The sequence below is a fragment of the Heterodontus francisci genome, unplaced genomic scaffold, assembly GCF_036365525.1.
Source record: "Heterodontus francisci isolate sHetFra1 unplaced genomic scaffold, sHetFra1.hap1 HAP1_SCAFFOLD_91, whole genome shotgun sequence".
Lineage (NCBI taxonomy): Eukaryota > Metazoa > Chordata > Chondrichthyes > Heterodontiformes > Heterodontidae > Heterodontus > Heterodontus francisci.
Window position 1 is genome coordinate 4,201,049 of NW_027140989.1, and position 72,089 is coordinate 4,273,137.

Genomic DNA, 72,089 nt, shown 5'->3' on the forward strand with positions numbered 1-72,089 from the left:
TGAGAAAGCAGGGACATTGAAGGGTTAATGTCTGCCCATCGTGACATTCCAACCACCCCTACTGTGCAGCTCCATTGATGCAGTGGTGAACAGATGAGCAGTGTGGCTCCTTTGCAGCGGGTGCTCCCTTGTGCCCCAGGAGATGTGCACTCGCTCTCTCAGGTAGGTGCCCCTGTCTCTCCATCAGCTATGGAGCAGCGGCTTTGCTGCCCTGCCTGTTCCATGGCCTCCTCCTCCATCGGGATGAGGAGTTGGAGATAAGGCATCCACCGCCAGTCTTGACACACTCTTTCCAATTGTGGGACGTCTTCTCCTGCAGCCACTATGATGAACAAAGTTAGTCTCCCAGCAGGGACAAGCCCAACATCTCTGATGGTGATATTCCAGCAGTCCATGATGTGGACACACATATGCCTCCTGCATGCGGCCCCTCTTGAGGGACTGTGTGTGGTTATACAATGACTGACGTGCGCCTCGCACCAAGATGCAGCCAAGCCTCAGGCAGCATGTCCTGCTGCCCTTCCCCAATGCACATGACTGGGTGGTCACTCCCTTTCCACCAAACACTCCCTCTCACTCTGCCACATGCAATGTCCAAAGGGTCCAAAGTGTTTTGAGTTCTCACCTGAGCAGCCTGGATCAGGTCATTGACCCACTTCCTGCACTGGATCCATGTCCTGGGGGTGAACCCACGTCTGCTGACCTCACCTACTATCTCCAGCCAGCTTTGCTTGGTCAGGTGGACAGTCTCCACCTCTCATCCCTGGGGAAGAGGATCTTCCAACTTTCTCTTGCCACCTGGAGTAGAACCTGCAGGGAGGCATCGCTAAACCGTGGAACCATGGTCACTGCAGGCTCGCATTCAGCTTCTTACCCATCAGGCAGCAGAGGCAGCAGAACGGGTCCTGGGGCATCAGAGGCAGCAGAATGGGTCCTGGGACAGCAGAGGCAGCAGAACGGGTCCTGGGGCATCAGAGGCAGCAGAACGGGTCCTGGGGCAGCAGAGGCAGCAGAACGGGTCCAGGGGCAGCAGAGGCAGCAGAACGGGTCCTGGGACAGCAGAGGGCTCTCAGGAAGACACTCCTTTAAACCGGGCAGCAGTGAATGCAGGGCTGGCAACCCTTTAAATATGGTGCCAGCACCTGCCATTGTGTCAGATGTCGCTGCCATCGGCACCTCGTTCCCTGCCTCTGGTCCTTGTTTACATAGGCCCCACGCCTCCCCTTCATTAATTGGTCGGCTGCTCCGTGATCGGAGTCGGTCGGCCACATTTCACTCGTGTGGTGACGACACCTGCTTCCGGTGCCTCTGCCGAGAGCCGCACCGTTAGTTTAAAATTCAGCCCATGGGATCAAGAGTGGAAAATCTCCCCTCTGATTCTCTCTACTTAAAATGAAGGAGACACAAAATTAAAACTGATGAAACCAGGGATTGTATCCTGATTCTTCAATCTACTGTTCTCCCAACTGAGCTATTCCATCCTCACTGTGAACTCATCTTCATTGGAGACAAATATAACTGCAGGCGGAATTTCCCCACCCGTTCATTCCTCACTTCAGGGGAATGGGACCCGACCAGATCGCGGAGCTCAGATTATGTTAATGTTCTGCTATTGATATCTTAATATTATCTTGCGTTTGAGCCACTTTTAATCAGTTTCACGGACAAATTCTTCCATCATCCCTTCTCCCACATTCTCTCTCTCTCATTCATTCTTTATTCCTCACAATCCAGAAAGGGTTAGGAATCAGAGCTCACCTCCAAACCCTCTGCACACAGACTTCTGTCTGTCACCCTGTTTGATCCAAGATCCAAGAGACCAGTCAATAAATTACACTCTTTATAAACACAGAAAGCTGCCTCACAGTGTTGGACACAGAGTTAAATACACTGAAGTCATTTGAAAAAAGTTCATCTTACGGGTTTTGTTACTGAGCCCACAGAGCAGGACGGGCCCAGGCTCCTGCCCCAGCCCAGCCTGTGCTGTGTCAGCTGATGTCACCTGGTGTGATACTGAGCCACAGGGAGCAGGAAAGGGCCTGGTTGTATTCATGGCCTGTGTTGAGTTTACTGAACCCACCCAATGTGGTAGGAGCCACACAGAACAGAATGGGCCCAGGCTCCTTCCTCAGCCTGAGGAATGATCGTTCTTCTCACACGGTGTTGTGCAGAGCCCCACACAGAACAGGGAAATCACAGGCTCCACCCCCGGCCTGTGGCATTTTACTTCGTCACTCCTGGTATGGTACGGAGCCGCCAGAACAGGAAAGATCCAGCTTCCATCACCGGCCTGTGCTGAATTAGCTGATCTGACCTGGTTGGCACTGAACCACAATCAGGGGAGGATGGGCCGAGGCTCCGTGGCCTGTGGTGTGTTAGTTATTCTCATTTGGTGAGGTACTGAGCTCCATATAGAGCAAGAAGGGCCTGTGCTCAGTGAGCTGATCTAACCTTGTCTCGTCCTGAGACCCACACACAGAGCAGGACGGGCCTAGGCGTAATCCTCAGCCTGAGTTTGATTCGCTGATCTCATCCAAAAGATTTTGATAAGGCTCCACATAAGAGGCTTCTCTGCAAGATGAAATTCCCTGGTATCAGTGGTAATATATTGATCTGGATTGGGAACTGACTGGCACGATGTAGGCAGAAAATAGTTACAGATGGATCTGGATCTGTTTGGAGACCAGTTACCAATGGTGTCCCACAGGGATCGGTGTTGGGACTGTTGCTCTTTATTATTTTTATTAATGATCTGGATGTAGGTGTAGGGCGCACCATCTGTAAATTTACAGATGATTTGAAGATCTGTGCGAGTGATTAGACTGTAGACGATGCTCGACTGTTTCAGGCTGATCTTAATGTGTTGGGAGATTCGGTTCATGACTGGTAGATGATGTTTAATTTGGGTAAGTGCAGTGTTATTCATGTGGACAGGGCGAATGCTCAACATTCATACACCCTTCAGGGAAAAACATTAAAGCAGGTGGAGAAAGAAAATAATTTTGAGCAGAGATCTGAATGTTCTAGTGCACAGATCTCTAAAGGGACAGCAGCAATGCTGTGAAGTGATAGTTGGAGCAATTAGAGGGTTGTGCTGCATTCAGAGGACAATTGAGTATCAGATGAGACATATTCTTTCATGGGATGTGAGCGACACTGGCAAGTCCAGAATTTGTTACCCATCCCTAATTGTCCTTGACAAGGTGGCGGTGAGCTGCCTTCTTGAATTGCTGCACTCCATGTGGTGTAGGTACACCCACAGTGCTGTTAGGAAGGGAGATCCAGGATTTTGACCGAACATCAGTGAATGAACAGCGATATATTTGCAGATCAAATGGTGTGTGACTTGGAGGGGAGCTTGCACATGGTGGTGTTTCCATGCATCTGCAGCCCTTGTCTTTCAAGGTGGTGGAGGTCTTCGGTTTGGAAGGTGCTGTCCAAGGAGCCATGGTGAGTTGCAGCAGTGCATCTGGTAGATGGTACACACTCCTGTCACTGTGCGTCAGTGGTGAAGGGAGTGAATGTTTAAGGTGGTGAATGGGGTGACAATCAAGGCGGCTGCTTTGTCCTGAACAGAGTCGAGTTTCCAGAGTATTGTTGGAGCTGCACTCATCCTGGCTTGTGCCTTGTAGATGGTGGACACGTTTTGGAGAGTCAAAAATCATAGAATTGTTACAGTGCAGAAGGAGTCTATTCGGCCCATCGTGTCTGCATAGAATCATTGAACATAGGAAGTTTACAGCACAGGAAGGCCAAAAATCGGGCCACCCAGCGGAATCCCATTGTCCAGCATTTGGACCGTAGCCCTGCAGGTTCAGGCGCTTGAGGTGCACATCCAGACTCCTCTTAAATGAGTTGAGGGTTTCTGCCTCAACTACCCTTATCGGCAGTGAGCTTCAAACCCCTCGCACCCTCTGGGTGTAAAAACGTTTCCTCATCTCCCCTCTGATCGTTCAGCGAATCACTTTAATTCTATGCCCCTAAGTCATTGACGTTCCTGCTAAGGTAAATAGATCCTTTCCATTCACTCTATCCAGACCCCTCACAATTTTGTACATTTCAATCAAATCTCCCCTCAGCCTCTTCTATTCCAAGGAGAACAACCCCAGTCTATTCAATCTTTCCTCATCGCTGCATTTTTCCAGTCCTGGCAACATCCTCGGAAATCTCCTCTGTAACCTCTCTAGTGCAATTACATCCTTTCTGGAATGAGGTGACCAGAACTGCACACAGAACTGAAGTTGTGGCCTAACTAATGATTGATACAGTTCCAGCATAACATCCCTGCTCTTATATTCTATCCCTCGGCTAATAAAGGAAAGGATTCCATAAGCCTTCTGAACCAACTTATCAACCTGTCCTGCTACTTTCAGGGATCTGTGGACATTCACTTCAAGGTCCCTCACTTCCTCTACACCCTTCAGTATTCTCCCATTAATTGTGTTTTCCTTTGCCTTGTTTGACCTCACCAAATGCATCACCTTGCACTTCTCCAAGTTGAATTCCATTTGCCACTTTTCTGCACACCTAACCAGTCCATTTTTCCAGCTCTCCTCATCAGCATTTCACCTCGTGCCTTGAGCTGAATTATTCATTGCAGAATTCTCACGATCTGTTTTACCCTTGTAGCCACAGTTTTTATATGAATGGTCCAGTTAAGCTTGTGTCAATGGTTACCCCCAGGATGTTGATGGTGGGGGGGATTCAGCGATGGTAATGCTGTTGAACATCAAAGGGAAATGGTTACATTCTCTCTTGTTGGAGATGGTCATTGCCTGGTACTTATGTGGTGTGAATGTTACTTGCCACTTAGCAGCCCAAGCCTGAATGTTGTCCAGGTCTTGCTGCTCCTGGATACGGACTCCTTCAGTATCTGAGATGTCCCGAATTTGTCCTTTTATGAAACCTTGGTCAGGACTCACTTGGAATATTGTATCCAGTCTTGGTATCCTCACATGATGGTTGATATTGAGGCTTTTGACAAGGTACAGAGGAGAGACATGAAACTAATTCCCAGTATAAGAAATCTTCGTTATCAAGTTAGACTGAAAGAGTTGGGACCCTACACATTAGAGAAACCTAGAATGAGGGGTGATCCCATTGAGGTTCGTAAGTAATGAAGGGTCCAATTTAGCATGGGAGAGGAGTCGAAAGTGTCGATCGTAAAAGGCCAGATGTCACCCGAATCACATTAAATTTCATTTTCAGAATTGGGTTAATGAACCAGGATGGCCGAGTGGTTAAGGTGGTGGACTTAAAATCCATTAGTTGTGTGTTGTGTGTGTTCAAACCCCACTCCTGGCATCTGTGCTTACAAAATGTTATTTGTTGTTTCCCTGACTTTTGCCTTGCACCATCATCTCTTCTGTCATTTAATCACTCCTGCCTTCCAACCGATCACAGCTTCCTATTATTTTCCCCAGCACCGTTCCTTGTCTCTGCTCTTGCTTATAAGCTGGTAAATCTTTAACTTAATCTCCTCTGTCCCCTCACAATGACCTTCCCATCTTTCCTGAACTGTGGTTCCTCACAGGATCCGCTGCTTCTCCGACTCCCCTCCAGGTAACTGAAGGCCCTGAGCCTGGGTCTTGCTTTATACGCTTGCTGGCAGTTGAGTCCTTGCATGTCCAGACTCCTCCAGGAAGGGCTTGTCATAATCTTCCAATCTTCCCTGGATAAGGGTATTGGAGAGTGGCAAATGACACCCTTATTCAAGAAAGGGTGTAAGGACAGTCCAAGCAACTCCATGCCAGTCAATTTAATATCAATGCTGGGTAAGGTTTCAGAAATGATAATCAGGGAAAATATCAATGGACTTTAAGAGAGGTTTGAGTTAATTAAGGATATCCAGCATGGATTTGTAAAATGCAGATCATGCTTCACGAATCTAATTGAATTTTTTGATGAAGGAGCAGAGAAGTTTGATGAAGGAAATGCAGTGGATGTTGTTTCTCTGGATTTTACGAAAGCATTTGAGAAGGTATCACATAAAAGTCTGCTTAACAAAATTGAGGCTCATGGAATAGGAGGGTCAGTGTCCAATTGGTTAAAAAATTGGATTAAGGGCAGAAACAAGCAAGTTGTTTTAAAAAGAACAAAGAACAAAGATAATTACAGCACAGGAACAGGCCCTTCGGCCCTCCAAGCCTGCGCCGATCCAGATCCTCTCTCTAAACATGTCGCCTATTTTCTAAGGTTCTGTATCTCTTTTCTTCCTGCCCCTTCATGTATCTGTCTAGATACATCTTAAAAGACTCCATCGTGCCCGCGTCTACCACCTCCGCTGGCAACGCGTTCCAGGTGCCCACCACCCTCTGCGTAAAGAACTTTCCACGCATATCCCCCCTAAACATTTCCCCTTTCACTTTGAACTCGTGTCCTCTAGTAATTGAAACCCCCACTCTGGGAAAAAGCCTCTTGCTGTCCACCCTGTCTATACCTCTCATGATTTTGTACACCTCAATCAGGTCCCCCCACAACCTCCGTCTTTCTAATGAAAATAATCCTAATCTACTCAACCTCTCTTCATAGCTAGCGCCCTCCATACCAGGAAACATCCTGGTGAACCTCCTCTGCACCCTCTCCAAAGCATCCACATCCTTTTGGTAATGTGGCGACCAGAACTGTACGCAGTATTCCAAATGTGGCCGAACCAAAGTCCTATACAACTGCAACATGACCTGCCAACTCTTGTACTCAATGCCCCGTCCGATGAAGGAAAGCATGCCGTATGCCTTCTTGACCACTCTATTTACCTGCGTTGCCACCTTCAGGGAACAGTGGACCTGAACACCCAAATCTCTCTGGACATCAATTTTCCCCAGGACTTTTCCATTTACTGTATAGTTCACTCTTGAATTGGATCTTCCAAAATGCATCACCTCGCATTTGCCCGGATTGAACTCCATCTGCCATTTCTCTGCCCAACTCTCTAATCTATCTATATTCTGCTGTATTCTCTGACAGTCCCCTTCACTATCTGCTACTCCACCAATCTTAGTGTCGTCTGCAAACTTGCTAATCAGTCCACCTATACTTTCCTCCAAATCATTAATGTATATCACAAACAACAGTGGTCCCAGCACGGATCCCTGTGGAACACCACTGGTCACACGTCTCCATTTTGAGAAACTCCCCTCTACTGCTACTCTCTGTCTCCTGTTGCCCAGCCAGTTCTTTATCCATCTAGCTAGTACACCTTGGACCCCAAGCGCCTTCACTTTCTCCATCAGCCTGCCATGGGGAACCTTATCAAACGCCTTACTGAAGTCCATGTATATGACATCGACAGCCCTTCCCTCATCAATTAAATGGTTTCTTTTCAGACTGGGGATGGTCGACAGTGGTGTTCCCCGAGGGTCAGTGCTGGATCACTGCTTTTCTTGCTATGTATAAAATATGTGGATCTTGGAATACGGAGTCGGATCTCAAAATTTGCTGACAATACCAAACTTGGAGGTGAGGCAAACAGTGAGGATGATATGAACCGCCTGCAATAGGGCAGAAACAGGCTAGCAGAATGAGCAGAGAGGTGACGGATGGAATTTAATACTGTTAAGTGTGAGGTGATGCATTTTGACAGAAGGAATAGGGAGAGGCAATGTATACTTAATGGCACAGTTCTAAAGAGTGTTCAGGGACAGAGGGACCTGGGGATGCATGTGCATCGATCTTTGCAGGTAGCAGGGCATATTGAGAGAGTGGTAGTAAAATATATGGCATCTTGGGCTTTATACAAACATACAAGCATACGAACATATGAATTAGGAGCAGGAGTAGGCCACTCGGCCCTTAAAGCCTGCTCCACCATTCAATAATTTCATAGCTGAACTGATTACCCACATTTCCAGCTACCCCTGACCACCCCCTTGCTTATCAAGAATCTATCTGCATCTGTCTTAAAAATATTCAAAGACTCTGCTTCCACCGTGTTTTGAGGAAGAGAACTGCAAAGACTCACAACCCTCTAAGAGAAAAAAATTCTCCTCATCTCTGTCTTAAATGGGCGACCCCATATTTTTAAACAGTGACACCTAATTTTAGATTCTCCCAGAAGAGGAAACATCCTTTCTACATCCACCCTGTCAAGACTTTCAGGATCTTATGTGTTTCAATCAAGTTGCCTCTTACTCTTCTAAACTCTGGTGGATACAAGCCAAGCCTGTCCAATTTTTCCTTGTAAGACAGCCCACCATTCCAGGTATTAGTCCAGTAAACCTTCTCTGAACTGCCTCCAATGCATTCACATCCTTCCTTTAATAAGGAGACCAGTTCTGTAGACAGTGCTCCAGATGTAGTCTTACCAATGCCCTGTATAGCTGAAGCATAACCTCCCCACTTTTGTATTCAATTCCCCTCGCGATAAACGCGAGCATTCTATTAGCTTTCCTAATTACGTGCTGTACCTGCATACTAACCTTGTGCGATTCATACACGAGGACACCCAGATCCCTCTGCATCTCAGGGCTCTGCAATCTCTCACCATTTAGATAATATACTTCTTTTTTATTCTTCCTGCCAAAGTGGACAAGTTCACACTTTCCCACATGAAACTCCATTTGCCAGGTTGTTGCCCACTCACTTAACCGATCTACATCTCTTTGTAGCCCCCTTATAAGAACATAAGAAATAGGAGCAGGGGTAGGCCATTCAGCCCCCAAAGCCTGCCCCACCATTTAATAAGATCAGGGCTGATTTGCCCCAGACCTCAACTCCTCTTTCGTGCCAGCTCCTCATAGCCCTCAACTCCCCAATATTTCAAAAATCTATCTACCTCCTCTTTAAATGCTTTCAGTGATTTAGCCTCCACAACTGTCTGGGGTAGAGAATTCCAGACATTCACTACCCTCTGAGAGAAGAAATTCCTTTGCATCTCAGTTTTAAATGACTGTCCCCTTATACTGGAACTATGTCACCTACTTTGAGATTCCCCCACTAGTGGAAACATCTGCCCTGTCAAGCCCCCTCAGAATCTTATACATTTCAATTAGATCACCCTTATTCTTCTAAACTTTAATGTATAAAGGCCTAACTTGTTAGCCATTCTTGATAAGTCAACCCCTTTCTCCCAGGAATCAGCCGGGTGAATCTCTTTTGACTGTATCCAATGCCAATATATCCTTTCTTAAATACAGGGACCAAAACTGTACACCGTACTCCAGGTGTGGCCTCACCAACACCCTGTACAGCTTTAACAAGACTTCCCTATTTTTAAACTCCAGCCCCCGAGCAATAAAGGCCAAAATTCATTTTGCCCTCTTAATTACTTGAACACCCAGATCCCTCTTTTTTGGAGTCTCTGTCTATTTAAATAATAGTCTGCATTTTGATTCTTCCTGCCAAAGTGTATGACCTCACACTTTCCAACATTAAACTCCATCTGCCAAGTTTTTGCCCACTCACTCAACCTATCTATATCCCCTTGCAGATTCCTTATGTCTTCATGACAACATGCCCTACCTATTTTTGTATCATCAGCAAATTTGGATATATTACACTCTGCCCCCTCCTCCATGTCATGAATATAGATAGTAAATAATTGAACCCCAAGCACTGATCCTTGTGTCACTCCACCAGTCACCTCCTGCCAATGAGAAAATGGCCCATTTATGCATACTCTTTGTTTCAAGGAATTGGTAACTCGTGTGTGCATCATCACTTCAGGAAGTGATGTCATACAGCATGTGACAGAGTAGGAGATGGGATGATCCCTGGTAAGATGTGCCTGTAATACTCTCCTGTAAATTGTATATAGTATTGTCAGTCTTCAATAAAAACGTCAAATTATTTGTTGGCGTTGATCAGTGTGTGATTGGTAAGTCTGTGTGAAGAACAGGGGTTGGCAACATGTCTGTACATGGACACCAGTGTCCACGTTAAAACAGTTCGGTCCGTGACTGATAATTTCAGGGATGAGAAATTTCCCATTGGCTTCTTCTTCCAGACCAATCAAATCGCAGCCGTCAGTTTCACAGCTAACAGGTCCTGAGAGCAGAGACAACGTTTCAGAACCTCGGACACGTTCGGAGCTTTCCGGCAGTTCTTATTTCATTTAAAAGCCCTCCAGAAAAACCCGAGCTTGTTCAAGCTTCGGAAGTGCTGTCTCTGCTCAAAGCACCTGTCAATTGTGAAACTGACGGCTGCGATTTTTTTGAAAAGACTAACCATAAAGCTGAGAGTTCTCGCTCTCTGCAACTGTCAGAGAGAGGGAGAGAGAGAGGAGAGTAAGAGGGAGAGAGGAGACCGGGGGTGGGTGTCGGCAGAGAGAGGGGCAGAGAGAGAAAGGACAACCTGAAAGGTTTACCCCGTATCCTTAGATTATGACCCCTGATTCTGGACTCACACCCAAATCCCATGAACGAATAAAAAAAGTCACAACTGTGATTGGCTCTTGTAGCGGACTCTGGTTAACAGACAATATTCGGAGCGCCGGCCTCAGACTGTTTAACACTGACTGAGCTGAGAAAATACAACTCACCCCCGAGAATCCGCTGCACAGACCGAGCGGAGGGGAAAACCTGTCCTGGGAACTCTACATTCAGGGAACAGTTTGTCCTGTGAATATGCAGATGTGAATATTATGAAAGAGAGATTGTATTAAAGGGGAGGGCGGGTTAGTCTAAAGCCACTGTGTTTGTGGGTCCGCTCTCATCGCCGGATTTCAGAGTCATTCTTGTGCAAAATCAAATGATTTCCAGTCAAAGAACCGCCCTGCTCCCTGCTCAGCCCCAAAGTGGGAATTCGGGATCATTTTTTTTTTATTTCAAGATTTCAGTTGAAAAGTAGAGAACATGTCAGCGAGGGGTGAGAGAGGGCGGTCAGTGCAGCAATAAAACCAGGTGAAATGGAAAATGGAGTCCTCAATCCTAGTGAAAGCTTTTCAACAGCAAACATACTGGAGTGAGAGACAGGAAAGATCTAGTCTGGAAGTCTGGAGTCTCTGAATTTCAATGGAATTGTAGAGTTTGTCAGGAGAGAGAAACACAGAGAGACAGCAGGAGCCGGGAGCTGACAGCAGCTTGTCTCCGTCCCGTCCTCTCTCTGCCTTTAAGTTGCTCTGTGCCGCCACCACCGGCTTCATTTCTGACCCAGTTCACATTGACAGAGAGAATTTGTGCAGTGTCCCAGACATGACCGATAGTGCAGCCGCCCAAACGGCTCCTCCAGCCGCCGCCGCCGCCCAGGTCAAGACCCCCAAGAAGAAGAAGGCGGCTCCCCCGGAACAAGACAGCTGGTCTCCCGTTGGGCGAACAGATCCTCAAGATTGTGCCGGCTTTCAGCGATCGCAAGGGGATGTCCCTGGCCGCCATGAAGAAGGCTCTGGGTAGCAGCGGTGTCGATGTGGAGAAGCTCAGGACCCAGTTCAAGCAAAGTATCAAGAGGAATGTGAACAAAGGCTCCCTGGTGCAGAGCAAGGGACAGGGAGCCTCCGGCTCCTTCAAAATCAGCAAGAATGAAAACCCAGGGAAAAGTGGGAAAGAAGGTGAAGAAACCAGCAGACAAGAAATCTTTAGTGAAGAAACCAGCAGCTAAGAAATCTTTAGTGAAGAAACCAGCAGACAAGAAATCTTTAGTGAAGAAACCAGCAACCAAGAAATCTTTAGCGAAGACACCAGCAGCCAAGAAATCTTTCATGAAGAAACCAGCAGACAAGAAATCTTTAGTGAAGAAACCAGCAGCTAAGAAATCTTTAGTGAAGACACCAGTAGACAAGAAATCTTTAGTGAAGAAATCAGCAGCCAAGAAATCTTTAGTGAAGAAACCAGCAGACAAGAAATCCTTCGTTAGAAACCAGCAGACAAGAAATCATTGGTGAAGAAACCAGCAGCCAAGAAAGTGACAACAAAGAATGTAACAGCCAAGAAAACGAGCAGCAAGGCGGCGGCAACGCCAAATAAGGCGGTGAAGAAAGCAGCGCTTCAGAAAAAGTCTCCTGCGAAGAAGGTCAAAAAAGGCAAGAGTGCGGTGGGCGGAAAGGCGCTGAAGAAAGTGCAGACATGGAAGAGCAAGGTCAAGCCGAAAGCAGCGAAGGCTCAGAAAGCAGGGTCTGGAAAGAAGTGAAAGAGCGCGGGAAACTTGCAAGCATATGAACACAAAGGCTCTTCTCAGAGCCACTCACATCTCTCAGGAAAGAGCTGATCCCCTGATCAAATGATCCCTGTCCCGTCCCCGCCTGCAGATTCCACATGGAAATGATTTGGAGTAAATCCAGGATCCCTGGTGACTCGCTGACATCCCCTCCACCCAGCCCTTTCTCCACTCTCTGTAATAAAACAGAAGGATGTCCGGCCCTCACTCTAACTGGAGATGTGTTCGGTGTAGTCTCAGTTCACAAATTCAGGGGGAGAGTCCTGTAAGGTAGCTCGGTCACTCTGACTGAAACCGCCAGTTCCCCGGGGTTGCAGCCACTGACACTGCGGGGAGAGAATCCCCGACTCTATCCCGTCGCCGGGGGAACAAACAACTTTGTGTCCGGAGAATAGGGAGAGCCAGGGAGATTAAAGCGCTGCAGTGGACTCAGCTCCTGTGTGTGCACAACTCTCACTGATTCCGTCCTCTGTGAACAGTGCGGTCTAAACAGATTAGGTTAGGAGAGAAACACACAGCCCGAGAATGGCCTCTTTCTTCCTGCATTTACTCTGTTCTGGGAGCAGATTCTCATTGAGAAGTGGCGCTCAGATCACCGGAGAGAAAAAAAAAACACAATTCAAACTGTCCAAATGAAAAATAGAGAATTAACCCGGACACTTCCATTATTAAATTAATTCATCAGCTCCGAACCAGTTCCCGTTAATGTACCGGGATGGTCTCGGGATTTATAAAATCGAAGGCAGCGGGATTTATTTAATTGTTGATTCTACACCCTGTAGTTCACTTCTTCACTTAACTGGAGCGGGAGATGTGTAAGCAGAGAAACAGAGCGAAATCCAGAGAGGGAACTGAAAAGACAACTGGACAGATGTGAAACAGGTCAATCCACTGTTCCAATAACTCCATCTCTGATTCCCTCCTGACAGTAACCAGCCCTTTCACAGAGACTGTGGGTGGCTCTGAAAAGAGCCTTTGGTTTATTAGATGACATTTTGGCCGCTTTACTTTTTCTGGGAGCTCTTGAGTGCTGGTTTTCTTGGGCAGCAGCACAGCCTGGATATCAGGCAGCACCCCGCCCTGAGCGCTGGTCACCCCTCCTAGCAGCTTGTTGAGCTCCTCGTCGTTGCGGACGGCCAGCTGCAGGTGTCTGGGAATGCTGCGGGTCTTCTTGTTGTCCCGGGCCGCGTTACCAGCCAGCTCGAGGATTTCAGCGGTCAGATACTCGAGCACAGCAGCCAGATAGACCGGGGTTCCGGCACCCACACACTCAGCATAGTTACCCTTTCTCAGGAGCATGTGAACACGGCCCACCGGGAACTGCAGTCCAGCCCGGGAGGAGTGAGACTTGGCCTTGGCCCGAGCTTTCCCGCTTGTCTTTCCTCTTCCAGACATTTCCACAATCTCACAAATACTTTCACAAAAAATGAATAATTTCCTTTGCATTAACAACATCACATCGGATGTCAGGATAGTCGAGCGGTCTAAGGCGCTGTGTTTAGATCGCAGTTTCCATTGGAAGCGTGGATTCGAATCCCACTTCTGACATGCTGTATTTTGACTGCACTGGAGGCGTTTGGGAGCAGCGGTGAAGAGCAAAGAAAGAGCATGAAAGAACATGGACAAGCAAAATAACAATGGACCCAAAGATGTTGCATCAAAACATTAGAGTAAGAGGCAACTGAGCAAACAGCAGGGCACATAAAAGATCAAAAATGTAACCTTTGTATCGGGGTGGAATATGTTGCCGATATCCTTAATGAATACTTTACACTTTTCCCGAATGAGAGGGTGATGCAGATATTGTTATTAAGGAGGAGGGGTGTGAAGTATTGGACGTGATAACTTAAGGAGAGAGGAAGTATAAATGGGATGAGCATCCTTGAATGTGGATAAATCATCAGGACCAGAAGAAATGTACCCCAGGCTGTTGAATGAAGCCAGGGAATAAATAGTGGAAGGTCTGACCATCGTTTTCCAGTGGATTGGAGGTCTTGTAACGTTGCAATAAAAGCAAAATACCACGCAGATCAAGCATGGCTGAGCCTTTAGAGCAGAGAAACAGGGCTGAATTCCCTGAGCCAGTGCTACAGCTTTCAGAATAGAAGGAGCTTACACAAACCTGATGGGTTCCACTTAAACAAAAGAGCTGGAGGTGTTGACAGTCAGAACAGATAAAATGTGGAGGAGTGTTTGAAGCAGATTCTGTCTGGTTACTGTAGTTGTACTATGGAGTTATTTCAAGGAGGTGATTCTGAATGTAATGGATCAACGTGGACCCACCCAAGGCAAAGGTCACTGAAAGTGGCAACGCAGTTGGATAAGGCAGTCAAGAAGGCATACGGCATGCTTGCCTTCATTGGGCGGGGCATAGAGTATAAAAATTGGCAAGTCATGTTGCAGCTGCATAGAACCTTAGTTCGGCCACACTTAGAATATTGCGTGCAATTCTGGTCGCCACACTACCAGAAGGACATGGAGGCTTTGGAAAGGGTACAGAGGAGGTTTACCAGGATGTTGCCTGGTCTGGAGATCATTAGCTATGAGGAGAGGATTGAAAAACTCGGATTGTTTTCACTGGAACGACGGAGGTGAAGGGGCGACATGATAGAGGTTTACAAAGTTATGAGCGGCATGGACAGAGTGGATAGTCAGAATCTTTTTCCCAGGGTGGAAGAGTTAGTTGCGAGGGGACATATGTTTAAGGTGCGAGGGGCAAAGTTTAGAGGGGATGTGCGAGGCAAGTTTTTTACACAGAGGGTGGTGAGTGCCTGGAACTTGCTGCCAGGGGAGGTGGTGGAAGCAGATACGATAGCGACGTTTAAGAGACATCTTGACAAAGACATGAACAGGCAGGGAATGGAGGGATATGGGCCCCGGAAGTGCAGAAGGTGTTAGTTTAGGCAGGCATCAAGATCGGCGCAGGCTTGGAGGGCCAAATGGCCTGTTCCTGCGCTGTACTGTTCTTTGTTCTTTGTTCTAAGCTTCCCTGTGGTCCAGCCTGTTTGAATGGAACTGAAGCAAACACATCATCCAGAAGAGGAAAAGATATGTAAGGCCATGAAAGCACAGAATTCAGATGGATGCAATACCAGATGGTATGGCAAGAGTGTAAAACAGCAACAGACTGGTGAATAAAACGTTCCCATTGAATGAGACAAGAGAAGAGAAGGGTAATAATAGTGTCAGAGGTGAGTTGTGACACTATTCACATTCCACCTTGATCTGAATAGGACTGTTGAAGGGAGTGATTGAGAAGAATAGAGGAGAAATGAAAAGAAAGGAGAAATAAACAAAAGGTCTTTTGATTTTAGTATGCTTGTTTTTGGAAATGACAGACTGTGAAGTGTGTGTGTCAGAAGATATGGAGCGAAGTTGGGTATGACAAGATCACAGGAAAGTTGTGCCCTGAGACAAGGTGTGTGTTGACAGGAAAGCTGCTTTCTTTTGCACAATATGTATTTTATTCATATAATTTGTGCAATTACATTGCAAAGCAGTTCAATTTTACTATTACATAAGGTACAATACAGATCAGTTTCTTTCAATAAAGTACATGAGGTATCTCACTATCCCTGCCTGCACAGGTTATATTTACAGTATTTACATTACACATCAAACATTCTCTGGTGCACACAGCCCGAGGGGTTTTACACAGGTTCCAGCCTCTCGCTGCACTAGGGCCTTAGACTGTCGCCTTTCTATTGAGACTCCATGGTGGCTTCCCCAAGCTTTAATGCCGTCCCACAGCACATAGTTTTGAATGTTGGAATGTGCCAGTCTGCAACACTTGGTCATGGACAGCTCTTTGCACTGGAATACCTGTCCCACGGCCGGGCTCGTTCTCAACAGAGATCATTTCAAATGAACATTTCCTAAATCCGTGCTTTGTCTCTCGCAATAAGAGAGCAGGATGTCTGGCAGATTCAGTGTGAGACGATAACACTGCCGGGTAGAGGCCGCTTTCCAACTCCAATCTTAACACAGGAGATTCCCCAAACAGCTGCAGTAAGGTGCTGTAAACTGCTGGAAGCGGATGTGTGTGGAAATGGTGATGTTACTGAGGAGGTTTCTTTGTATAGAATAAACTGTGTTTAGGTGGGAGTGTTACTGAGTGTTAATTGTAGCGGGACCATATTTAAAAACTCTGGCTTTCTGGAAAGCCTTGACTATGAAGGTCGAGTCTGGAAGGATTTGCGTGGAGAGCTGGGTTTCGGTTCTGCTGTCAATAAAGGGTTTGCAATTGGCAGCCCGGAGTAAACTGGAGGTGGAGCTGAAAGATAAGGGGCCGTTCTCTCTCTGTCTGTCCCTCTGGGTGTCTCCTTCATTCTCGCTCTCTGTTTAATCTTCACTCTTGTCTCCTCCCCTCACTCTGCCTTTCTCAGCCAGGTCCGGGCGACCTGTAAAAAAAAGGAAGCTGACGGAATCAGTCTCTTTTCTTGTGCACTGATTTGAGGCAAGAATTATCATGGTGGCTGTGGTGGGGAAGAGACGGTCACCCACCTCCTCCTGGAATGTGTCTTTGCAAAGCAGGTGTGGAAAGGGATGCAGTGGTTTTTGTCGAGGTTCAACCGAGACAAACATCAACTGCTGCTGGAGGACTATCAAATCGGTGAAAGACGCCCTTTAGTCTGCCTGAAACCTGCTGGTCTTCCAGCGCAAAGAGTTGTCCACCACCGAATGCTGCAGACTGGCACATTCCAAGGTCCAGGACAACGTGGTCAGGGACGCACTTAAGCTTGGGGCAGCCAGTTTTAAACTGTTTGGGAATGTAAATTTTACAGATTTTTATGAAGAAAGTATATTTTGGAAATTAAAAAAAGAAGTCTGGCAGTATACCAGAGTATGGTTCTGGCCGGCAGCATATTAGAATCCATGAGGAAAGGCATCATCACCCTCATCTACAAGCGGAAGGGGGAGAGGGCAGAAATCAGAAATTGGTGGCTCATCTCACTGCTTAACATCGACTACAAGATTCTGTCAAAAGTCATCGCCAGTCGAGTCAAGTCTGCTCTGGAGTTGGTGATTGACCCTGATCAGACCTGTACTATACTAGGCAGGAAGATCTCTGATAGTCTTGCGCTACTCAGGGAGACGATCACCTATGTACGGGACAGGAGGGTGGACACCTGCCTCATCAGCCTGGACCAGGAGAAGGCTTTTGACAGGATATCGCACACCTACATGATGGACGTACTTTCCAAAATGGGACTTGGGGAGGGAATCTGCAATTGGATCAAACTGGTCTGCAGAAAACATCAGTAGCGCAGTCTCAATCAATGGGTGGGAATCAGAAAGTTTCTCAATCCTATCTGGAGTCAGGCAGGGCTGTCCTCTCTCCCCTGTCTTGTTTGTTTGCTGTATTGAACCCTTTTCTGAGTCTATTAGGAAGAATGCGAGTATCAGAAGGGTAACAATCCCAGGCAGTGCAGGCACTCAGGTTAAAACCTCCCTGTACATGAATGACGTCGCCGTTTTCTGCTTGAACCCGCTGCCTGTGCACAGACTGATGAGCATCTGTTACCAGCTTGAACTGGCCTCGGGAGCCAATGTTAAACACAGCAAGAGCGAGGCCATGTTCTGTGGGAACTCAGCTGACCGATCCTTTGTCCCCTTCACCATTAGGTCAGACGACCTGAAGGTGCTGGGGTATGATTTGGAAGGGCCGGGGCGTGCACCAAAACCTGGGAGGAACGAGTAGCCAGGGTACAACATAAGCTGAACATGTGGGAGCAGCGATCTCTCTTCATTGTGTCAGGTTACTGTACGTGGTGCAGGTCTGGCCCATACTGTACTCCTGCACTGTGGTGATCACCGGAGCCATTTTCTGCTTCATCTGGGGATCCAAAATGGACCAGGTCCCAAGGAACACGATGTTCAAACCTCTGGAGAAAGGCGGGAAAATGTACCCAACATGGCCCTCATCCTGATGGCTACCTTTGTGTGTGGCTGTATCAAGCTGTGTGTAGACCTCCAGTACGCAAACTCCAAGTGTCACTCCGTGCTGAGGTTCTATCTGTCCCTGGTGTTGCGAAGGATGGACCTGGTCATATTGCCGTGGAAGGCTGCATCCAGTTGGACTGTGCTGTAACACCTATCCTTCATGGAAAAGTTTCTGTGGAAAAACACCTTTGACCACCAGTCCGTCAGGCACTGGTCTGCACGGAATGTTCTCAAGGCCCTACGGGAAAAGAAGATGGTGGATCCTGTCGGATGGTTCCCCGAGCAGACTTCCAAAGTCATTTGGCGGAATGCCCCATCACCAGAACTTTCAAACAAGCACCAAGATGTTGCTTGGCTGATGGTGAGAAGAGTCCTCCTCGTCAGATCCTTCCTGCACGCCTGAAGTCTCACCCCCTCTGCACAATGCCCTCGAGGTGGCTGTGGTGGGGAAGAGACGGTTGCCCACCTCTTTCTGGAATGTGTCTTTGCAAAGCAGGTGTGGAAAGAGATGCAATGGTTTTTGTCGAGGTTCATGCCAAGCAGCTCTGTCGCACAGGGATCTGTGCTCTACGGGCTGTTCCCAGGGACGCACACCGAGATAAACATCAACTGCAGCTGGAAGACGATCAATTCGGTGAAAGACGCCCTTTGGTCTGCCCGAAACTTGCTGGTCTTCCAGCGAAACGAGTTGTCCACCACCGAATGTTGCAGACTGGCACATTCCAAGGTCCAGGACTACGTGCTGAGGGACGCACTAAAGCTTGGGGCAGCTGCAGCAAAGGCTCAATGGGGAAAGACCACAGTGTGAGGTCCCCCCACCATAGTGAACTGAGGGGCTGGATGCATGGGAAACCCCTCGAACTGTAGCCAGAATTTTTTGTTTGCTGTAAAATGTACATGGCATGAGAAATGAAATGGAAGGGTTGTGAGGCAACTCACTCCTGTATTGAAGGAAACTGATCTCCATTCCACTCTTTATATTGTTTGACTTGGTGCTTTTTGGAACTGTTTTGTAATGTATTTTTTTTTTACAGATTTTTATGAATAAAGTATATTTTGGAAGTTAATAAAAGAAAGTCTGGCAGAGGTAAGGGAGGGAAAGGACTAGGCAATGGCGGAGCAAAGCGGCACCGCAAAGTGCTTCCTGATAATATCCACGGCATCACCAAACCAGCAATCCGCCGCCTGGCTCGCCGTGGCGGGGACAAGCGGATCTCGGGTTTGATCTATGCGGAGACTCGCGGGGTGTTGAAGGTTTTCCTGGAGAATGTGATCAGGGATGCGGTCACCTACACTGAACACGCCAAAAGCAAGACGGTCACTGCCATGGATGTGGTGTACGCTCTGAAACGGCAGGGCCGCACAACTCGACCCTTTCCAGCAAACGCCCAACAAAGGCTCATCCACGAGCCACCCACCGTCTCACAGAGAGAGCAGTGAGCTGGAAACGGCAGATGTGATAGGCTGTTCAGAACTGACTGGAATAAATCTGTGCTGTGTTCGGGTAGAAAACTGGAATCCCCGAAATTGACATTTCAGTTGCAGCAAGGATGTGCAGTGGATCTGATTTTCTAAACGGGCTGTGTAAACAGTGCCCAAGACTCGACATTTAGTTATTTCCCCAGTCGACACATGCCCTCAGTGAAAAGCCACATCACTCCTCCAGAATCACCCATTGTTTTCATAGAATTTCAAAATGATTTCGCTGCAATGAGGGAATCCGGGACTTTTGCAGCAGCCGTTGAATCGGTCACTGGCACCAGACCCACTTGTGATGTTATTTCCCCCGAGACGGTGTTTCCTGCACTGAAACTGACAGGGTTTGTGAAACTGATCAGTTTCAGCTCAATCATTCAGGGACCTGGAATTCACGCAGTTTGAGCCCGCGCTCACTTCTGATTGGTCACCCTCTTCCCATTCGCATTTCTTAACCAATCGTAGAGCCTCGAATTAGGGAAAATGCAGCAAATCATTGGCTTAAATTGTCGAAATTGGCAGAACGTTTGAATTCGAAAAAGGCGCCAATTTCAGTGTCGGAAAAAAGTGAATTACTGGAAAATCTATTTAAAGTTGTTCGTAAAATGTTTTCCACCAACCTTTAAAAACCTTTCTTTATTCCGCTATTATCGCCACAAATTCCTGGCGCTATTTTACGCACAGCTTTAACCTGTCAGTTTTTCCCCCACTTCTTATCTGTAACCGGCGGTAAATGTCTCCATTCAGCAATCCTTAAGGGACCAATAACGCAAACTCGGTGTGGAAAGGAATAAATTAGACTATTGGTAATTCCCCTTCACACAGGGATCAGGGGGACAGTGAGAAGCCACTGAAATAGTTGCTCATAAACATTTTGAATAGTTCCTATTCTGTTCTGTTACTGACATGCTGGAATCAGACAGTAATCAGCCCTTTCACAGAGACTGTGGGTGGCTCCGAAAAGAGTCTTTGGTTTATTAGATGGCATTTTGTCTGCTTTACTTTTTCTGGGAGCTCTGAGCGCTGGTTGTCTTGGGTAGCACCCCGCCCTGAGCGATGGTCACCCCTCCCAGCAGCTTGTTCAGCTCCTCCTCGTTGTGGACAGCCAACTGCAGGTGTCTGGGGATGATGCGGGTCTTCTTGTTGTCCCGGCCGCGTTACCGGCCAGCTCGAGGATTTCAGCGGTCAGATACTCGAGCACAGCAGCCAGATCGACCGGGGCTCCAGCACCCACATGCTCAGCATAGTTGCCCTTTCTCAGAAGCCTGTGAACACGGCCCACCGGGAACTGCAGTCCAGCCCGGGAGGAGCGAGACTTGGCCTTGGACCGAGCTTTCCCGCCGGTCTTTACTCCAGACATTTCCACAATCTCACAAATACTTTCACAAATGGATAATTTCCACAGCATTTACTTTACTTAAAGACTGAGAACTCTCCTCAATGGTCGGTACTTAATTCCATTTGCCTATATTCTTCACCAGTCAGGTCACTGACCAACAGAAGAGGGCGGGATTTACCCGCCACGACTTCAGAAGCAGAGAATTTGTCAATTTCAAAAAGCCCACCAAGTTCATTGCCGGAAAGGAGGGATTAAAATAAATGTCATCCTTCGTCAAAGATTTAAAGTCCCATCTCTTGATTTTGTTTTATTCAACTTGTAAAATGTTATTTAAATTGTGACTCATTCCACAATCGCTTTCAAACACTCACGGGTGGGGCCTGCATTGGCCTGAAGTGAAATACTCAGTTCAGTATTCAATCAGAGCCCAGTGTCCTTCTCTGAAAAGAGGAAGCCGGATCAAGTCCTCAAACGGCCCTTAACTTGCTCTGTAATAATCCCATCCCAGGCTGTTACACTGCGGAGAGTTGCTGTTAATAAAATGATTAATCAGTGAAGGGATTAAGGTCTAATCCTTACCGCTGAAATCAGCTGTTAATGCGGTCATTCAGGGGCTGTGAAAAACCAGATTAAGAGCAGCTTTAAGCAAAAAAAGTGAAGGCGGGTGATCAGATTATGGGTTCGTGTTCGGTTAATAACAGGAGAAATGAAACACAGCAGTGGGACCGTTATTATATTATACATTGTCTGAAAGTGATTTCATAAAGATGTCGGATGCAGCTTTTTCAGAGATTGTGGGCAGCTCTTAAAAGAGCCGTTGTGTTTGGGATGTTTTTCAGTCCATTGTGCAGTTTTACTTGGAGCTGGTGTTCTTGGTCACCGCCTTTGTCCCTTCCGACACGGCGTGCTTGGCCAGCTCCCGTGGGCAGCAGCAGGCTCACGGCGGTCTGGATCTCCCGGGAGCTGATGGTGCTGCGCTTGTTGTTATGGGCCAGGCGGGAAGCCTCACCCGCGATGCGCTCGAAAACATCGTTCACAAACGAGTTCATGATGCTCATGGCCTTGGAGGAGATGCCGGTGTCGGGGTGAACCTGCTTCATCACTTTGTAGATGTAGATGAAGTAACTCTCCTTCCTCCGATTCTTGCCGCCCTTTGTTGACGGTTTATTTAAGGTTTTCTTGGCGCCTTTCTTAGGAGCTGCTTTCTTCTCTTTTTTTTATTTCCAAAATATACTTTATTCATAAAAAGCTGTCAAAAATACATTGCCAAACAGTTTCAAACAGCACCAAAAAATACAAACATTGCAAGGGAGATCAGTTTCCTTCAGCACAATCATGAGTTGCTTCACAACCCTTCCATTTCACATTTGTCATGCCAATTACATTTTTACATTTACAGCAAATGAAAATTTTCCCGACACGTTCGAGGGGTTTCCCAGGGGTCCAGCCCCTCAGTTCAGCTTGGTGGGGGGACCTTACCATTTTCAGTTTCAGATACAGAAATAAACCAAACCCCTTCCGAGTGCGGATTAAATAGACAATCCCACAGCTCTATGCTAATGAGGGATGGGAGAAAGTAAAGATTGTGATTGGGTGATTGGCAGTGATGTCACAATAGTTTTATATCTGCAACCAATCACAAACTCTCTCAATGCATTCAGGAATTACATTTCCCAAAGACTCTCTCCAGCCCCAGTTTCTATTGAAAAATCAACCGGGAAATGACGCCTGGCTGCGAGGGTCTCTTATTCTCAGCAGCTTCTCACATTCCGGCCTTTAAGTTGAGCGCTTTATTGGGCAGAAATATTTATTCAGGCAGTTTCTACAGCTCAGAGCCGACACTGGGTTCGAAACCAGAAATAGGAATACGGGGCACAAACAACGAGTTTCTGCTGAACCTTTATAAATCTCACTGGTTATCGGCCTCAGCTGGAGCATTGTGTCTAATTCTAGATTCCACATTTTAGCAGGGATATCAAGGCCTGAGAGAGAGTGCAGAGGAGATTGACTAGAATGGCACTAGAGATGCGTGAAAGGATAGCAAAGCTACCTCGACTACACGTCTTCACACCCTACCTCCTGTGAGGACTCCATTCCATTCTCCCAGTTTCTCCGTCTCCGACGCATCTGCTCTGATGATGCTACCTTCCATGACGGTGCTTCTGATATGACCTCCTTTTTCCTCAACCGAGGATTTTCCCCACTGTGGTTGACAGGGCCCTCAACCGTGTCCGACCCATTCCCCGCACCTCTACGCTCACCCCTTCCCCTCCCTCCCAGAACCGTGACAGGGTTCCCCTTGTTCTCACTTTTCATCCCACCAGCCTCCATATCCAAAGGATCACCCTCCGCCATTTTCGCCACCTCCAGCGTGATGCCACTACCAGTCGCATCTTCCCCTCCCTTCCCCTGTCAGCATTCCGAAGGGATCGTTCCCTCCGCGACACCCTGGCCCACTCCTCCAATACCCCCACCACCTCGTCCCCGTCCCAGGGCACCTTCCCCTGCAATCGCAGGAGGTGTAATACCTTCCCATTTACCTCCCCTCTCCTCACTATCCCAGGCCCCAAACACTCCTTTCAGGTGAAGCAGCGATTTACTAGTACTTCTTTCAATGTAGTATACTGTATTCGCTGCTCACAGTGTGGTCTCCTCTACATTGGGGAGACCAAGCGCAGACTGGGTGACCGCTTTGCGGAACATCTCCGCTCAGTCCGCAAGCAGGACTCTGAGCTTCCGGTTGCTTGCCATTTCAACACTCCCCCCTGCCCTCATGCTCACATCTCTGTTCTGGGATTGCTGCAGTGTTCCAGTGAACATCAACGCAAGCTCGAGGAACAGCATCTCATCTACCGATTAGGCACACTACAGCCTGCCGGACTGAACATTGAGTTCAATAATTTCAGAGCATGACAGCCCCCCATTTTACTTTCATTTTTAGTTATTTTTTCTTCCTTTTTTTTACATTCTTTTTTTACATTTTTTACTATCTTTTTTTGCATTTATTTCATTTCATCTTAGTTTGTTCAGTGTGCTTACCCACTGTTTTTTTTTTCAGGTTTTTTTCAGGTTTGCACTTGCTGCTGTTCAATATTCAGTGTCTTCACACCTAATCTGTACTAATGCTTTGTCTTTCAACACACCATTAACATATTGTTTGCCTTTTCTCCGTGACCTTTTGGTCAGCGATGTGGCCTGGCCAAATCTGCACCTTCTCCTTTGTTATCTCTTACCCCACCCCCACCTCACTTGCTTATAATCTGTGACTTTTCCAATATTTGTCAGTTCCAAAGAAGGGTTACTGACCCGAAACGTTAACTCTGCTTCTCTTTCCACAGATGCTGCCAGACCTGCTGAGTGATTCCAGCTTTTCTTGTTTTTGTAGCAAAGCTAGGGTCGTTCTTCTTGGTGCAGAGATGTTAATGTAATATTTAATAGTTGTGTTCTACATTCTAATGGGTTGAAGAGGAACTGTTCCCACTGGCAGAAGGGTCTGTAACCAATGGACACAGAATTGTTAAAAGAACCAGGGGAAGATGAGGTGATATTTTGACACGCGTTCTGATGATCAGTTCACCAGTTTTAAACACCTGGAACTGAGCTGAGTATTTTATTGGCTGTGATTATAGCATCAGAGACCAAAAGAGAGCGGCCCAGTCCCAAAGTCCACAGAAAGACTCAATGTATTGCTCCATGTGAGCGATGCTGTTGGAGCAGTGAGCATAGCTGCCTTCCAAACAGCTGGAATGAAAACAGAAAATGCTGGAAATACTCAGCAGGTCAGGCAGCATCTGTGGCGAGAGAACAGAGTTAATGTTTCAGGTCAATGACCTTCCAAGCAGCTGTGCCCGGGTTTGATTCCCAGCCATTGCAGTTTGGCATTCCTTAAATTCCTCAGATGAGAAACTGAAAGATCGGAACTGAGTTGGCTGCTGTCTCGAAGGAATTTTGTTTCCCAAAGCAAGAAGTGGATAATTTGAATAAACATATTTCCAACGCTGATTTCCTTCAAATTAAAGTTAAATTGAACTCTGATTTTGCTCCTTTTTATTGATAATTATTATTTGACCTGAATCGTACAGTGGACTCAGAATAGTATTACTCGGATTCATTTTCCCACAGCTATTCCCGTTCCTTATAAAAAACAATTCCTGGATTCTGGAAGCTGTGGATTGGAGGGTAACACACATATCCACACTATTCAAGAAAGGAAGGAGAGAGAAAGCATGGAACTAAAGGCCAGTTAGCCTGACATCAGCAATGGGGAATATGCTACAATCTATTATTACAGACATGGTAAATGGTGATGTGGAATATCAGAATATGGTTGGGCAGAGTCAACATGGATTTTTTAAAAGGAAATTGTCAATGACAAACTTATTAGAAGTTGTTGATGTTGTAACTGCCAGGGTAGATAAGGGGAACCAGTGGATGTAGTCTGTTTGGATTTTCAAAAACCATTCAATAAGTTATCAAACAAGAGGTTATTACACCAATGTCGGTCCCACGCGATTTGGGGATAATATATTAGTATAGATTGAGTAGTAGTTAACAGACAAAAAACAGAGAGCAGGAATAACCGAGTCATTTTCGGCAGGAAAGCTGTAAGTAGTTGGATACTGCAAGGATTGGTGCTCGGGACTCAGTTATTTGCATTCTGTATCAATGACTTAGATGAGGTGACCGAATGTCATGTTATCCATGTTTGCCGATGATATAAAGTGAGGTGGCAAAGTAAACTGTGAGGAGGATGCAAAGGGGAAAAAAGGGATTTAGACAGACTAAGTATGTGGGCAAGAATGTGAGAGATGGAATATAATGGGGAGAAGTGTAAAGTTACACACTTTGGCAGGAAAACAGCAATACAGAACACTTTTGAAATTAGTGAGAGACTGGGAAATGATTACATTCAGAGGGACCCGAGTGTCCTTGTCCAGGAATCACAGAAAGTTAACGTGCAGGTTCTCAACCAATTAGGAAAGCAAATGATATGTTTGTCTTTATTGCAAAGAGTTTAGAGTATGGGTATTAATTGCAATTATACAGCGTTCGATCACGCTTGGAGTGCTGTGCAGTTTTGGTCCCCTTATCTAAGGAAGGATATACTTTCCTTAGAGGGAGTACAGAGACGTGCCACTCGGCTGCTTCCTAGGATGAGGGGATTGTCCTATGAGAAGAGATGGAATAGACTAGGCCTCTATTCCCCAGAATTCAGAAGAGTGAGAGGTAATCTCACTGGCGGATAAAATGCTCAGTGGTTTGACATGGTAAATGCTGGGAGGATGTTTCCTCTAGCTGGGCAATCTAGAATGAAGGGTTACAGTCTCAGTATAATGGGCTTGGTCCATTGTGCAGTTTTACTTGGAGCTGGTGCACTTGGTCACCGCCTTTGTCCCTTCCGACACGGCGTGCTTGGCCAGTTTCCCGGGCAGCAGCAGGCGCACGGCGGTCTGGATCTCCCGGGAGCTGATGATGCTGCGCTTGTTGTAATTGGCCAGGCGGGAAGCCTCACCCGCGATGCGCTCGAAAATATCGTTCACAAACGAGTTCATGATGCTCATGGCCTTGGCGGAGATGCCGGTGTTGGGGTGAACCTGCTTCATCACTTTGTAGATGTAGATGGAGTAACTCTCCTTCCTCGACTTTCTGCGCTTCTTGCCGCCCTTTGCTGACGGTTTACTCACAGTTTTCTTGGCGCCCATCTTAGCAGCTGCTTTCTTCTTCTCCTTAACCATCTTCAGATTCAATTTCAGACACAGAAATAAACCAAACCCCTTCCGAATGCGGATTAAATAGACAATCCCACAGCTATATGCTAATGAGGGATGGGGGAAAGTAAAGATTGTGATTGGGTGATTGGGAGTGTTGTCAAAACGGTTTTAAATTGTAGTTTTCTAATTGTTGTCTTCCGCCTTCCAATCAGAATAAATATTTGCAACCAATCACAAACACCCTTACTGCAATCCGTAAGTATATTTCACAAAGACTCTCTCCAGTCTCAGTTTATAGTAAAACAGTCGCTCCCTGTGTAAAGCTCCCTGGTAATGTCCTGGCTGTTGTTGGGAGGACACTTATTGACTGATTCTGTGTCGTTGTGTCTCTGCTATTGCAGGTGATTGTGCAATTAATTCCGTTTATTTTTACTTTCTGCTACTGTGTTTGAGTGTTTTATGTAATTTGGTAGCTTTCAGTCTCTCGTTCCGTGTCAGTGCGCCATTTTCCCACACTCTCTTGGCCAGTCTGAACATAGCAGTGGAAGCCTTTCCCATGTGCTTGTTGACATCTGCATCGGGAGACAGATTACTGGTGATAGTTGAGCCTGGATAGGTGAACTCTTGAACCACTTCCAGAGCGTGTTCGCCCATATTGATGGATGGAGTATTTATGATGTCCTGTCCCATGATGGTCGTTTTCATGAGGCTGATGGTTCGGCCAAATTCGTTGCAGGCAGCTGCAATGCTGTCAGTGAGTCTCTGCAGAAACTCTTCAGTGTGGGATGTTAATGCAGCATCGTCAACAAAGAGGAGTTCCCTGATGCGGACTTTCTGTACTTTGGTCTTCGCTCTTAGACGGGCAAGGTTGAACAAACTGCCATTTGATATTGTGTGGAGGAAAATTCATTCTTCTGAAGACTTGAACGCATGTGAGAGCAGCAGGGAGAAGAAGATCCCAAACAGTGTAGGTGCGAGAACACTGCTATGTCCAGACTGGCCAAGTGAGTGTGGGGAAATGGCACACTGACATGGAATACAAAAGTCCAAGTATATCAAGCCTGAGTCCTCAGTACTTTGCTCTCCGGCAGCGAGGCCTGGAGAACGTATGTCAGCCAAGAGCGACGTCTCAATACATTCCATCTTTGCTGCCTCTGGAGAATCCTTGGCATCAGGTGGCAGGAGCGTATCTCCAACACAGAAGTCCTTGAGGCGGTCAACATCCCCAGCATATACACCCTACGGAGCCAGCGGCGCTTGAGATGGCTTGGCCATGTGAGCCACATGGAAGATGGCAGGATCCCCAAGGACACATTATACAGCAACCTCGTCACTGGTATCAGAACCACCGACCATCCATGTCTACGCTTTAAAGTCGTTTGCAAACACGACATGAAGTCCTCTGACATTGATCACAAGTCGTGGGAGTCAGTTGCCAGTGATCGCCAGAGCTGGCGGACAGCCATAAATGCGGAGCTAAAGTGTGTTGAGTCGAAGAAACTTAGCAGTTGGCAGGAAGAAAGACAGAAGCGCAAGGGGAGAGCCAACTGTATAACAGCCCCGACAGCCAAATTTATCTGCAGCACCTGTGGAAGAGTCTGTCGCTCCAGAATTTGCCTTTATAGCCATTCCAGGCGCTGCTTCACAATCCACTGACAAGCTCCAGGCGCTTACCCATTGTCTCTCGAGACAAGGAGGCCGAAGAAGAAGAAAATAAGTCTCTGGTGCTGTGTGGATTCATTCTGTATCTATCAGACTCTAGGATTGTGAGTGTGACATCCATTCTGTATCTGTCAGACTCTGGTACTGTGAGTGTGACATCCATTCTGTATCTGTCAGTCTCTGGTACTGTGAGAATGAGGAGATGAGGTGGAGTGTTGCGGCAAGGATGATGGAAAAGAGCATTGGTGCAATTACACAGCCTTGCTCGACCCCAGTTTGCATTGGGATTGGGTCAATGTTAAGTCCGTTGGGAAGGATTACAGCTTGCATGTCATCATGCAGTCATCAGAGGATGATGATGAATTTCTCTGGGCAGCCAAATTTGAGGACGTTCCATAATCCCTCCTGGTTGGTGGAGTCGAAGGCCTTTGTCAGGTCAGAGAAGACCAGGTAGAAAGGTTGTTGCTGCTCCCTACATTTTCTTGGAGTTGTCTTGCTGTGAAGATCATGTCCATTGTGCTTCTTGATGGACAGAATCCACATTGTGATTCCAGTAGGAGCTCTTCAGCCACGGGGAGGAGGCAGTTGAGAAGGACTCTTGTGATGGCCTTCCCTGTGGCGGACAGCAGGGATACCCTTCTGTAGTTACCACAGTCAGTCTTGTCACCTTCTTTAAAGATGATCACCATTACAGTGTCTCGGAGATCCCCTGTCATGCTCTCCTCCTTCCAAATGAGGGAAATGAGACCATGTATTTGTGTCAAAAGTGCTTCTCTGCCAGATTTTAGAATTTTGTTGGGAATTCCATCTATGCCAGTGGCCTTATTGTTTTTTAGCTGTCAGATGGCCTTTTCAATCTCTGTCAGCCTGGGATTGTGCTGACAGCACGGTGGGTAGCATGCTGTGGAATGCGGTCAAGGGCACTTGCATCAAGGACTGAGTCACAATTGAGGAAATTTTCAAAGTGCTCCTTGCAACGAGTGCAGATTGCCTATCTGTCCTTGATCAGTGTCACTCCATTCTTTTGCTCTCAGTGGGGTAGGTCCTTGGGTACGTGGGCCGTGCATGCTCTTGACTGTGCTGAAGAATCCACACATGTCGTGGCTTTCAGCAAGTTTTTGTTGTTCCAGTGTTCTTTCAGCCCATCAGCTGTTCTTTAGATCTACTCTACAGGACGAGAGGGAAACTATTTAACCGATGTTGCCTCCAGTCCAGATGTGAGGCCACTCCAACCTCTGTCATCAAGCTGCAGGATGCTGACGACGCCTGCGTCTGTGCACACTCAGAGGCCAAGCGTCAAACCCTGATCAATGCATTCACGGAGGTGTATGAAATAATTGGTCTTAAGCAAAACATCTAGAAGACAAAGGTCCTCTACCAGTCTGCTCCCCGACACTGCCCCTCGACTATCAAGATCCACGGTGAACCACTGGACAATGTGGATCGCTGCTCATACCTTGGGAACCTCCTGTCACCAAGGGCAGATATCGACAATGACACGCAGCATCACGTCTAGCGTGTCAGCGGAGCCTTCAGTCATCTGAGGAAAAGAATGTTTGATGACAAAGAACTCAAATCAGACACCAAGCTCATGGTTGAAATGGCTGCAGTGTTACGTGCCCTCCTGTATGTGTCAGAAACATGGACACTGTACAGCAGACATCTCAAAGGCCTGGAGATATATCACCAGTGGTGCCTCCGCAAGATCCTGCAAATTCAGTTGCAGGACAGGCGCTGCAATATCAGTGTCCTCTCTCAGGCCAACATCCCCAGTATGGAGACACTGGTCATGGCTAGTCAGTTATGTTGGATGGGCCACATCATCCCCATGCCTGACGCCAGAGTCCCAAATCAAGCTTTCTACTTTGAACTCCATCAGGGCAAGAAGCTACCAGGAGGGCAGAGGAAACATTACAAGAATTTCCTTCAAGACATCCTGAAAAGCCCTGACATCTGCACTGATTCATGGGCATCTCTTGCCTGAGACCACCCAAAATGGAGAAGAAGCATCCGCGAAGGTGCCAGCCAGTTTGAAATTCGTCGACATGCCCAGGAAGCAACCAAATGCAAACAGTGGAAGGAGTATTTGGAAATTGGAGAATCCCATTCACCCACTTCACCAAGCACCATCTGCCCCACCTGTGGCCGAGTGTGTGGATCAAGAATTAGACTATTCAGTTACCTAAGGACACACAACCCTGGAGTGGAAGAAAGTCATCCTCATTCCCGAGGGAGTTCCGAAGAAGAAGTTTAGAGTGACATCCATTCTGCATCTGTCAGTCTCTGGCATTGAATATGAGTGTGGGATTCATTCAGTATCTGTCGGTCCCTTGTACTGTGTTTGAGTGCAGTTTTCAGGCTGTATCTATTAGTATCTTTTGTGTGAGTTTTGTATTCATCTGCATCTTTCAACATCTAACACATTATTTGAGTTTTGTAGTCATTCTGAACTGACCCTTGGTGATGTATGTGTGTTTGAGGGTGATTGTTTACCTTTTAATCTGTTGTACTGTACATGAGTGTGAGATTCATTCTGTATAGCTCTATCTCTGTTCTTGTTATGTGTGTGTGATTCATTCTGTCTGCTCCATCTCTGGTAATGCATATATGTGTGGTATCAATTCCAGTTCTGTCATTTCTGGTACTGTATGTGAGTGTTTACTTCATTCTGTAACTGTCAGTCTCGGGCACTGTCTGCATGTTCTGGATCCGTTTTGTAACTATCAGTCTCTCGTGCAGTGTGAATGTGGAATTAATTTTGTATCTCTCCATCTCTAGTGTCATGTGTAAATTTGGAGTTCATTCTGAATTGGTCATTGCTACTGGATCTGCCATTCTCTAGTACAGTTTGTGAATGTGGGATTCGTTCTGTACCTGTCACTCACTGGTACTTTGTGAAAGTTTGCGATACATTCTGTATCTGTCGGCCTCTGGTAGTGTGTGTGATTGTGGGATGAATGAATTAGCAGTCAGTGGTGCTCTATGTGAATGTGGAAATCATTCTGTAACTCAGTCTGATATTGTTCTGTGAGGGTGGGAATCACATGTATCTTTCAATCCCTGGTGCTGTGCGTGAGCATGGGATTCATTTTGTACCTGTCAGTCATACTGTCTGTATCTGTGGGATTTATTCTGTACCTTTCAGTCTCTGGTATTTTGTACGAAAGTGGGATTAATTCTAGATTCACTGCCACACACTGGTTGAGTGTGTGTGTGTGTGTGTGTGTGTGTGTGTGTGTGCGCAAGAAGATAAAAAGATACAAAATAGGAGCAGGAGATGGCCATTTGGCACATCGAGCCTGCTCCACCATTTAATAAGATCGGGGCTGTTCTGATTGTGGCCTTAACTCCACTTTCCTGCCTTGCGCCCATGATCATTGACTCCCTTGTAGATCAAAAATCTGTCTATCACAGCCTTGAATATATTCAATGACCCCCAGCCTCCACGGTCCTCTGGAGAACAGAATTCCAAAGATGAACAAGCCTCTGAGCGAAAAAATTCCTCCTCATCTCCTTCTTGAATGGGAGGCCACTTATCTTGAAACTGTGGCCCCTAATTCGACATTCCCCCACAAGGAGAAACATCCTCTCAGCATCTCCCTGTCCAGCCACACTGAGAATCTTATAGGTTTCAATAAGATCACCTCTCAATCTCCTAAACTCCAGTGAGTTTCGGCCCAATCTGCTCAACTTTTTCTCATAAGACAATCCAACTTCCCAAGTATCAGCCGAGTGAACCTTCTCTGAACTGATTCCAATGCAAGTATAGCCCTCCTTAAGTAAGGAGACCACAACTGTGTGGAGTACTTTAGTTGGGATGTCACTAATGCCCTGTACAGTTACAGCAAATCTTCCCCACTTTTAAACTCCATTCCCCACGCTAAAAATGCCAACATTCCAGTTGCCTTCCTAATTACTTGCTTTTGCTGCATGCTAACTTTTTTGTAATTCATGTACCTGGACACACAGATCCCTTGGTCCAGCAGCATTCTGCAGTCTGTCTCTATGTAAGTAATATTCTGTTTTTCTATTCTTCCTGCCAAAGTAGACAATATCACATTTTCCCATATTATACTCCATCTGCCAAACTTTTGCCCATTGATTTAACCTAGCTATATCTCTTTGCAGACACTTTGTGTCCTTCTCACAACTTGCTTTCCTACCTTTCATTGTACGATCCATAAATTTGGATTTACACTCGGTCCCTTCATGCAAGTTATTAATATAGACCATAAAGGTTGAGGCAGCAGCACTGATCTCTGTGGCACTCCAGTAGTTACAGTTTGCCAATTTGAAAATTCCCCAATTATCCCCACTCTGTTTCTTGCGAGTTAGCCAATACTGTATCCATGTGCGTGCAGTTTTCAGATTGTGTCTATCAGTGTCTGTTACTCTGAGTTTTGGACTCTTTCTCAATCTCTCAGTGCTACTATTTGTGTGTTAGATTGCTTTCGATGACTCAGGCTGAGGTACTGTCAGTGAGTGCAGTAATCAACCAATACCTTTCAGCATCTGGCACTGAGTATGTGTTTCTAAATCACTTTCTATCTGTCAGTGTCTGGTACTCTGTGTGATTGTGGGATTCATTATTTAACCTTCCGTCCAAGGGATGGTGCAAGTCTGGATTTATTCTACATAAAAATTCAGCACAGCAACAGGCCACTGATGTGGTAGGGTTTAAGCAGACAGGTAGATACATAAATCCTGTTTGAGGTTTTGCCCAGTATTAAATAGTATCTGTCACTGTGAACACAATAGTGAAATATAATGTATCCTACAACCTGATACAGGATTGGTGTGCAAGTGTAAGTCAGGCTGTACTGATCAACTAACTCTGAGTGAGAATCTTGGACTTGCATGTAAAATGAGCTCTGTCTGGAATTGTACAGGATCTTCCATCTGACACTATATGAGGTTTTCGGACTGGTATGTAAATTATCGCTCAGACTATACTAATCAAATTTATATTGTATCTTTTAGTTTCACAATCCGGATGAGTTTTAAAGTGGAATCTGAGTTTGTCCCTCTGCAATCTGATTATGCAGTTGAGATTTGTATCTAATGTATATGTCTGGACACATTATGGGAATTAATACTGATAATAAAGTCAAAACCCGTGTAAATATTAGGCTGTTATTTAACTTGAATCTCGGAGCACTTCATTGAGGTTATTTCTGTAACTTTGAAACAGGAACCATGTGTCAGTTCTATGTTTATTTAATTTGTCGCTGAGGTTGCACTATTGTGGGATTGACACACTGATAATTTGATAGTGGGTGAGAATTTGGACTGGGATTTGTGTATCTACCTGTCAGTGGTACTGAGTTGGGGTGACATGAAAACAACGTGCGTCTCTCCTGCTCCATTTGATTGATGCATTGAAAATGTGTCCCTGGATCTGTTTCTGCTGTCTGAGACTGTGGAACTGATGACCTGTCTGTGTCTCTGCACTCTGTGAGTGATAATGTACGGACTGTGTGTGAGAAGGAGCTGGTGACACTCTTCCATGTAACTTGGTGGAGGAAACATCACATTTATTTTGGTTCATTCAATTATTTGCCTCTTTGAACAAAAGAATGTCTATAATTCAAATACTGGTGAGGTAGAAGAAACAGGATTTTAATGAGTTTAATCTCTCATAATAATTATAAACGCCCACAAAGGAAGACCAGCAATACAAATATTATCATTGTTTGACTGCACTGCAGTAACAGGTTCTTCCCATTCTGTCTCCATCCCCTTGTCCACACACAACCCAAGAATGGCCTCTCCCTTCCCCCACTCACCCCATGTTCCGGGACCAGTTTCCGCTTCACTCCGCCTCTTACAAACAGCCCCCGCCTCCCCCTGAACTTGCCCTGGACTCGATGGTGATCTCTGAGTCGATCTGCGGACACGCTCCAAAAGCGATGTGCTGCTGGAAGGAGGCTGCTGTTTGTTCCCTTCCACCGGGACCGGGATCTCTCCATTGGCGGCTGTTTTAAACCACCTTCTTCCGCTCACAGGCAGTGCTGGGGGAGGGGAGCGCAGGCGCAGATTTCTGCAACAATTCCGCAAACAGAAACATGGAAAAATACCGGCACAGAATGAATCCATTCGGCCCATCATGTCCGTGCCAGCGCAAAGAGAGCGATTCAGCCTCATCCCACAGTTGCTTGTTATTGGACAGTGAAGTGTGGAAACAGAAGCGGACAGTCAGGATGTGGGGAGTTACACAAAGAGAATCTATTATAGGCACCAGGTGAGAAGTGTGAAGGACACATTTTAAACAGTGGCTGTTTGGTTTCGCTTGAACGGTTAGACCATGGGAGCGGGAACTGGAAATCTGACCTGTGTAAAAGTCCCTGTTCCGTCGGTCAGTCCCATTCATGGCCCAGTGGATTGTTTCTGGATGTCATTTAATTGTTGTAAAATGGCCAAAGCCCCTGGTATGCAGTAGCTGGGGGCCGCAGGACTGCAGTGGAATCAGACACTGACTCTGTTTGCATTGCTGGGTTTCCTTTGTGATTGTTCATAATGATTATTAATTGAAAAATTGTTTTGGTCACTTTTGTATCTTCTACCACATCTCTTCCTGAATTAGAATAAATGCATTTCCTTTCTACAGGCAAATACTTGATGGAAGCAGAATAAATGTCGTGATTCCTCGACACAAGAGGAAGTGCAGCCAGCTCCTCACACACAGTAAGTACAGTATCACTCACAGAGAGCAGAGACATCAGTTCCACAATCGCCGCCAGCAGAAGTAGTCAGACCGGCACTGATCCCAAGTTCCAGAGACCAACAGTCAATCCAACAGTCACACAGAGCAGGAAAGATTGAACTTGTTTCCATTTCACCGGAACACAGTCCCACTGACAGGTAGATACATCAATCCCAGTCCAAAATCACACCCACTATCAGATTGCAAGACACTGTGTCACTCTCACAAGAGAGCAGCCATAACTACAAATTCAATGTCAGATTGAACAGACAAACAGTACCTGATTGTAAAGTACAGAATTAATCTCAATAATGTACCCAGACGACAGACTGAGCTCCATGTTACACATCACTCCACAAATCTCACAAATAGTCAGCGTGGAAGACACAGTATTAATTCCATTCCTGCAAACTGAATGAACCTGACCATTACATACTCGGACATAAAACATATTGTAAGATGAAAGGACACAGACCTGAAATGTTAATTCTGTTTCTCTCTCCACATATGCTGCCTGAACTGTTGAGTATTTTGAGCATTTTTGTTTTTTTAAATTTCATATTTCCAGAATCTGCAGAATTTTGCTTTTATTTTAGAGTTAAAGAAACATTGCATTGTGAGGTGAGAGTGACTGCCCTTGACATCAAGGCAACCATTGACCATTAATGGCACCAAGGAGCCCTAACAAAACTAGTGTAAATGGGAATCATGGCAAAACTCTCTGCTGTTTGCAGTCATACCGAGCACTAAGGAAGATGGCTGTGGTTGTTCAGGTCAATCATCTCAGTCTCAGAACATTACAGATGGAATTCCTTAGGCTCGTGTTCTAGGCCCAACCATCTTCAGCTGCTTCATCAATGACCTTCCCTCCATCACAAGGCCGAAAGAGGGGATATTCACTGATGATTGCGCAATGTTCAGCACCATTCATGACTCCTCAGCTACTGAAGCAGCCCGTGCCCAGATTCAGCAAGACCTGGACAACATCCAGGCTTGGGCTGACAGGTGGCAAGTAACATTCACGTCAGATAAGTGCCAGGCAATGACCATCTCAAACAAGAGAGAATCTAATCATCTCCTCTTGATGTTCAGTGGCATTACCATAGCTGAATCCCCCACCATCAACATTTGTGGGGGGGGGAGGGGGTTACCATTGACCATAAACTGAACTGGACCAGCCACATAAATGCCGTGGCTACAAGAGCAGGTCAGAAGCTAGGAACTCTGTGGTGAGTAACTTACCTCCTGTCTCCCCAAACCTATCCACCATTCACAAGGCACAAGTCAGGAGTATGATGGAATACTCTCCACTTGCCTGGATGAGTGCAGCTCCAACAACACTCAAGTAGCCTGCTTGATTGCCCCCAAGCATCACCTTCAACAATCACCCCATTCACCACTGATGCACAGTAGCAGCAGTGCGTACCATCTACAAGGTGCACTACAGCAACACACGAAAGCTCCTTTGACAGTACCTTCCAAACCTGGAACTTCTACTACTGAGGAGGACAAGGGCAGCAGTTGCAAGGGAACACTACCACTTGCAAATTCCCCTCCAATTCACAGATCATCCTGACTTGGAACTATATCGCTAGTCCTTCATTGTCGCTGGGTAAAAATCCTGGAACTCCCTTCCAAACAGCACTGTTGATGTTCCTACATCTCAAGAACTGCAGCGGCTCAAGAAGGCAGCTCACCACCACTTTGTCAAGGGTCATTTGGATTGGGCAATAAATGCTCGCATAGCCAGTGATGCCTACATTCCACAAACAAATGAAAAAAGTGAGGAAATAGTGAAGGGCTTTTATAGAATACATGGAGACATGCTTCCACTTGTGGTGGCGTCTGAAACAAGAGCCAAAATATAAAATCGTCATTCATAAAACCAATGAGGAATTCATGAAAAATGTATTTACGCAGTGAATGGTTCGAATCTGGAATTTGTTATCACAGGGAGAGGTTGGGGTGAATAGTATCGATGCACTGAAGGGGAGGTGGAACAAATGAACAATTGTATGTGGAGAAAGGAATCGAGGGATATACATATCGAGCTTCATTTAAAAAAAAATTTTGCATGTGGAGTAGGATGGCTGGAAATATATGTAGAGCAGAGAGCAGTTGGGACGATCCCAGTGCAGTGTTTTGTCTGGATGGATCTGCCCAGAACACTTGCGATGCAGGAGCTGGGAGCTTCAGTACTTCAGTGGAGGCAGATAATGACACCGGTTTTCATTTGTGGATGTTCTAAATGATTATTGATTGAGAAATTAAATTGACCTCTTTGATATTATGCACCGCATCTGTTCTTGAGTTATCAGATATATTTTTTTCTTCATACAGGCAAATACTTGAAGATATTGTGATGAATGTGATGGTTGCTGCACTCGAGGCACAAGGAACAGTGCAGCCAGCTCCTCTCACACACAGTAGGTACATTATCACTCAGAGTACAGATAGTTCATCAATTCCCTGGTCTCAGACTGCAGAAGTAGTCAGGCTCACATTGATCCCAAGTTCCAGAGACACATTTTCAATCCAACAAACAAACAAAGCAGGAGAGAAAGAAGTTTTTTCCATTTCACCCCGATTGAGTCCCACTGACAGTCAGATACTTCAATCCCACGTCAAAATCACACCCACTAGCAGATTGAAATGCAATGTGTCAATCTAACAAAGAACAAAGAACAGTACAGCACAGGAACAGGCCATTCGTCCCTCCAAGCCTGCGCCGATCTTGATGCCTGCCTAAACTAAAACCTTCTGCACTTCCGGGGTCCGTATCCCTCTATTCCCATCCTATTCATGTATTTGTCAAGATGCCTCTTAAACGTCGCTGTCGTACCTGCTTCCACCACTTCCCCCGGCTGCAAGTTCCAGGCACTCACCACCCTCTGTGTAAAGAACTTGCCTCGCACATCCCTCTAAACTTTGCCCCTCGCACCTTAAACCTATGTCCCCTTGTAACTGACTCTTCCACCCAGGGAGAAAGATTCTGACTATCCACTCTGTCCATGCCGCTCATAACTTTGTCAACCTCTGTCATGTCGCCCCTCCACCTCCCTCGTTCCAGTGAAAACAATCCGAGTTTCTCCAACCTATCCTCATAGCTAATGCCCTCCAGACCAGGCAACATCCTCGTAAATCTCCTCTGTACCCTCTCTAGTGCAATTACATCCTTTCTGTAATGAGGTGATCAGAACTGCACACAGGACTCAAGTTGTGGCCTGACTAATGATTTATACAGTTCCAGCATAACTTCCCTGCTCTTATATTCTATACCTCAGCTAATAAAGCAAAGGATTCCATATTGCCTTCTTACCACCTTATCGACCTGTCCTGCTACCTTCAGGGATCTGTGGACATTTACTCCAAGGTACCTCACTTTCTCTGCACCTCTCAGCATTTTCCTCTTATTCATTTATTCCTTTGCCTTGTTTGACCTCCCCAAATGCATCACCTCACACTTCTCTGGATTGAATTCCATTTGTCATTTTTCTGTGTATCTGAGCAGACCATGAAAATCTTCCTGCAGCCTACAGTTATCCTCCTTGCTATTTATCACACAGCCAATCTTTGTGTCATCTGCAAACTTATTGATCATGCCTCCTACATTTACATCCATGTAGACGTCATCAACTGCACTACCCTCATCTATTTTCCTTGTTAATTCTTCAAAATTTCAATCAGGTTGGGCAGACAAGATCTTCCCTTAACAAATCCATGCTGACTATCCTTGATTAATCTGTGCCTTTCGAAGTGACATTTTATCCTGTCACTCAGAATAGATTCCAATAATTTGCCCACTACTGAGGTTAGACTGACTGTCCTGTAATTATTCGGTCTATCCCTCACTCCCTTTTTAAACAGAGGTACAATGCTCGCAGTCTTCCAATCCTCCAGCATCACACCTGTATCCAGTGAGGTCTGGAAAACGATGGTCAAACCTTCCGATGTTTCCTCTATTGCTTCTTTTAACAGCGTGGGGTACATTTCATCCATCCCCAGTGATTTATCAACTTAAAAATATGCTATTTGTATGTCCTGTCACTAATATGTCCTCTCTCCCTCTATTGATCAATTCCAATACTTCATACCCTTCTTCCTTAACTCCAATATCTGCATCATCACCCTCTTTTGTGAAGACAGATGCAAAGTATTTATTAAGAACAGTGCCAACATCTTCTGCCCCTACACAGCGTTTACCTTCATGATCTTTTATGGGACCTACTCTTTCCATAGTTATCCTTTTTCTGTTAATGTATTGATAAAACATCTTTGTGCGAACCTTGATTTTGATTGCCAATATTCTTTCGTGCCCTCTCTTAGCTTTCCTAATTTCAATGTTGATTTCCCCCCTCCACATTCGATTCACCTCTCGGCTTTCAGTCGTATTGAGTTCTCTGAGTCGGGCATAAGCTTTCCGTTACTGCCTTATAATACTACCTTATAAGATCCATGGGGCTCTAGATTTTGCCTTCCCACCCTTTTTCTTTGTGGGAACATATTGACTCTGAACCCCTGGAGTCTCCCCTTTGAGTGCTTCCCACTGCTCTGACATTGATTTACCTTCAAGTAGTTGTTTCCAGTTCACTTTTGCTGACTCACTCCTCAGCTTAGTAAAGTTGTTCTTGCCCCAACTGAGAACTTTAACTCCTGTTCTATCCTTGTCCTTTACATAATTATGTTAAAACTGACTGAATTATGATCACTGCCACCAAAATGCTCTCTCACTGCCACTCCTTCCACCTGCCTATCTTCATTTCCTAAAACGACATCTAAAACTGCACCCTCTCTTGTTGGACTTGCTACATATTGGCTAAATAAGTTCTCCTGAATGCACCTCAAGAATTCTGCTCCCTCAATTTCTTTCACACTAAAAGTATCCCAGTTCATGTTGGGGTAGTTAAAATCCCCTACGATTACTGCTCTGTTGTTCTTGCACTTCTCAGAGATTTGCCTACATATCTGCTCTTATATCGCCTGTTTGGGGGTCGAGAGCACACTCTCAGCAGTGTGATTGCCCCTTTTTTGTTCCTCAGCTCAATCTATCCGGCCTCATTTGATAAACCATCCAACATATCATCCGTCTTCACAGCTGTAATAGTTACTTTGAGCAAAACTGCCACCCCCCCCCTCCTTTCTTGTCCCCCTCCCTATCATATCTGAAAACCCTGCAACCAGGAATCTTGAGCTGCTGTTCCTGTCCCTCCTTAAGCCATGTTTCTGTAATAGCTGTGATATCATACTGCCACATGTCTATTTGTGCCCTCAGCTCATCTGCTTTATTTTCTATACTCCTTGCATTGAAATAGATATGCTTGAGCACTGCCAAACTCTTTTTAAATTTTCTAACCTTTGTTTCCTCTTTCTTCCTGAATCATCCATTAATTTTCTGCCTTCCATTTTCATTTCTGATTTTGTCCCATCTGACTCTACCTTCCAGTTCCCATCCCCCTGCTAAATGAGTTTAAACCCTCGCCAACAGCACGAGCAAAATGTCCCGCAAGGAACTCTGTCCAGGCTCTGTTCAACTGCAATCCGTGTGACCTGTCCCAAGAATCTAAAGCCCTTCCTCCTGCACCATCTTTCCAGCCACACATTCATCTGTCTTATCCTTTTATTCCTGTACTCACTTGCGCTTGGCACTGCGAATAATCCAGAGATTACTACTTTTGATGCCCTGCTTGCTAATTTCTTACCTAGCTTCATAAATCCTGACTGCAGGACAACATCCTTATTTCTACCTATGTTGTTGGTTCCGATGTGGACCACAAATGCTGGCTGTTCACCCTCCCCCTTCAGGATGCTTCGTAACTGCTCAATGACATCCTTGACCCTGGCACCAGGGAGGCAACACGCCATTCCTGGATTCACGTCTGTGGCCACAGAAACAGCTGATTGTTCCCTTCACTATTGAATCATCTATCACTTTGGCTTTTCCAATCTTCCCTGTCCCCACCTTTGCAGCTGAGTCACCCATGGTGCCATGGACTTGAATCTGGCTGCACTCACCTGGTGCAGCATCACTGTCCTCCGTATTCAGAACTGAATACCTGCTGGAGAGTGAGATGCACTCGGGGTGTCCTGCACTTCCTGCCTGATACTTTTTGACTGCCTTGTGGTCACCCATTCCCTCTCTCCCTGCGTACTCTTAAGCTGTGGGGTAACCGCATCTCTGAACATTCTTTCCATGTAACTCTCCTCATGAATGCACAGCAGTGTCTCCAGCTGCTGCTCAAGTTCCAAACCCAGAGCTCAAGCAGCCGCAATTGACAACACTTACTTGCAGAAATGTTTTTTTTATTTCCAAAATATACTTTATTCATAAAGATCTGTAAAAAATACATGACAAAACAGTTCCAAACAGCACCAAGTCAAAAAATACAAACAGTGCAAAGGAGGTCAGTTTCCTTCAATACAGGAGTGAGTTGCCTCACAACCCTTCCATTTCATTTTTCATGCCATATACATTTTACGGCAAACGAAAATTTTCCCGCTCCAGTTTGAGGGGTTTTCCATGGATGCAGCCCCTCAGTTCAGCTTGGTGGGGGGAGCTTACATGGTGGTCTTTCCCCATTGAGCCTTTGCTGTGGCTGCCCCAAGCTTTAGTGCGTCCCTCAGCACGTAGTCCTGGACCTTGGAGTGTGCCAGTCTGCAACATTCGGTCGTGGACAACTCTTTGCGCTGGAAGACCACCAAGTTTTGGGCAGACCAAAGAGTGTCTTTCACCGAATTGATCGTCCTCCAGCAGCAGTTGTGGTTATCTCGGTGTGTGTCACTGGGAACAGCCCGTAGAGCACAGACTCCTGTGTTACAGAGCTGCTTGGGATGAACCTCGACAAAAACCAATGCATCTCTTTCCACACCTGCTTTGCAAAGACACATTCCAGAAGAAGCTGTGCAAGCGTCTCACCCCCACCACAGCCACTTCGAGGGCATTGTGCGGAGGGGGTTGAAACTTCGGCCGTGCAGGAAGGATCTGACGAGGAGGGCTCTTCTCACCACCAGCCAAGCTGCACTTTGGTGCTTGTTTGAAAGTTCTGGTGATGAGGCATTCCGCCAAATGATTTGGCGGTCTGCTCGGGTAACCATCCGACAGGATCCACCATCTCCTTTTCCCGTAGGGCCTTGAGGACATTCCGTGCAGACCACTGCCTGATGGATTGGTGGTCAAAGGTGTTTTCCGCAGAAACTGTTCCACGAAGGATTGGTGGTACGGCACAGTCCAACTAGATGGAGCGTTCCACGGCAATGCGACCAGGCCCTTCCTTCACAACACTGGGGACAGATAGAATCTCAGCACGTAGTGACACTTGGTGTTGGCGTATTGGGGATCTGCACACAGCTTGATGCAGCCGCACACGAAGGTAGTCATCAGGATGAGGGTGATATTGGGTACATTATGCCCGCCCTTATCCAGAGGTTTGAACATCGTGTCCCTTTGGACCCGGTCCATTTTGGATCCAGAGATGAAGGGGAAAATGATTCGGGTGATCGCCACAGCGCAGGAATGGGGTATGGGCCAGACCTGTGCCACTTGCAGCAACAACGTGAGCACCTCGCACCTGATGACCAGGTTCTTACCCATAATGCAGAGAGTTGCTGCTCCCACATGCTCAGCTTGTGTTGTACCCTGGCTACTCGCTCCTTCCAGGTTTTGGTGCATGCCCCGGCCCTTCAGAACCAAATCCCCAGCACCTTCAGGTAGTCTGACCTGACGGCGAAGGGGACAAAGGATCGGTCAGCCCAGTTCCCAAAGAACATGGCCTCGCTCTTGCCGTGGTTAACGTTTGCTCCCAAGGCCAGTGCGAACTGGTCGCAGATGCTCATCAGTCTGCGCACAGACAGCGGGTTCGAGCAGAAGACCGCGACGTCATCCATGTCCAGGGAGGTTTTAACCTGAGTGCCTCCACTGTCTGGGATTGTCACCCCTCTTATGCTCGCATCCTTCCTAATAGACTCAGCAAAGGGTTCAATACAGCAAATAAACAAGACAGGGGAGAGAGGACAGCCCTGCCTGACTCCAGATAGGATTGAGAAACTTTCCGATTCCCACCCATTGATTGAGACTGCACTACTGATGTTTGTGTAGAGCAGTTTGATCCTATTGCAGATTCCCTCCCCAAACCCCATTTTGGAAAGTACGTCCATCATGCAGGTGTGCGATATCCTGTCAAAAGCCTTCTCCTGGTCCAGGCTGATGAGGCAGGTGTCCACCATCCTGTCCCGTATGTGGGTGATCGTGTCCCTGAGTGGATAAAGTACAGGTCTGATCAGGGTGGATCACCAACTCCAGAGCAGACTTGACTCGACTGGCTATGACTTTTGACAGTATCCTGTCGTCTACATTAAGCAGTGAGATGGGGCGCCAATTTCTGATTTCTGCCCTCTCCCCCTTCCCCTTGTTGATGAGGGTGATGTGCCTTTCCTCATGGATTCTGACATGCTGCCGGCTAGGAGCATACTGTCGTATACTTCCAGCAAGTCCGGGCCGACCCAGTCCCACAGGGCCAAATACAGCTCAACCGGTAAGCCGTCGCTTCCGGGAGTTTTACTTATCTCGAAGGATTTGATGGCCTGAGTCAGCTCATCCAGAATTAGCGGTTTGTCCAGTCTCTCCCTCCTGCTGTCATCTAAGACCTCTGTGATAGATGACAGGAAGGACTGGGAGGCTCTGCTGTCTGTGGGCTTCGCGTCATGCAGCCCAGCATAAAAGGATTTGCTGATCCTTAGTATGTCAGACTGCGAAGACGTTACCGAGCCATCCTCTTCCTTCAGGCTGCTGATAACAGAGCTCTCTCTGTGTACCTTTTGGAAGAAGTAACACGAGCACATCTCATCCTGCTCAATGGAGCGGACTCTGGACTGGAAGATGGTCTTGGAGGCCTCTGTCGCAAAGAGCGAGGCCTGCTGGCTCTTCACCTCATGAAGGTCCTCCTTGACCTTGACCCCCATCGACTGAAGCCAGAGCAGATTTTGCATACTTTTCTGGAGTCGTGACATTTCCATCTGTCTCTCTCTCTCACCCTCTGAACCCCTTTGAAGATAAAGAACCTCTTGATGTTCTCTTTGATCGCTTCCCACCAGTGAACTGGAGACTCAAAGGTGGGGTTTCACGGTCCTCCAACCTTTGTAATCCCCTTTGAGTTCCTCAACATTCTCTGGGGTTAGTAGTGTAGCATTGAGCTTCCATGTCCCCCTGCCAACCCGCTGGTCATCCTGTAAGTGAAAGTCAGCCAGTAAAAAGCAATGCTTGGAGAAGAACACCGGCTTGACGTCAGTGGATCTGAACGTGAAAACACGGGACACAAATAGGAAGTCAATCCTGGAATGGGCAGACCCGTCCGTTCTTGACCATGTGTATCTATGCTGCGCTTTGTCTGCAGGTTTGCTGAAGACATCGTGCAGTTTGACATCTTTTACTGTTTCTATTAATAATCTGGACATAGCGTCCAGTTTTGCTGTCATCTCTGCCGGATCGTCCAGGTGCATCGATGATGCCGTTGTAGTCACTGCCGAGGATGACCAGCCTGGACGTTGCCAGCAGCAGTGGGAGATGCTGGAAGACGGTCAGCTGCTCGCTGCATTGAACCGGGGCGTAGACGTCAATCAACGAGAGCGGAGTATTGTTGTACATTACATCTGCTACGAGGTGATGACCGCCAAATGGTTCTCCAGGACACGGGAAGCATCCAGGAGCTCCCACATAGCACAGGAGGTGCGCTCTCGAGGGTGAAGCCCCCCCTGCCATTCCTTTACGTTCACTGTTTTTCGGCTGCCGCATACGATGATGGGCCAAGTGGTCTCTTTCTCTGCCTTAAACCTTCTATGATTCTATGATTCTATCATGCTCACTAACATTATCCCCTTTTCATATCCAGCAACACAGAGAGAGAGAGAATCAGTCCGACCATTCGTAACAGTGTGTCCATATCACACTGTGTTACACATTCTTATGTATCATCAGAGACAGTATTAGTAACACAATAAAGTGCATACATATCATCCTAAATAATGGTATCCCAAACATATGCACAGCATTAGAGAGGGAGTGTCAATAGTGCATTTTCTATTAGTGTGTCCATATCACACCCAATAACTGGATCCCACGTTTTTATAGAGCACTAGAGACAGAGCTGAAAGTGAATAAGTGAGAGAGGGAGAGAGATCCCCATCAGCAGTTACAGGCTGACCTGGAAGCCTCATTTTATCTTGAAAGATCCGTGGGAGACAGACGGTACAGTCTCATCTCTAACTGATATTGTATCAGAAACAGACACATTATTATTCCTAGACTCTGGGTAACAGTTAGAGAGTGAGGTGAACAATGTTCCAAATTTAACGCTCTTGACCCTGTTGATCTCTGTAATCTTTCAGCTCACACCGTTCGATATGACTGTCAGTGAGGGACAGTTTCAATGTGATGACATTAATCTGGGACTGTTACTGTCAGATATTAACTCCTGCGCGATCGCAGCAAACACAGCGACTCCCTCGGAGGATTGCTTTGAGAAGACGGGTGAATGAAGAGCAAACACACTGCAGGGAATGATCTCAAACTGAGCTTCAGAAAGGGGGAATCCCCCTGCTTGAAACGTTCTCTGACCTTTCCCCACAGCCCCAGTTCCTTTGCTCAAACTCGGAGAAAACTGAACTGGGGAAAGTTCCAATTTATTTTTGTCAGTTCCGATGAAGGGTCATTGACCCGAAACGTTAACGCTGCTTCACTTTTCACAGATACTGCCAGACCTGCTGAGTGGTTCCAGCATTTCTTGTTTTTATTTCAGATTTCCAGCATCCGCAGTATTTTGCTTTTATTCCAATTTATTTGTTTTTGTCAATGAGTGGGGAAAGAAGCGCATGCGCGATGCGCCTCCTCCAGCCGTGTCCTTCTGCGTCATTTAATTAGTGAGCGGAAGAAGTTTGTTTGAAACAGACGGGAATGGAGACTTCGAGCCCCGGGGTAAGTGAGTAAACAGCAGTCTCCTTCCAGCAGAACATTGCTTTGAGAGCCTGTCCGCAGAGGGGCTCAGAGATCAGCATTGACTACGGAGCAAGTTCAGGGGGAGTTGGGGGCTGTTTGTAAGAGGCGGAGTGGAGCAGGAACATGGAGTGAGCGCGGAAGGAGAAGCCTTTCTCAGGCTGTTTGTGGACAAGGTAACGGAGACAGAGCAGGAAGAAGCTGCTGTTGAAAATCATTGTTGTTTTCTCTCCTCAAACCTGTAATGCATGTTCATCGTTTCGCTCCAGTTTCACACTGTGTTGTTATTGAGCAGTGAATAGAGGGAACAGAGCCAGACAGTAGGGATGGGGACAGTTCTGCAAACAACACCTATTGCTGGCGCCAGGTGAGTAGTGTCAAGGAAACATTTTAAACAGCAGCTGTCGGTTTCCGTTGAACGATTGATCCAAGAGAAGCAAGGAAATGGCAGATACTCTGAACAAGAATTTTTAATCTGTCTTCACAGAAGTAGACACAAAAAAATCCCAAGAATAGTAGAAAATCAAGGGGAGTAAGGAGGGGGGAACTTAAAACATCACCATCGCGAGAAAAACATGTTTTTGGAAAACTAATGGGACTAAAGGTTGACAAGTCCCCTGGATCTGATGGCCTACATTCCAAGGTTTAAAAGAAGTGTCTGCACAGATAGTGGATGCATTGGTTGTAATCTTCTTAAATTCCCTAGATCCTGCAACAGTTCCAGTGGATATTAAACTGCAAATGTAATGTCCCTGTTCAAGAAAGCAGTAAAGAGAAAGCAGGCAACGATAGGCCTGTTAGCCTGATGTCTGCCATTGAGAAAATGCTGGAACCAATGATTAAGTCAGTCATCGCAGAAAACATAGAAAAATTCGAGCAGGAGTAGGCCATTCGGCCCTGCTCTGCCATTCAAAAATGATCAAGTCTGATCGTATAATTCAGTACCCTCTTCCCGCTTTCTCCCCATATCCCTTGATCCCTTTTGTATTAAGAAATATATCTATCTCCTTCTTAAATATATTTAATGACTTGGCCTCCACTGCCTTCTGCAGTACAAAATCATGCGAGGTATAGACAGGGTGGATAGCAACAAGCTTTTTCCCAGAGTGGGGATTAAATTATTAGGGGTCACGAGTTCAAAGTGAGAGGGGAAAAGTTTAGGGGGGATATGCGTGGAAAGTTCTTTCCGCAGAGGGTGGTGGGTGCCTGGAACGCGTTTCCAGCGGAGGTGGTAGACGCTGGCACGATAGCGTATTTTAAGATGTATCTAGACAGATACATGAATGGACAGGAAGCAAAGAGATACAGAGCCTTAGAAAATAGGCGACATGTTTAGATAGAGGATCTGGATCGGCGCAGGCTTGGAGGGCCGAAGGGCCTGTTCCTGTGCTGTAATTTTCTTTGTAGAGAATTCCACAGGTTCATCACCCTCTGAGTGAAGAAATTTCTCCTCATCTCGGTTCTAAATGGCATACCCGTATCCTGAGACCGTGACCCCTGATTCAGGACTCCCCAGCCATCAGGAACATCCTCCCTGCATCTAGCCTGCCCAGTCCTGTTAGAATTTTATAGGTTTCTATGAGATTCCCTCTCATTGTTCTAAACTCTAGTGAATATAGGCCGAGTCAACCCAATCTCTCCTCATACGTCAATCCTGCCATCCCAGGAATCAGCCTGGTAAATGTTCTTTGCACTCCCTCCCTGGCAAGAACATCCTTCCTCAGATAAGGAGACCAAAACTGCACACAATACTCCAGATGTGCTCTCACCAAAGCCCTGTATAACTGTAGTAAGACTTCCTTGCTCCTGTACTCAAATCCGCTTGCAATGAAGGCCAACATACCATTTGCCTTCCTAACTGCTTGCTGCACCTGAATATTTGCTTTCAGCGACTGGTGTACAAGGACACCCAGGTCTGTTTGCACCTCCCCCTTTCCCAATCTGTCACCATTCAGATAATAATCTGCCTTTCTGTTTTTACAACCGAAGTGAATAACCTCACATTTATCCACGTTATACTGCATCTGCCATGCATTTGCCCACTCATCCAACTTGTCCAAATCACATTGGAGCCTCTTTGCATACTCCTCACAACTCGGTTTCCTCCCCAGCTTTGTGTCGTCTGCAAACCTGGAAATGTTCCCTCACCCAAGTCATTAATATATATTGTGAATAGCTGGGGCCCAGGTACTGATCCCTGCAGTACGCCACTCGTCACTGCCTGCCACCTGGCAGAAGGCCCGTTTATTCCTCCTCTCTGTTTCCTGTTTGTCAACCAATTCTCAATCAATGCCAGTATATTACCCCCAATCCCATCTGCTTTAATTTTGCACACGAACCTCTTATGTGGGACCTTATCAAAAGCCTTCTTAAAATCCAGATACAACACATCCCCTAGTTCTCCCTTATCTATTCCACTAGTTCCATCCTCAAAAAGCTCCAGTAGATTTGTTAAGCAAGATTTCCCTTTCGTTAACCCATGCTGTCTTTGTCCAAACCCGTTTATGCTTTCCAGGTGTTCTGCTACCATATCCTTTATAATAGACTCTCGCACTTTCCCCACTACTGATGTAAGGCTAACTGGTCGGTAATTCCCTGTTTTTCCTCTCTCTCCTTTTTTAAATAGTGAGGTTACATTTGCCACCCTCCAATCTGTAGAACATTTAGAAAATTATAATATAATCATGCAGAGTCAACATGGATTTATGAAAAGGAAATCAAGTTTGCCAACATTAGTAGCGTTCTTTGAGGATGTAAGAAGCAGGGTAACTGAAGGGGAACCAGTAGATGTAGTGTATTTGTATTTTGAAAAGGCATTCGCTAAAGTCCCATGCAAAATGTTACTACACAAGGTAAGCGCTTGTGGTGTTAACGGGTAATTTATTATTTATTTTATTGATTCAGAGATACAGTACTGAAACAGGCCCTTCAGCCACCGAATCTTTGCTGACCATGAACCACCCATTTATACTAATCCTACATTAATCCCATTACCCTCTCACATCCCCAACTTCCCTCAATTCCCCTACCACCTACCTATACTAGGGCCAAATTATAATGGCCAATTTACCTATCAACCTGCAAGTCTTTGGCTGTGGGAGGAAACCGGAGCACCCGGCGAAAACCCACGCGGTCACAAGGAGAACATGCAAACTCTGCACAGGTAGTACCCAGAATCGAACCCAGGTCGCTGGTGCATGCTTACTAACAAGAAACAGAGAATTCGGATAAATGTGTCACTTTCAGGTTTGCAAACTGGAACTCGTGGAGTGCCACAGGGATCAGTGCTGGGGCCTCAACTACTTACAGCCTATATTAATGATTTGGATGAAGGGATCGAGTGTATTGTAACTAAATTGGCTGTTGATACAAAGAAAGGTGTGAAAGCAAGTTGTGCGGAGGACACAATGAGTCTGCAAAGAGATAAAGACAAGTTAAGTGTGTGGGAAAAATTTGGCATATTAAGTAGAATGTGGGAAAATGTGAGGTTATCCACTTTGGTATGATGTCGAGAAAAGAAGAATATTATTTAAATAGGGAGAGACTTCAGAATGCTGTGGCATAGAGGGATCTGGGTGTCCTCTTATATGAATCACAAAAAGTTAGCATGAAAGTACAGCAAGTAATTAGGAAGGCTATTGGAATTTTGGCCTTTATTGCAATGGGGTTGGAGTAGAAATGTAGGGAAGTCTTGCTACAACTGTACAGCGTGTTGGTGAGACCACACCTTGAGTGTGTATACAGTTTTGGTCTCCTTATTTAAGGAGGAAAATACTTGCATTGGAGGTAGTTCAGGCAAACATCACTAGGTTCATTCCAGGGATGAAGATGTTGTCTTCTGAGGAACGTTTGACCTGGTTGTGCTGCACTTATTGGAGTTTAGAAGAATGAGAGGTGATCTTATGAAACATATAAGATACTGAAGGGGCTTAACAGGGTATTTCCTGAGCTGATGTTTCCCCTCATGAGGGAATCAAGAACTGGGGGGAACCGTTTCAACATAAGGGGGCTCCCATTTTCGATGGAATTGAAGAGGAATTTCTTCTCTCAAAGGGTTGTTGTTCTTTGGAATTCTCTACCCAAGAGGATGGTGGAGGCTGGTCATTGAATATATTCAAGGCTGAGTTAGACTGCCTTTTGATTTACAAGGGAGTGAAGTGTTATGGGGACAGGCAGGATAGTGGAGTTGAGACTATGATCAGATCTGCCATGATCTTATTAAATGTTGGAACAGACTCGAGTGGCGGAATGGCCTAATCCTGCTCCTAGTTATTATGTTCTTGCATTATAATGCCAAGTGGAATTAAAAACCTGACTTGTGCAAATATCCCTGCTCCAGCAGGTATTTCCATTCATGGAGCAGTGCAGATGTTGGGTTGTTCCTGGATGTCACTAAATTGTTACAAAACTACCAAAGAAAACCTGATCAGCAGAAGCTGAGTGCTGCAGTGGAATCAGACACTGACACTCTTTGTATTACTGATCATCCTTTGTGGTTGGTCATAATGATTATTAATTGAAATATTACATTCATGTCTTTTCTAGCTTCCACCTCAATTGATCTTGAGTTACAAAAGATATTTTTCTTTCTTTCTGTCAGCAAATACTTGAAGGAACCAGAAGGAAGGTGGTGATTTCCCGGCACAAGGATATGTACAGTTCACTCCTTCTAACACAGAGTAGGTACATTATCACTCCCAGAGCTCAGAGACACAGACAGGCCATGAGTTCCACAGTCAACAGAGAGCAGAAGCAGTCAGATTCACACTGATCCCAAGTTCCAGAGACACATTTTCAATCCAGCAGACAATCAAACAAAGCAGGAGAGGCAGAAGTTGTTTCCAATTCACCCCAACTCAGTACTGCTGAAAGGTAGGTCCATCAATCTCAGTTCAAAATCACACCCACTATCAGATTGAAAGGCACCGGATCAATCCCACAAGAGTGCACCCTAAGCTACAAATTAAATATGAGGTAGAGCAGCTGATGGAAAGGTGCAGAATGAATCCTAATAATGTAGCCCAGACTGAGTGACAGATTACAATGCAGTACAAACATCTGATACAGTATCAAAAGGAAAGTTACAGTATTATGTCAATTATTGCACACTGCACTACACATTACATATCAATCCAATAATCTCTCTAAGAGCTGTACTGAATGATATCGTATCAATTGAATGATTCTGATTATACCGAGCATGCCATGTGTGAGTTTGAAATATATGCTGTCATTCACAAATGTGTTCATACAGTTGCAGACTAAATACTAGTCCAAAAAGCTCAGAGCGCAACTGAGTAAAACACACAGTTATAATGTTCAGTGCTCTATATTTTAAAATACCAGTGAGACAATGAGACAAGAAAATAGTGATATATTATGGTGTCAAACAAATAGTTCTCAATACCATCCCTGAGATACATATTAAGTACAGGTACAGAAGAATTCCACACTCATGCAGCACCAGCGTCACAGAGATACAGAATGTATCACGTTTGCAGACAATACCAGTAGCTGAGAGATACAAAATTCATCCCACTGCAATGGACTGTCTTAGAGACAGACACATAAAAAATAAATTTTAACACATATTCAGTACCAGAGACTGCCAAATGCAAAATGAGCCCTGGATATGCACACGCAGACTGTGCCAGAAACTGACTGACACAGAATGAGACCCACACTCATACGTAGTACCAGAGGCTAACAGGTAAAGAATAAATACAATATTCACTTCCAGTACCAGAAAATAATATATGCATAACAGATCTCACTCACAAACACTAGCAGAGATTGACAGACAACAGAATGAATCCCACAATCTCATTCAGTGCCAGATACTGACAGGTGCAGAATGAATCCCATACACACTTTTCTAGGCACTGAAAGACATAGGAAGTATTGCACAGTCACATACAATAGAAAGCACTGACAGATACTGTAGGACTCACATGCTCACAATCAGTACCAGATACTGTTGAAAAGAGAGTTAATCCCACACTTGCATTCATTGCGAGAGACTGAAAGATACATAAAAAAATATCCACACTCACATAGAGTAACAGAGACTGACATGCAGAACTTGAAACATACATATGCATAGTAGCAAAGTCTGAAAGGTTTTGAGTCAATCCCATAATCAGATACAGTGTCAAAGACTGATAGGCATATTTGAGTTCACTTGCATAGAATATCAGAGATTTTCACGTACAGAATGAACCTTATTTCACATTCAGTCTGAATACTGACAGATACACAATGAATCCTACAATCATGTTCAATACCAAGTTCAGACAGACACCATATATATCCCCTACTTATTCACAGTATCATAGACTGACAGGCACAGAGTGAATCACAAAATCAATTAATTTCAGAGACCAGCAGATAGCGAGTTAATCTCACTCTCACAGAAAGAACCAGAGATTGACATATATGCATTGATACCCAAGTTCACATAAATTGACAGATATATAATTAAAACCATGGCATATATAGTACTTTAGACTGACACATAGAGAATGAATCACACAGTCACATTCTGACTGTAAAGACTGGTGCATACAGAATGAATCTCACACTCACATTTAGTTCTAGACACAGACAGATACAGAATGATATCCACATTCAGCCACAGTAGCAGACAGATACAGAAGCTGCCACACATTCACATACAATACTCATTATTGACATACAGAATGAATCTCACACTCACATTTAGTTCCAGACACAGACAGATACAGAATGATATCCACATTCAGCCACAGTAGCAGATAGATACAGAAGCTGCCACGCATACAATACTCATGATTGACATACAGAATGAATCACAAAATCACATTTAGTTTCATGGACTGATACTCAAATAATCTCACACTCAGACACAGGACCACAGACAGATAGATGTCGAATTAAACTCGCTGTCACAGAATGTACCAGAAAGTGTCAAAATTAATCTCATACAGTTCAAAAGATGGATGGAATTTGTCTCACACTCAATGTAATCACCTGCACTGAGCACGCCAAGCGCAAGACGGTCACTGCCATGGATGTGGTGTACGCTCTGAAACGGCAGGGCCGCACTCTCTACGGATTCGGGGGCTTAACAATTCGACCGTTTTCAGCAAACACACAACAAAGGATCTTCTAAGAGCCACACACCGCCTCACAGAGCGAGCAGTGACCTAGAAACGGGAGCTGGGATAGGCTGTTTAGAACAGTTCAATCAATCTGAAATATTTCAGATTTCCAGCATTCGCAGTATTTTGCTTTTAATTCTTTGTTCAATCAATCTGCTGTGTTCGGGATGAAAAAAAATGGAATCCGCGAATTTGACATTTCAGTTGCAGCAAGGATGTGCAGTGGATTTGATTTTCTAAACGGGCTGTGTAAACAGTGCCCGAGGCTCGACAGTTAGTTATTTCCCCAGTCGACACATGCCCTCAGTGAAAAGCCACATCACTCCTGCAGAATCACTCATTGTTTTCATAGAATTTCAAAATGATTTCGCTGCAATGAGAGAATCCGGGAGTTTTGCAGCAGCCGTTGAATCGTTCACTGGAACCAAACCCACTTGCGATGTTATTTCCCCCGAGACGGTGTTTCCTGCACTGAAACTGACAGGAGTTGTGACACTGATCAGTTTCAGCTCAGTCATTCAGGGACCTGGAATTCCCACAGTTTGAGCCCGCGCTATCCCGAGCTCACTTCTGATTGGTCACCCTCTTCTCATTCACATGTCTTAACCAATCGCAGAGCTTCAAATTAGAAAATACAACAAATCACTGGCTTAAATTGGCAGACAGTTTGAATTCGAAAAAGCCGCCAATTTCAGTGTCGGAAAGAAGCGAATTGATGGAAAATCTAGTTTAAAGCTATTCGTAAAATCGCGCCACGACTTTGTGCTGATTAAAGTGGAATAAAAGTTTTTGATGGGTAAAATATATTACGTAGTTTTCATCTGTGATTTTTTGTCCACTTAGCTGTAACTGGCGGTAAAAGACTCTATTCAGCAATCTGCAACGGGACAAATAACTCAAAATTGGTGTTGAAGTAATAAATTAGACAGGTTTGAGGGGACAGTGAGAAATCACTGAAACAGATGCTTAAACATTTGAAATAGTTCTCATTCGGTCCTGTTACTGACATTTTGGAATCAGACAGTAACCAGCCCTTTCACAGAGACTGTGGGTGGCTCTGAAAAGAGACTTTGGTTTATTAGATGACATTTTGGCCGCTTTACTTTTTCTGGGAGCTCTGAGCGCTGGTTTTCTTGGGCAGCAGCACGGCCTGGATATTAGGCAGCACACCACCCTGAGCAATAGTCACTCCTCCCAGCAGCTTGTTGAGCTCCTCGTCGTTGCGCACGGCCAGCTGCAGGTGTCTGGGGATGATCCAGGTCTTCTTGTTGTCCTGGGCCGCGTTACCAGCCAGCTCGAGGATTTCAGCGGTCAGATACTCGAGCACAGCAGCCAGATAGACCGGGGCTCCGGCACCCACACGCTCAGCATAGTTGCCCTTTCTTAGGTGCCTGTGAACACGGCCCAACGGGAACTGCAGTCCAGCCCGGGAGGAGCGAGACTTGGCCTTGGCCCGAGCTTTGCCGCTGGTCTTTCCTCTTCCAGACATTTCCACAATCTCACAAATACTTTCACAAAGAATGGATATTTTCCACAGCATTTACTTTACTTATAGACTGAAAACTCTCCCCATTGGTCGCTACTAAATTCGCCTCATTTGCCTATATCCTTCACCAATCAGGTCACTGACAAACAGAAGTGGGCGGGATTTACCGCCACAACATCAGAAGCAGAAAATTTGTCAATTTCAAAAAGCCCGCCAATTTCATTGTCGGAAAGGAGTGGAATAAAATAAATGTCATCCTGAGTCAAATATTTAAAATCCCTGTTCTTTATTTTGTTCTATTCAACTCTTTCCGTCACCAATTACAGACGCGGGTTTAAAATGTTGTTTAAATTGTGGATCTTTCGACAATCGCTTTCAAACTGTCCCGGGCGGTACTAAATCCCTGTTCACAGCATTTCCCCGAAAGGAAACATTCAGTTTATCTTCAATCAGAGCCCAGTGTCCTTCTCTGAAAAGAGGAAGCAGGATAGAGTCCTCAAACTGCCCTTCGTCTGCTGTGTAATAATCCCATTCCGGGCTGTTACAGTGCGGAGAGTTGCTGTTAATAAAATGATCAATCAGTTCACATTTCAGGAATAGAGTGAAGGGACTGAGGTCTGACCCTTACCGCTGAAAGCAGCTGTTCATGCGGTCATTCAGGGGCTGTGCAAAACCACAATAACAGCTTTAAGCAAAAAAGTAAAGGCGGATGAGCGGATTATGGGTTTGAGTTCGGTTTATGGGACAGCAGACAAAAACACAGCAGTGGGACATTTATTATGTTACACATTGTCTTAAAATGATTTCATAGAGATGATGTTCTAGCTTTTTCAGAGAGATTGTGGGTGGCTCTTGAAAGAGCCGTTGTGTTTGGGATGTTTTTCAGTCCATTGTGCAGTTTTACTTGGAGCTGGTGTACTTGGTCACCGCCTTTGTCCCTTCCGACACGGCGTGCTTGGCCAGCTCCCCGGGCAGCAGCAGGCGCACGGCGGTCTGGATCTCCCGGGAGCTGATGGTGCTGCGTTTGTTGTAATGGGCCAGGCGGGAAGCCTCACCCGCGATGCGCTCGAAAATATCGTTCACAAACGAGTTCATGATGCTCATGGCCTTGGAGGAGATGCCGGTGTCGGGGTGAACCTGCTTCATGACTTTGTAGATGGAGATGGAGTAACTCTCCTTACTCGACTTTCTCCGCCTCTTGCCGCCCTTTGCTGACGGTTTATTTAAGGTTTTCTTGGCGCCCTTCTTACAGCTGCTTTCTCCTTCTCCTCAACCATCTTCAGTTTCAATTTCAGACACAGAAATAAACCAAACCCCTTCCGAGTGCGGATTAAATAGACAATCCCACAGCTCTATGCGAATGAGGGATGGGGGAAAGTAAAGATTGTGATTGCGTGATTGGGAGTGATGTCACAATGGTTTTTTATTGTAATTCTACAATTGGTCTCTTTCGCCATCCAACCAGATTAAATATTTGCAACCAATCACAAACACCCTTACTGCAATCGGGAAGTCTATTGCACAAAGACTCTCTCCAGCCCCAGTTTATATTGAAAGAGCTGCTCCCTGTGTGGAGCTTCCTGGAAATGTCCTGGCTGTTGTTGGGAGGACACTTATTGACTGATTCTGTGTCGTTGTGTCTTTGCTCTTGCATGTGAGTGTGCAATTAATTTCCTTTTTAGTCTAGGCTACTGTGTTTGAGTGTTTTATGTAATTTGGTAACTCTCAGTCTCTGGTGCTGCATGGATTCATTCTGTCTCTGTCAGGTACTGTGTTTGAGTGTGAGGAGATGAGGTGGAGTGTTATAGAACATAGAACATACAGCACAGAACAGGCCCTTCGGCCCACAATGTTGTGCCGATCCTTTGTCCTCTGTCAAGGACAATTTAATCTATACCCCATCATTCTCCTTTATCCATATACCTATCCAAAAGCCTTTTGAAAGTCCCTAAAGTTTCTGACTCAACAACTTCCCCGGGCAAGGCATTCCATGCCTCGACCACTCTCTGGGTAAAGAACCTTCCCCTGACATCCCCCTTATATCTCCCACCCTTCACCTTAAATTTATGACCCCTTGTAACGCTTTGCTCCACCCGGGGAAAAAGTTTCTGACTGTCTACCCTATCTATTCCCCTGATCATCTTATAAACCTCTATCATGTCACCCCTCATCCTTCTCCTTTCTAATGAGAAGAGGCCTAGAATGTTCAGCCTTTCCTCGTAAGACTTATTCTCCATTCCAGGCAACATCCTGGTAAATCTCCTCTGCACCCTCTCCAAGGCTTCCACATCCTTCCTAAAATGAGGCGACCAGAACTGCACACAGTACTCCAAATGAGGCCTTACCAAGGTCCTGTACAGCTGCATCATCACCTCACGGCTCTTAAATTCAATCCCTCTGCTAATGAACGCTAACACCCCATATGCCTTCTTCACAGCCCTATCCACTTGAGTTGCAACTTTCAATGATCTATGCACATAGACCCCAAGGTCTCTCTGCTCCTCCACATGCCCAAGAACCCTACCGTTAACCCAGTATTTTGCATTCATGTTTGTCCTTCCAAAATGGACGACCTCACACTTTTCAGGGTTAAACTCCATCTGCCACTTTTCAGCCCAGCACTGCAACCTATCCAAGTCCCTTTGCAGACGACAATAGCCCTCCTCGGTATCCACAACTCCACCAACCTTTGTATCATCTGCAAATTTACTGACCCACCCTTCGACTTCCTCATCCAAGTCGTTAATAAAAATCACAAACAGGAGAGGACCCAGAACTGATCCCTGCGGCACGCCACTGGTAACTGGGCTCCAGGCTGAGTATTTACCATCTAAGACCACTCTCTGCCTTCTATCAGTTAGCCAATTCTTAATCCAACTGGCCACATTCCCCACTATCCCATGCCTCCTGACTTTCTCCATAAGTCTACCATGGGGGACCTTATCAAATGCCTTACTAAAATCCATGTACACCACATCCACTGGTTTACCCTCATCCACTTGCTTGGTCACCTGCTCAAAGAATTCAATCAGGCTTGTGAGGCAAGACCTACCCCTCACAAAACCGTGCTGACTGTCCCGAATCAAGCAGTGTCTTTCCAGATGCTCAGAAATCCTATCCCTCAGCACCTTTTCCATCAACTTGCCTACCACCGAAGTAAGACTAACTGGCCTGTAATTCCCAGGGTTGTTCCTATTCCCTTTCTTGAACAGGGGCACAACATTTGCCACCCTCCAATCACCTGGTACCACCCCCGTCAGCAGAGAAGATGAAAAGATCATTGCCAGCGGCTCTGCAATTTCATCCCTTGCTTCCCATAACATCCTTGGATATACCCCGTCAGGCCCGGGAGACTTGTCTATCTTCAAGTTATTCAAAAACCCCAACACATCTTCCCTCCTAACGAGCACTTCCTCGAGCTTACCAGTCTGTTTCACACCGTCCTCTTCAGTAATACACCCCTTCTCATTCGTAAATACCGAAGAGAAGTACTCATTCAAAACCTCACTTATCTCTTCCGGCTCAACACACAGTCTCCCGCTATTGTCCTTGACCGGACCTATGGTCCCCCTGGTCATCCTCATATTTCTGACATACGCGTAAAAGGCCTTGGGGTTTTCTTTTATCCTACCCGCCAAGCATTTTTCATGCCCTCTCTTAGCTCTCCTAATCCCTTTCTTCAGATCCTTCCTGGCCATCTTGTATCCCTCCAGAGCTATGCCTGTGCCCTTTTTCCTCAACTTTATATACGCATCCTTCTTCTTCCTAACAAGACTCTCAACCTCTCTTGTCAACCACGGTTCCCTCACATGACCATCCCTTCCCTGTCTGACAGGGACATGCTTATCAATGGCCCCTACTATCTGCTCCTTGAAAAAGTTCCACATTTCGACCGTGCCCTTCCCTGCCAGCATATGCTCCCAACTTATGCTCCTCAGTTCCTGCCTGACAGCATCATATCTACCCTTCCCCCAATTGTAAACCTTGCCCTGTTGCACATACCTATCCCTCTCCATTACCACAGTGAATGCTACAGAATTGTGATCACTATCTCCAAAGTGCTCGCCCACCAACAGCTCTATCACTTGCCCTGGTTCATTACCTAGTACCAAATCCAATATTGCCTCCCCTCTGGTCGGGCAGTCTACATACTGAGTCAGAAAAGCTTCCTGGACATACTGCACAAACACTACCCCATCCAAACTATTCGATCTAAAGAGTTGCCAATCAATATTTGGGAAGTTGAAATCCCCCATAATTACTACCCTGTGACTTCTGCTCCTTTCCAAAATCTGTTTCCCAATCTGCTCTTCCACCTCCCTGCTGCTATTGGGGGGCCTATAGAAAACTCCCATCAAGGTGACTGCTCCTTTCCTGTTCCTGACCTCAACCCACAGTGCCTCAGTCGGCAGATCCTCCTCGAAAATTCTTTCAGCAGTTGTTACACTATTTCTAACTAACAATGCCACCCCCCCACCTCTTTTACCACCATTCCTAATCTTATGAAAACATCTATAACCAGGTACCTCCAAAAACCATTCCTCCCCCTCACCTATCCACGTTTCAGTGATGGCCACAACATCGTAGTCCCAAGTGCCCATCCACGCCTTCAATTCACTCACCTTATTCCTGATGCTTCTTGCGTTGAAGTATACGCACTTTAACCCTTCTCCGTGCCCATCTGTCCTCTGTGACAGTGCTACCTTCCCCAATACCTCACTACACTCTTTGTCTTTCTGAGTGGACCCACTGGTCCCTGGATTACAAGTCCGGTTCCCATCCCCCTCCCAAACTAGTTTAAACCCTCCCGAACAGTACTAGCAAACCTCCCTCCCAGGATATTGGTGCCCCTCTGGTTCAGATGCAGCCCGTCCTGTTTGAACAGGTCCCATCTTCCCCAGAATGCAGTCCAATTATCCAAGAACTGGAAGCCCTCCCTCCTACACCATTCCTGCAGCCACGTGTTCAGCTGTGCTCTCTCCCTATTCCTAGCCTCACTATCACGTGGCGCCGGCAACAAACCAGAGATAACAACTCTGTCCGTCCGAGCTTTCAGCTTCCAGCCTAACTCCCTAAACTCACTTCTAACATCTGTGCCACCCTTCCTTCCTACGTCGTTGGTGCCAATGTGCACCACGACCTCTGGCTGCTCCCCCTCCCCTTTAAGGATCCTGAAGACGCGATCACAAACATCACGGACCCTGGCACCAGGGAGGCAACAAACCATCCGTGCGTCTCGCCTGCGCCCACAGAACCGCCTGTCCGTACTCCTCACCATCGAGTCCCCGATGACTAGTGCTCTCCCATTCTCCCTCCTTCCCTTCTGAGCCACAGTGCAGGACCCCGTGCCAGAGGCCCGGTCACTGCAGCCTGCCCCCGATAGGCCGTCCCCCCCAACAGTATCTAAAACTGTATACTTGTTGTTGCAGCAAGGAAGATGGAAAAGAGCATTGGTGCCGATGACACAGCCTTACTTGACCCCAGTTGGAACTCGGATTGGGTCAGTGATAGATCCGTTGGCAAGGATGACAGCTTGCATGTCGCAGTGCAGTATGTTTGAGGAGGACATTCCAAAATCCCTCGCGGTTGGTAGAGTCGAAGGCCTTTGTCAGGTCAGAGAAGGCTATGTCTAAAGGTTGCTGCTGCTCCCTACATTTTCTTTAAGTTGTCTTGCTGTGAAGATTATGTTCACTGTGCCTGTTGATGGACAGAATCCACATTGTGATTCCAGTTGGAGCTCTTCAGCCACGGGGAGGAGGCAGTTCAGAAGGACTCTTGTGATGACCTTCCCTGTGGTGGACAGCAGGGATACCCCTCTATAGTTAACACAGTCGGTCGTGTCAACTTTTTTTAAAGATCATCACAATTACCGCATCACGGTGATCCCCTGACATGCTCTCCTCCTTCCAGATGAGGGCAATGAGACATGCATTTGTGTCGAGTGTTTCTCTGCCAAAAATTAGAATTTTGATGTGAATTCTATCTATTCTGGCAGCCTTATTGTTTTTTAGCTGTCCATCTCTAGTATCATGTGTGAATGTGGGATTCATTCTGCACCTGTCACTCACTGGTACTTTGTGAAAGTGTGAGATACATTCTGTATCTGTCAGTCTTCGGTATTGTATGTGAGTGTGGAATCCATTCTGTCAGTGGCACTGTGTGAGTATTTGATTCATTCTGTCAGTCTCTGGAATGTTATGTGATTTGGGACTTCGTCTGAATCTGTCAGTGGTTCTGTATATGTGGAATTCAAGCTATATCTGTCAGTATCTCAGTGTGTGTGTGAGTTCATTCTTTATCTGTCAGTCTCTGGTAATTTGTGTGAGTTTGGCAGTCACTGAATCTGCCAGGTACTGTAGGAGTATTTGAGAATGATTTTGCATGTGTCAGTCTTTGCTACTACATAGGAGTGTGGTATTAATTCTGTATCTGTCAGCCTTTGGTAGTGTGTGTGATTGTGGGATGAATTAATTCGCAGTCATTGGTGCCCAGTATGAATGTGGAAATCATTCTGTAACTCAGTCTGATATTGTTATGTGAGGGTAGGAATCACGTGTATCTTTCAATCCCGGGTTTTGTTTTAGAACATTACAGCGCAGTACAGGCCCTTCGGCCCTCGATGTTGCGCCGACCTGTGAAGCCATCTGACCTACACTATTCCATTTTCATCCATATGTCTATCCAATGACCACTTAAATGCCCTTAAAGTTGGCGAATCTACTACTGCTGCAGGCAGGGCGTTCCACGCCCTTACTACTCTCTGAGTAAAGAAACTACCTCTCACATCTGTCCTATATCTATCACCATCAACTTGAAGATATGTCCTCTCGTGTTTGCCATCACCATCCGAGGAAAAAGACGCTCACTATCCACCCTATCTAACCCTCTGATTATCTTATATGTCTCTATTAAGTCACCTCTCCTCCTCCTTCTCTCCAACGAAAACAACCTCAAGTCCCTCAGCCTTTCCTCGTAAGACCTTCCCTCCATACCAGGCAACATCCTAGTAAATCTCCTCTGCACCCTTTCCATAGCTTCCACATCCTTCCTATAATGCGGTGACCAGAACTGCACGCAATACTCCAGGTGCGGTCTCACCGGAGTTTTGTACAGCTGCAGCATGACCTCGTGGCTCCGAAGCTCGATCCCCCTTCTAATAAAAGCTAACACACCATATGCCTTCTTAACAGCCCTATTAACCTGGGTAGCAACCTTCAGGGATTTATGCACCTGGACACCAAGATCTCTCTGTTCATCTGCACTACCAAGAATCTTCCCATCAGCCCAGTACTCTGCATTCCTGTTACTCCTTCCAAAGTGAATCACCTCACACTTTTCCGCATTAAACTCCATTTGCCATCTCTCAGCCCAGCTCTGCAGCCTATCTATGTCCCTCTGTACCCGGCAACATCCTTCGGCACTATCCACAACTCCACCGACCTTAGTGTCATCTGCAAATTTACTAACCCACCCTTCTACACCCTCTTCCAGGTCATTTATAAAAATGACAAACAGCAGTGGCCCCAAAACAGATCATTGCGGTACACCACTAGTAACTAAACTCCAGGATGAACATTTGCCATCAACCACCACCCTCTGTCTTCTTTCAGCTAGCCAATTTCTGATCCAAAGCTCTAAATCACCTTCAACCCCATACTTCCGTATTTTCTGCAATAGCCTACCGTGGGGAACCTTATCAAACGCCTTACTGAAATCCATATACACCACATCCACTGCTTTACCCTCATCCACCTGTTTGGTCACCTTCTCGAAAAACTCAGTAAGGTTTGTGAGGCACGACTTACCCGTCACAAAACCGTGCTGACTATCTCTAATGAACTTATTCTTTTCAAGATGATTATAAATCCTGTCTCTTATAACCTTTTCCAACATTTTACCCACAACCGAAGTAAGGGTGCTGACTGTGAGCATGGGATTCATTCTGTACCTGTCGGTGGTACTGTATCTATCTGTGGGATTAATTCTGTACCTTTCAGTCACTGGTATTGTGCACGAAAGTGGGATTAATTCTAGATTCGCCACACATTGGTTGTGTGTGTGTGTGTGTGCGTAAGAACATAAGAAGATACGAAATCGGACGGGAGTAGACCATTTGGCCCATCAAGCCTGCTCCGCCACTCATTAAGATCATGGCTGTTCTGATTGTGGCCTTAACTTCACTTTCCTGCCTGCCCCCATAACCATTGACTCTGTTTTAGATCAAAAATCTGTCTATTGCTGCGTTGAATATATTCAATGACCCAGCCTCCACAGTCCTCTGGAGAGCAGAATTCCAAAGATTAACAACCCTCTCAGAGAAGAAATTCCTCCTCATCTCCTTCTTGAAAGAGAGACTGCTGATCTTAAACTCTGGCCCCTAATTCTACAATCCCCCACAAGGAGAAACGTCCTCTCAGCATCTACCTGTCTAGCCCACTGAGAATCTTACAGTTTTCAATAAGATCACCTCTCAATCTTCTAAACTCCAGTGAGTATAGGCCCAACCTGCTCAACTTTTTCTCACAAGACAATCCAACATCCCAGCAATCAGTCGAGTGAACCTTCTTTGAACTGATTCTAATGCAAGTATATTCCTCCTTATGTAAGGAGACCAAAACTGTATGGAGTTGGGATGTCACTAATGCCCTGTAAAGTTATAGCAAAACATCCTTACATTTAAACTCCATTCCCCTTGCTAAAAATGCCAACATTCCATTTGCCTTCCTAATTACTTGCTGTACCTTCATGCTAACATTTTTGTACATCATGTACCTGGCACCCAGATTCCTTGCTACAGCAGCATTCTGCAGTCTCTCTCTATGTAAATAATATTCTGTTTTTCTATTCTACCTGCCAACGTAGACAATCTCACATTTCCCCATATTATACTCCATCTGCCAAATGTTTTCCCACTGACTTAACCTGTCTATATCTCTTTGCAGACACATTGTGTCCTCCTCACAACTTGCTTTCCTCCCTATCTTTGTACCATCTCCAAATTTGGCAACAATATACTTGGTCCCTTCATGCAAGTTATTAATATAGACCATAAATAGTTGAGGCCCCAGCACTGTACCTGTGGCACTCCATTAGTTACAGTTTGCCAATCTGAATATGCTCCATTTATCCCCACTCTCTGTTTTCTGTGATTTAGCCAATCCTATATCCATGTGCGTGTAGTTTTCATTTTATATCTGTCAGTGCCTGGTACTCTATGTGAGTTTTGGACTCTTTCTCAATCTCTCAGTGCTACTATTTGTGTGTTAGGTTACTTTAGATGACTCAGGCTGAGGTACTGTGAGTGAGTGCAATAATCAACCTATACTTTTCAGCATCTGGCACTGAGCATGTGTATCAGCATCATTTTATCTGTCAGTATCTGGTACTCTGTGTGAGTGGGGGATTAATTATGTAACCTTCCGTCCCTGGGACTGTTTGCAAGCCTGAATTCATTCTGCATAAAATGTCAGCCCAGCAACAGGCCACTGATGTGGTTGGTTTTAAGCAGACAATATGTTTGAAGTTTTGCCAAGTATTCAATATCTGTCACTGTGAACATAATAGCGAAAGATAATGTATCTTTCAAACTGATACAGGATTGATGTGCAAGTGTAACTCAGGCTGTACTAATCAATTTGATCAATGCCATTCAGTCTGACTCTGAGGGAGAATCTTGGACTTGTGTGTAAAATGAGCTCAGTCTGGAATTGTACAGTATCTTCCATCTGACACTATGAGGTTTTAGGACTGGTATGTAATTTATCAGACTAAACTCATCAAATTTATAATGTATCTTTTAGTTTCACAATCCGGATGAGTTTTAAACTGGAATCTGAGTTTGTATCTCAGGTGATACGATATTTCAGAATCTCTCATTCTGATTATGCATTTGAGATTTGGACCAGTATCTAATGTATTTGTCTGGACACATTATGGAAAGTAATACTGATAATAAACTGATAACATGTGTAAATATTAGGCTGGTATTTAACTTTAATCTCAGATTATATTAGTTTAGTTTAGAGATACAGCACTGAAACAGGCCCTTCGGCCACCGAGTCTGTGCCGACGATCAACCACCCATTTATACTAATCCTACACTAATTCACTACACTGACCACCTCCAGGCGCGTATCCATTGTCTCTCGAGATAAGGAGGCCCAAAAGAAGAACACTAATTCCATATTCCTACCACATCCCCACCTGTCCCTATATTTCCCTACCACCTACCTATACTAGGGGCAATTTATCATGGCCAATTTACCTATCAACCTGTAAATTTTTTGGTCATGTGGGAGGAAACCTGAGCACCTGGAGGAAACCCACGCAGACACAGGGAGAACTTGCAAACTCCACACAGGCAATACCCAGAATTGAACCCGGGTCGCTGGAGCTGTGAGGCTGCGGTGCGAACCACTGCACCGCCCTTAATTCTGTAACTTTGAAAAGGGAACCATGTGTCAGTTCGATGTGTATTTAATTTGTAGCTGAGGTTGCACTATTGTGGGATTGACACACTGATAATTTGATAGTGGGTGAGAATTTGGACTGGGATTTATGAATCTACCTGTCAGTGGTACTGAGTTGGTTTGACATGGAAACAACGTCCGTCTCTCCTGTTCTGTTTGATTGATGGATTGAAAATGTGTCTCTGGAACTATTTCTGCTGTCTGAGACTGTGGAACTGATGACCTGTCTGTGTCTCTGCGCTCTGTGAGTGATAATGTATGGACTGTGTGTGAGAAGGAGCTGGTGACACTCTTCCTTGTAACTTGGGTGGAGGAAACATCACATTTATTCTGGTTCATTCAATTATTTGTCTGTTTGAACAAAAGTATGTTCATAACTAAAATACAGGTGAGATAGAAGATACAGGATTTTAATGAATTTAATCTCTCGAATAATAATGAGCCCCCACAAAGGAAGCCCAGTCACACAAATATTATCATTGTTTGACGGCACTGCAGTAATAGGTTCTTTCCATTCTGTCTCCTTTCCCCGTCGACACACAGCCTGAGAATGGCCTCTCCCTTCCCCCACTCACCCCATGTTCCGGGACCAGTTGATTCTCCATTCCCTCTTAAAAACAGCCCCCGCCTGCCCCTGAACTTGCCCTGTACTCGATGCTGATCTCTGAGTCTATCTGCGGACACGCTCCCAAAGCAATGTGCTGCTGGAAGGAGGCTGCTGTTTGCTTCCTTCCCCCGGGAACGGGATCTCTCCATTCGCGACTGTTTCAAACCATCTTCTTCCGCTCACAGGCAGTGCTGGGGGAGGGGAGCACAGGCGCAGATTCAGGCAACAATTCAGCAAACAGAAACATAGAAGATTTCCGGCGCAGAATGAGGCCATTCGGCCCAACATGTCCGTGCCAGCGCAAAGAGAGCGATTCAGCCTGTTCCCACAGTTTATTGTTGTTGGACAGTGAAGTGTGGAAACAGAAGCGGACAGTCAGAATGTGGGGAGTTACACAAAGAGAATATATTATAGGCACCAGGTGAGAAGTGTGAAGGACACATTTTAAACAGCGGCTGTTTGGTTTCGCTTGAACGGTTGGACCATGGGAGCGGGAACTGGAAATATGACCTGTGTAAAAGTCCCTGTTCCGTCGGTCAATCCCATTCATGGCCCAGTGGATTGTTTCTGGATGTCATTTAATTGTTGTAAAACGGCCAAAGCCTCTGGTATGCAGTAGCTGGGGGCTGAAGGACTGCAGTGGAATCAGGCACTGACTCTGTTTGTGTTGTTCACAATGATTATTCATTCAAAGATTGTTTTGGTCTCTCTTGTAAATTCCACCACACCTCTTCCTGAATTATAATAAATGCTTTTTCTTTCTACAGGCAAATAATTGAAGGAAGCAGAATAAATGGAATGATGCCTCAGCACAAGGGGACGTGCAGCCAGCTTCTCACACACAGTAAGGACAGTATCATTCAGAGAGAAAAGAGACATCAGTTCCACAATCACTGCCAGCAGTACTAGTCAGACTGGCACTGATCCCAAGTTCCAGAGACTAACAGTCAATCCAACAGTCACTCAGAGCATGACAGACTGAAGTTGTTTCCATTTCACCCCAACTCCGTCCCACTGACAGGTAGATACATCAATACCAGTCCAAAATCACACCCACTATCAGATTGCAAGGCACTGTGTCACTCTGACAGGACAGCAGCCTGAACTACAAATTCAATGTCAGATAGAACAGACAAACAGTACCTGATTGTAAAGTACAGAATTAATCTCAATAATGTAACCAGACTGCAGACTGAGCTACATGTTACACACCACTCCACAAATCTCACAAGTGGTCAGACTGGAGGATACAGTATTAATTCCATTACTGCAAACTGAATGCACTGTTATCGACCAGGACAGAAAACATATTGTAAAATGAAAGGACACAGACCTGAAATGTTAATTGTGTTTCTCCCTCCACAAATGCTGCCTGAACTGCTGAGTATTTCCAGCATTTTTGTTTATTTCATATTTCCAGCATCTGCAGACTTTTGCTTTTATTTTACAGTTAAAGAAACATTGCATTGTGAGGTGGGAGTGACTGCCCTTCACATCAAGGCAGCCTTTGACATGTATGGCAACAAGGCAGCCCTAGCAAAACCAATGTAAATAGAAATCGGGGCAAAATGCTCTGCTGTTTGCAGTCATACCTAGCACTAAGGAAGATGGCTGTGGTTGTTCAGGTCAATCATCTCAGTCTCAGGACATTACAGCTGGAATTCCTTAGGCTCGTGTTCTAGGCCCAACCATCTTCAGCAGCTTCATCAACGACCTTCCCTCCATCACAAGGCCAGAAGTGTGGATGTTTTCTGATGATTGCCCAATGTTCAGCACCATTCATGACTCCTCAGATACTGAAGCAGCCCATGACCAGATGCAGCAAGACCTGCACAACATCCAGGCTTGGGCTGATAAGTGGCAAGTAACATTGGCATCAGATAATTGCCAGGCAATGACCATCTCAAACAAGAGAGAATCTAATCATCTCCCCTTGATGTTCAATGGCATTACCATCACTGAATCCCCCACCATTAACATTGACCATTGGTTACCATTGACCAGAAACTGAACTGGGCCAGCCATATAAGTGCTGTGACTGCAAGAGCAAGGTCAGAGGCTAGGAATTCTGCGGCGAGTAACTTACCTCCTGTTTCCCCACATCCGTCCACCATTCACAAGGCACAAGTCAGGAGTGTGATGGAATACTGCCCACTTGCCTGTATGAGTGCAGCTCCAACAACACTCAAGTAGCCTGTTTGATTGCCCACATCCACCACCTTCAATATTCACTCCATTCACCACTGATGCACAGTGGCAGCAGTGCGTACCAGCTAAAAGATGCACTGCAGCAACACACCAAGGCTTCTTCGACAGTGCCTTCCAAACCTGGAACCTCGACCACCAACAAGGACAAGGGCAGCAGATGCATGGGAACACTATCACCTGCAAGTTCCCCTCCAAGCCACACACCATCCTGACTTGGAACTATATCACCATTCCTGCACTGTCGCTGGGTCAAAATCCTGGAACTCCCTTCCAAACAGCACCGTTGGAATTCCTACATCTCAAGGACTGCAGCAGCTCAAGAAGGCAGCTCACCACCATTTTGTCAAGGGCAATTTGGAATGGGCAATAAATGCTGGCATAGTCAGTGATGCCGACATCACATGAACAAATGGAAAAAAGTGAGGAAATAGTGAAGGGCTTCTATAGAATACATGCAGATATTTTTCCTCTTGTGGTGTTGAGCCAAAAATATAAAATCGACATTCATAAAACCAATGAGGAATTCATGAAAAATGTATTTATGTAGTGAGTGGTTAGAATCTGGAATTTGCAACCACAGGGAGAGGTCGAGGCGATAAAATCGATGCATTTATGGGGTCGTGGAACAACTGTATGGGAAGAAAGGAATTGAGGGATATACATATGGGGCTTTATATTTCTTTATTTGTGCATATGAAGCAGGGTGGCTGGAAATATGTGTCGAGCATCGAGCAGTTGGGACGATCCCAGTGCAGTGTTTTGTCTGGATGGATCTGCCCAGAACACTTGTGATGCAGGAGCTGGGAGCTTCAGTACTTCAGTGGAGACAGATACTGTCACTGGTTTTCATTTGTGGGTGTTTTTAATGATTATTAATTGCGAAATTAAATTCACCTCTTTGATATTTTGCACCTCCCCGGTTCTTGAGTTAAGACATATTTTTTCTTCATACAGGCAAATACTTGAAGGTATTGTGATGAATGTGATGGTTGCTGCACTTGAGGCACAAGGAACAGTGCAGCCAGCTCCTCTCACACACAGTAGGTACATTATCACTCAGAGTACAGAGGTATAGACAGTTCATCAGTTCCCTAGTCTCAGACTGCAGAAGTAGTCAGGCCCACATTGATCCCGAGTTCCAGGGACACACTTTCAATCCAACAATCAAACAAAGAAGGAGAGAAATAAGTTGTTTCCATTTCACCCCAATTCAGTCCCATTGACAGTCAGATACCTCAATCCCAGGTCAAAGTCACCCTCATTAACAGATTGAAATACAATGTGTCAATCTAAATATAATGCAGACTTAGCTATCAATTGAATATCAGATAGAATTGGCACACAGTATTGATTGAATGGCACAGAATCTAACCTAATGCTGTACCCTGAGATTTACATTAAATACCATACTCAAAGCTCACATCCATTCATGATGAAGGATGTTTAAACATCCCCATCGTGTACCCTGAGATACAAGTTACATACAAGTTCAACATTCATTACAGAGAAAGTTTCTAAGGTGCTGAAAGATATTGTAACCTGAGACACAAATTAGATACCAGTTCAGAACTCACCCACACTGTGAAATGGAAAGATACAGAATCAATTCCATAAGTGAAGATCACTTTAAATCTGTTTCCCCCAGTCACTGACCTCTCTGCTAAGGTAATTAGGCCCTTCACTTCAACTCTATCCAGGCACCTCAAAATTTTGTATGTTTCAATGAGATTTCCCCTCAGCCTTCTCTGTGCCAAGGAGAACAGCCACAGCCTATCCAGTCTTTGCTCATAGCTGCATTTTTCCAATCCCGGCAACATCCTCGTGAATCTCCTCTGCACCCTCTCTAGTGCAATTACATCCTTTCTGTAATAAGGTAATCAGAACTGCATACAGTATTCGTTGTGGCCTGACTAATGATTTATACAGTTCCAGCATAACCTCCCTGCTCTTAAATCTATACCTCGGCTAATAAAGGAAAGAATTCCATATGCCTTCTTATCACCTTAACGACCTGTCCTGCTACCTTCAGGGATCTGTGGACATTTACTCCAAGGTCCCTCACTTCCTCTACACCTCTCAGTCTTCTCCAATTAATTGTGTATTCCTTTGCCTTGTTTAACCTCCCCAAGTGCATCAACTCACACTTCTGAATTGAATTCCATTTGCCATTTTTCTGTCCATCTGACCAGACCATGAAGATCTTCCTGCAGTCTACAGCTATCCTCCTTGCTATTTACCACACAGCCAATCTTTGTGCCATCTGCAAACTCATACCCCCTACATTTACATCCATGAAGACTACATCAACTGCACTACCCTCATCTATCTTCCTTCTTAATTCTTCAAAATTTCGATCAAGTTGGTTGGACAAGATCTTCCCTTAACAAATCCATGCTGACTATCCTTGATTAATCTGTGCCTTTCGAAGTAACATTTTATCCTGTCTCTCAGAATAGATTCCAATCATTTTCCCACTACTGATGTTAGACTGACTGGCCTGTAATTATTTGGTCTCCCTCACTCCCTTTTTAAACAAATGTACAACGTTAGCAGTCCTCCAATCCTCCATCACCACACCTGTATCCAGTGAGGTCTGGAAAATGATGATCAGCTCTTCTGCTATTTCCTCTCTTGCTTCTTTTTAACAGCCTGAGGTGCATTGCATCCGGCGCTCGTGATTTATCAACTTTCATATGCACTAATCCCATTAATATGTCCTCTCTCCCTCTGTATGGATCACATCCATACTTCACACCCCTCTTCCTTATCTACAATATATGCATCTTCCCCCTATTTTGTGAAGACAGATGCAAAGTATTTATTCAGAACAATGCCAGCATCTTCTGCTCTGCACATCGGTTACCTTTTTGGTCTTTTCTGTGCCCTATTCTTTCCTTATTTATCCTTTCACTCTCAATGTATTGATAAAACATCTTTGGGTTCACCATAATTTTGATTGCCAATATTCTCTTATGCTCTCTCTTAACTTTCCTAATTTCAATGTTGATTTCCCGCCTCCACATTCTATACTCCTCTCGGCTTTCTGTAGTATTCAGTTCTCTGTGTTGGGCATAAACTTTCCTTTACTGCCTTATTATACCCGTAAACTCCTTGACATCCATGGGGCTCTAGATTTGGCCTTCCCACCCTTTTTCTTTGTGGGAACATGTTGACTCTGAACCCCTGGAATCTCCCCTTTGAATTCTTCCCACTGCTCTGACACTGATTTACCTTCAACTACCTGTTTCCAGTCCACTTTCGGTAAATCACTCTTCACCTTAGTAAAGTTGGTCTTGCCCCAATTGAGAACTCTAACTCCTGTTCTGTCCTTGTCCTTTCCATAATTATATTAAAACTGACTGAATTATGATCACTACCACCAAATTGCTGTCTCACTGCCGCTCCTTCCACATGCCCCTCTTCATTTCCTAAAACTAAGTCTAAAACTTCACCCTCTCTTGTTGGACTTGCTACATATTGGCTAAAAAAGTACTCCTGAATGCACCTCAAGAATTCTGCTCCATCAATTCCCTCGACACAAAAAGTATCCCAGTTAATGTTTGGGTGGTACAAATCCCGCACTGTTACTGCCCAATTGTTCTTGCACTTCTCAGATATTTGCCGACATATCTGCTCTTCCATCTCCCTCTGACTGTTTAGGGGTCTATAGTACACTCCCAGCAGTGTGATTGCCTCTTTTTTGTTCCTCAGCTCACTCTATATGGTCTCATTTGATAAACCTTCCAACATATCATCCCTCCTCACAGCTGTAATAGTTTCTTTGACCAAAATTGCCACTCCCCCTCCTTTTTTATCCCCTTCCCTCTCACGTCTGAAAACCCTGTAACCAGGAAGATTGAGCTGCCATGCCTGTCCCTCCTTTAGCCATGTTTCTGTAATAGCTATGATATCATACTGCCATGTGTCTAACTGTGCCCTGAGCTCATCTGCTTCATTTTCTATACTCCTTGCATTGATTTAGATATCCTTGAGCACTGCCAACGTTTATTGTTTTGAATTTTCTAATCAGTGTTTCCTCTCTCTTCCAGACTGCATTAATTTTCTGCCTTCCATTTTCATTTCTGATTTTGTCCCATCTGACTCGACCTTCCAGTCCCCATCTCCCTGCCAAACTAGTTTAAACCCTCCCCAACAGCACTAGCAAAACATCCTGCAAGGAACTCCGTCCTGGCTCGGTTCAGGTGCAACCCGTCCGACCTGTCCCAAAATTCTAAAGTCCTCCCTCCTGCACCATTTTGCCAGCCACACGTACATCTG

The 72,089-nt window shown here is 45.6% G+C and overlaps 3 protein-coding genes, 2 non-coding genes and 1 pseudogene across 5 annotated transcripts in view; 3 read left to right on the plus strand and 3 right to left on the minus strand.

Moving 5' to 3' along the window:
- LOC137361689 (histone H2A-like) overlaps positions 1 to 13,482 on the minus strand; it is a 22,275-nt gene extending 8,793 nt beyond the window's left edge. The window contains exon 1 of the mRNA XM_068026392.1: positions 13,119 to 13,482. Within this exon, the coding sequence (XP_067882493.1) occupies positions 13,119 to 13,482 (364 nt within the window). The remainder of the gene's footprint in view (positions 1 to 13,118) is intronic.
- Positions 5,223 to 5,304, plus strand: trnal-uaa (transfer RNA leucine (anticodon UAA)). The gene has a single exon. It is a non-coding gene; the product is annotated as a tRNA-Leu (tRNA).
- A 70-nt stretch (positions 13,483 to 13,552) lies between the features above and the next one.
- On the plus strand, positions 13,553 to 13,635 carry trnal-uag (transfer RNA leucine (anticodon UAG)). Its single transcript has one exon. It is a non-coding gene; the product is annotated as a tRNA-Leu (tRNA).
- Positions 13,636 to 19,113: 5,478 nt separating this feature from the next.
- Positions 19,114 to 53,052, plus strand: LOC137361690 (histone H4-like; the record flags this gene model as incomplete). The annotated part of the gene is made up of 2 exons (XM_068026393.1): positions 19,114 to 19,347; positions 52,930 to 53,052. Coding segments are annotated over 2 exons (357 nt in total), but the record flags the coding sequence as incomplete, so codon positions are not given.
- On the minus strand, positions 19,920 to 20,866 carry LOC137361662 (histone H2A-like; annotated as a pseudogene).
- A 553-nt stretch (positions 53,053 to 53,605) lies between the features above and the next one.
- Positions 53,606 to 54,530, minus strand: LOC137361691 (histone H2A-like). The gene is made up of 3 exons (XM_068026394.1): positions 54,145 to 54,530; positions 53,852 to 53,918; positions 53,606 to 53,659 (listed from the first exon to the last, which is right to left on the minus strand). The coding sequence occupies exons 1-3, from the start codon at positions 54,528 to 54,530 to the stop codon at positions 53,606 to 53,608; spliced, it is 507 nt and encodes a 168-aa protein (XP_067882495.1).
- Positions 54,531 to 72,089: the final 17,559 nt, after the last annotated feature.

What these genes read in the sequence shown, in the direction of transcription:
- LOC137361691 (XM_068026394.1), bottom strand. Translation starts at nt 54,530, where the DNA reads ATGTCTGGAAGAGGAAAGACCAGCGGCAAAGCTCGGGCCAAGGCCAAG. An exon ending in GCTCAGAGCTCCCAGAAAAA is followed by an intron (nt 53,919 to 54,144) that starts GTAAAGCGGCCA and finishes GTCCCGTTGCAG; the next exon opens with ATTGCTGAATAGAGTCTTTT. An exon ending in AAATCACAGATGAAAACTAC is followed by an intron (nt 53,660 to 53,851) that starts GTAATATATTTT and finishes TCTAATTTGAAG; the next exon opens with CTCTGCGATTGGTTAAGACA.